This window comes from Thalia democratica, chromosome 2 (assembly GCF_965202585.1).
Source record: "Thalia democratica chromosome 2, ktThaDemo2.hap1.1, whole genome shotgun sequence".
Lineage (NCBI taxonomy): Eukaryota > Metazoa > Chordata > Thaliacea > Salpida > Salpidae > Thalia > Thalia democratica.
The window spans coordinates 49,090,462-49,162,351 of record NC_139166.1 but is presented as its reverse complement, the minus strand read 5'-3'; the positions used below and the strand labels follow the sequence as shown (position 1 = coordinate 49,162,351).

The 71,890-nt window shown below is 25.9% G+C and overlaps 7 protein-coding genes across 9 annotated transcripts in view; 3 read left to right on the top strand and 4 right to left on the bottom strand.

Annotated features, from left to right (window-relative positions):
- LOC145828644 (uncharacterized) overlaps positions 1–3,584 on the top strand; it is a 12,087-nt gene extending 8,503 nt beyond the window's left edge. Inside the window, exons 8-9 of the mRNA XM_082936399.1 lie at positions 1,819–1,893; positions 2,095–3,584. Of these exons, the coding sequence (XP_082792525.1) occupies positions 1,819–1,893; positions 2,095–2,320 (301 nt within the window). The 3' untranslated portion in view covers positions 2,321–3,584. The remainder of the gene's footprint in view (positions 1–1,818; positions 1,894–2,094) is intronic.
- Positions 3,585–20,019: 16,435 nt separating this feature from the next.
- Positions 20,020–20,835, top strand: LOC145829503 (cancer-related nucleoside-triphosphatase homolog). Its single transcript, XM_082937320.1, has one exon. It carries the CDS (start codon positions 20,030–20,032, stop codon positions 20,564–20,566), a length of 537 nt encoding a protein of 178 aa, XP_082793446.1. The 5' UTR covers positions 20,020–20,029; the 3' UTR covers positions 20,567–20,835.
- Positions 20,836–28,831: 7,996 nt separating this feature from the next.
- LOC145829460 (hexokinase-4-like) lies at positions 28,832–37,835 on the top strand. Its single transcript, XM_082937254.1, has 10 exons — positions 28,832–29,133; positions 29,278–29,450; positions 30,376–30,498; positions 32,291–32,392; positions 32,769–32,871; positions 33,798–33,987; positions 34,217–34,372; positions 34,571–34,658; positions 37,208–37,347; positions 37,657–37,835. Exons 1-10 carry the CDS (start codon positions 28,839–28,841, stop codon positions 37,775–37,777), a joined length of 1,491 nt encoding a protein of 496 aa, XP_082793380.1. The 5' UTR covers positions 28,832–28,838; the 3' UTR covers positions 37,778–37,835.
- A 2,231-nt stretch (positions 37,836–40,066) lies between these two features.
- On the bottom strand, positions 40,067–42,392 carry LOC145828643 (uncharacterized). Its single transcript, XM_082936398.1, has 4 exons — positions 42,061–42,392; positions 41,662–41,768; positions 40,815–40,964; positions 40,067–40,434 (listed from the first exon to the last, which is right to left on the bottom strand). Exons 1-4 carry the CDS (start codon positions 42,390–42,392, stop codon positions 40,067–40,069), a joined length of 957 nt encoding a protein of 318 aa, XP_082792524.1.
- A 7,868-nt stretch (positions 42,393–50,260) lies between these two features.
- Positions 50,261–52,575, bottom strand: LOC145829778 (uncharacterized). Its single transcript, XM_082937646.1, has 5 exons — positions 52,479–52,575; positions 52,002–52,229; positions 51,506–51,805; positions 51,160–51,406; positions 50,261–50,825 (listed from the first exon to the last, which is right to left on the bottom strand). The coding sequence occupies exons 1-5, from the start codon at positions 52,543–52,545 to the stop codon at positions 50,663–50,665; spliced, it is 1,005 nt and encodes a 334-aa protein (XP_082793772.1). The 5' UTR covers positions 52,546–52,575; the 3' UTR covers positions 50,261–50,662.
- Positions 52,576–52,977: 402 nt separating this feature from the next.
- On the bottom strand, positions 52,978–56,507 carry LOC145829704 (uncharacterized). 3 transcript variants are annotated; one of them, XM_082937561.1, is made up of 7 exons: positions 56,396–56,507; positions 55,915–56,142; positions 55,423–55,716; positions 54,917–55,213; positions 54,541–54,787; positions 53,911–54,011; positions 52,978–53,527 (listed from the first exon to the last, which is right to left on the bottom strand). In XM_082937561.1, the coding sequence occupies exons 1-6, from the start codon at positions 56,460–56,462 to the stop codon at positions 53,933–53,935; spliced, it is 1,212 nt and encodes a 403-aa protein (XP_082793687.1). In that variant the 5' UTR covers positions 56,463–56,507; the 3' UTR covers positions 52,978–53,527; positions 53,911–53,932. The 3 variants fall into 3 exon arrangements, with proteins under 3 accessions (XP_082793687.1, XP_082793686.1, XP_082793689.1); XM_082937560.1 differs by having other exon boundaries at positions 53,915–54,011; XM_082937563.1 differs by having other exon boundaries at positions 53,915–54,011; positions 55,915–56,122; positions 56,396–56,504.
- Positions 56,508–56,942: 435 nt separating this feature from the next.
- LOC145829747 (uncharacterized) lies at positions 56,943–59,511 on the bottom strand. The gene is made up of 4 exons (XM_082937616.1): positions 59,165–59,511; positions 58,766–58,872; positions 57,920–58,069; positions 56,943–57,740 (listed from the first exon to the last, which is right to left on the bottom strand). The coding sequence occupies exons 1-4, from the start codon at positions 59,494–59,496 to the stop codon at positions 57,373–57,375; spliced, it is 957 nt and encodes a 318-aa protein (XP_082793742.1). The 5' UTR covers positions 59,497–59,511; the 3' UTR covers positions 56,943–57,372.
- Between the last annotated feature and the right edge of the window lie 12,379 nt (positions 59,512–71,890).

Genomic DNA, 71,890 nt, shown 5'->3' with positions numbered 1-71,890 from the left:
ATCTACAAACTAGAACATAAGTATTACAAAATAAATAAATATGAAAAAAATTGCTTAAGATGATGTTTTTTAGATTGTAGTTTGTATTTTAAAATGTTTCATCAAAAAATATGAATTATTGAAAAGTAAATTTTCGAACTTCCTAGTTAAAAATAAAATTTACAAAATTTTAAAGTATTTTTAAAGACGTTCAAAATAAATCAAAAAAAAAAAGTATTCAAAAAAAATGTTTAAAACCTACAAGTAATTAATGTAGAAAGTAGAATAAGCATTCTTAATATAAATAATTTTCATTAACACCCCAATATACTTTCAATGCAAACCAAGCAATAACCACCGAATGATTCAAGAGTCAGCCAAGTCCTTAACAGTTTAATTCCAGCTTATTCGAAAACCCAATTACAGTTAACACTCAGCAACTGCTGCTAATTAAATTATCACCCAGTTCAACTCGGTACGTGTATTGTCATATAACTCATCTTGCGTGGTGAAGCTGAATGTCTAGGTCAAACGAGTTGTTTAACCGATGTGTTGGGCGTTTTTGTTTAGTAAGTTCAGTTGAAACGAGTTTGATTTTTAAGCCAAGACGCGCAATGTAATATTAATGCTCCAATTTTACTCGTGGACGTTAATTTTCACGTGAATTGTATTTAATTGTTTTGAATGACTTATACTTATAAAACCCATCAACTGTTAAAAAATACTATAAAGGTTTTACTCTTAAGTCAAAGTTTCACATTATGTTTTAAAATATCGTCAGTTTTTGCTAGTTTTAATTATTACTTTCTCTAAAACAAAAAAAAAAAACAGCTAAGATAAGAAACTTTGAATTTTTTTTTCACCTTTTAATATTTAATTTACTGGTAAGTTTAATATCTAAAAAAATTTATTTTTTTAAACACAGTCTAACTTTGTACATACAAACTAAAGTTTTAATGGGTTAAATAATTTTTTTTATATAAAACTTTAAATGAAGCCACAGGAAACAAAATAATGCTGTATTTAGGTGTTTCTTTGATTGTAATTTTGGTTTTTAATAAACTTTACATGCGTTTTTGAAACAGTTAAAGTTTTTATTTGTTTAATTAAAATTTATTTTGAAATTGTAGTTTGCTACTTAAAACTAATATTATCAATATACGAAAAGTTTGTATACTCACAAAATGACTAAAAATATTGCTTAACAAGTACTGAATAACTTCTAATAAGTTCTTAAAACAACTCTGAAATTTTTTAATTAAAGTTTTAGTTCAAAATTTTAAAATTTTGTTTATAATAACATAAAAACTTTAATAAGAACAAAATTCATACTCAGTTGAATTTGTTGTATTAAAGTTTTGTTTTATAATTAGGAAGTATTCTTAAGTTTTATAGTTTACGAAAATATCTTCCTTTTCTTTGCCTGAAGTTTTTTAATATCCTAATTTTTAGACCTAATTTGGTTTATACAAACAACAATAACGATAATATTACTAGTAAAACTAGAAAACATTACTAGTAAACTATCAATTTTGGTATTTCTTAGATATTTTAAAGCTGCTTTTCATGTTCCAAAACGATTCAACTTACAAATGAAATTGTCCCGGTAATTTTCAAGTACCTATTACTCACAAATGCCGCACAATCACACATGTTGGACTACTTTTAAAATTTACTTTCTAAGTTAACATCTGAATTATCGAATTGATCATTTACTGAGCAGAATTATTACTATGTACATTTTTGTGTTTTTTATTAAAACATTAGGTTTAGGAATTACCTTTTGGAATACTGTATTATTTACTTTAACAATTTTTTTAGAATTTTTTCCGTTCTAAGGTACTTGAATAAGGAATCAGAAAAACTTTACTATGAGAAAACTCTTGACAATTTCGCTAGCCATCCTAGGAAGCGGTAAGTTATAAGAATAATATTTTATAATCTTGAACGTTTTACAAATGTAATGTTTCTCAAAAGTTTTAGGCACACTTTTTTTGGAATTCAAATTAGTTTTATTATTTTGCATAAAACTGTTTATGACTTAAAGTCTTTATACCAGCACCAAATCAGTTTGTATCAATTTTATTTCAATGAAGTTTCAACTTGTGTTACTAGGTTGAAGCCGGACAAAAGTTTTGTAAAATTGGAATATGTCAAAACGGTGCAGCTTTTGCAAGATTACTATTCTACTCCAAAAAAAGAGACGAATTTAAGTCTTTGTCATTCAGAAACAGGATATACAAGCAGTGTAAAGATCAGTGATAATGCACCAATACTGAAAAATTACTTGCTTATGAGTGATTTTGATTATTGTAAAGATGTACTCAAAGAAAATGTTTAACTTTAGTTTGGTAAGAGTTTTGTATATACGCAAGAATTTAATCTGTCTAAGAATAGTTTAAACTCCAAATGGTTTAATCACTATGCACTTTAGAGAATTTTCAGCATGCTTCTTAAATTAAAATGACACGTCCCTTTTTCTGATATTGATCGTTTAAATATTATACAAAAATCGTTAATGTTAAAAAAAAATTATAATCAGCTTATTTATCAAACAATGAAATGCATTTTAATAGTAAAATTTAAATGTTATAATTTCATTGACGTTTTCTTTACATTTTATTTCCTCATCAATATTTTCAAAATCAATTTACAACTATATATATCATTTTAAACACTCAGCTGTAAATATTTTGTCCATTATTATATTCTTTTTTGTTCTATAAAGATAAATAATTTTAAGCTGATTTTGTATTTTAAATACATGTTTTGTTTGTCTTATATTTAGGGTATTTTTTCAGGATATATTCTAATTGTTTAAACAACCTGTATTAGTTTTTTATCATAGAGTATTTATTTTTTACTTATTAATCTTACATTTCTTGTTTTGATGTGTGTCGATATAACCAATGTTTTTGTGAGTTAAATTACTATAATTTTATAAGGAAGAACAATTTTTTTATCAATAGGTTTAAGATACCATAGTTTTAATGTTATGATTGTTGTCAAAATGCTTGTCTGTCTAATACTGTAATAGTTCTGATCATTTTGAAGTGTCCTCAAAATATTAGTTAGATTTGTGAATCATATGTTTTAGTGTCTGTTGAAGCCTTGCATATTTTTTGTTTTGATTTTTTCTTAGCCAAGCTATTTTGGTTTTCGAATAAGCTACATTGTTTGCACACTGCTAATCAAATTTAAATGAATTTAAACTAGTCTTAAATTATGAAAAAACTTGACTTATTTTTTCAGTTTGTGTTTGCAAACTTAAAAGAATTTCATACATGTTTTTGTATTTATTTAACCTCAAAAAAAATGTACCTAAAAGGTTTTATAAAAAAATGTGTTGTCAGAAAAACTTGTAAAATACTATAGTGCTATTTTTTACGAATTCTTTTTGGACTTTTTTACAAATCTAAGTACTTGTGCTCCTTTCTTTGAAATGTTTATAGTTTAAATGTCATAAAAACGACAATATAACAATAAATTTTTAGTAAAATTAATCTATACAAAAGTTTTTTTACAAGTTTATAAATTTTAATGTGTTTTTGTTATACAAAACTTAGATATTTGAAACTTTGAATACTATATTTAAAAAAAATATGTTAATGGTACATATTGGTTTTTAAATACTTTTTTGTTTTTCAAATTCTTATCAACTTCAATAAAAATTTTGAATACTTGTTTTTTAATGTGTTATATGTTTTGTTACGTTGTAAGAAAAGTGTTGAAACAGTAAGCGTTAAAGGATAGAAATAGTACATACTTATACTTCATTTATTTTGTTATGTATTACATAGTTTTTTTTATAAACGTTACAATAAAAATCGGTTTAAAAATGTTGAAAATTATAAGTCCATACAATTTTATTACTCAGTTTAAACAAAATTAAATAGTTAATTTAATAATTTATTTATATAAAGTAAGTATGAAAAGTTAGATCGTATTTTTAAATATAAAACTTATCAGTTATCAGTTAAAACTTATCAGTTTATCAGTTTTATTGTTATTATAAAACCTTGTTCTTTGAAAAATACAACTTATATTGTAGTCTTCATGTTAAAGCAGTTTCACTTACTTAAAATTTGTTTTTGTTGATTATTGTTGTTAACAATATAACTTAAATTTGTAGAGCTTCTTAAAAGATCGGTTACAGGATATAATTGATCGTAGTTGCAATGTAATAAACCGAGAATATATAATTTTAAAGAATAATAATATCCAAAAAAAATTTATGTAGTGAAGATCTGTGTTTTCAAAGTCGCATAGCGTAATAGTTATTTTCGTTGTATACGAAAATTTTGATGAGTATACAAAAAATAACCAAAAAACAGAAATTTACCCTCTGATAGATATATTTTTTAGTTGTACATTTCAGGATACAATTTAATAAAGTTTATTAATAGTTTGAATGGTAGCATTAGACGACGGATACTTATTTACTTGATAACCTAGTTTGGACAGGATATTTTCTTGTGTGTTCTACTATGCAGAACTTTTGAATATATTAAAAGTCGCGGGTATAGGTAGTAAAAATAAACATAAGTGTTTACAAACTTAATTTAATGAATGCAATAAAGCTCAAATTGTATGCTTAGAAAAATTAAGTAAAAAAATCCTAATTTTTATTTTAACCTTTAAATTTTTATTTTAAAGCAATACTTTAAGATAAAGTTCGTGTAAAGATAATCAAGATGTTAAAATATATTGTTAATACAATTATAAGTAGTTTGGCCTTGAAAGCCTAACATTATTTTAGGTTATTGTTTAGCTGGACCGTCATGCAAAAATTTGATTTTAAAATCAAATTTTATAAAATGAGAACTAACTAACTAAGTCTGTAGCTAAGTGCTTTTAAGATTATCTAGTCCCAATGCTTTTCAAATCTGATATTTTTTTTTAAAGGCTTTATTGTGTTTTAACAAAATTAAAAAGTAATATTTTTTTATTGCAGTATTTTTTTAATAAACCGTTATAATTATATTATATTAAAAATTATGGCTATATGAAAACTTATAAACCATCATGGCAAAATGAATAAGTCAGATTAAAAGAATGTAATTACTAAGATAGTAAATTTAACAAAAAAAAAACAAGCAAATCATAATTACTTGTTAGCTTAAAATTGTGGCAAAGCCTTCGGATAAAAATGGTTTAAAAAAAGAGAAGTTAGTAAATTGGTGGATTTGTATTCCGACTAATCAAATGTGTATAAAGATAAGTCAGTAATTCATAAAACGTTAGTAGTAAAATTTAATAAGGCTAAAAGATATGATAGTAAAAACTTACTAAAAAAATATATAAAACTAAATATTAAAAAAAAAAACCGCTGATTTGATAAGGTTTGCTTTTTTATTCATTGACATAAAGTTATTTGCACAGATATTTCTTTCAAGTTATTTTTAGAACTTTAGCAAAGCTCTTCGTTACGAGCATTTAATCTCGGAATTCTGCTTCCGCATTCTCCGGCGTACAAATAAATCAATCGATTTCTTCCAGCCATGTAGTTGTTTAGTTTTTTTGTGTCACATCTTTTGAGTTTTGAAGTTCTCACAACTTTCCTCTTAGACTCAACGGCTTTTTGCACTTCCTCAACTGCCTGACTGTCAGTTGCAAGATCTGTATTTTTTAGTAGTATAAGAAAACTCTTCATCAGTAATTTACTTATAAAAATCAATCGTTTTAGAATATGTATTTTAAAAGTTACATGAAACAAATTAGGTATGAACTGTTATAAGTATGATATTAACAAAGCTACCGTTTGCACCAGATGAGTTTATTACGACTGCAGAATTCTGTGCTATATTTGGTTCTAAATTAGCATTTCTGCTTTGCTGAAAAATGTTTATACATTAATTAACTGTTCAAAAATATAAATTTAAGCGTTTAACAAAGATCCGAGCGAAACAAGTTCACTGGAATATATAATAATAATCACAAATTAAACAGTATTCTTTAGTAGTGTAATAAAGAAAGAATACTGTTTAATTTGCTATTATTATATACTACTTACAAAGACTTATTAAGTTCTTTCTGTACTTTTATATAAGCAACCGGTATAATGAACTATTAAACGCACTCAAAAACATTTATTATAATAACTTAGACAACAGTTTTACCGATTGAAGTATAAAAATATACATTACCTCTTTCGCTTTAAAAACTTTTCTAAACATGGATGAGAGAGGAGCAAGAATAAATTTAGAAAAAATGTTTACAACAAGTCTATACAATGACTTAGTTCCAGCTTTTGTAATTTTTATCATCGTGGCTGTTGCTTTTCCCAAAATAAAACATACCAGCGCTTGAACCCTAAATGATTGCAAAAAATTGTTGAACTCCTCAAAAACTGCATGTTGTAATGTAAGAAAATTTTAGTTTTAAGTATCTCAAATCTTCCCTTGGTTGTGTGTTCTTCTTCGTGATTTTTTTGTCTTTATCAAAATCGTTTTAAATAAAAAAAAATTTTTACTTAAAACCATGTTGTAATGTGAAAGCATATTTTATTAAAACATTTATAAATTTCTGCATTGGTTTAAATATATGTTTTAGTATTATATTTTTTTGTAATGTCTATTAAAAACTTTATGAATGTATTATTTTAAGTTTAAAAGGATATTAATTAGATTTTGCTGTACAAAACATAAAAAAAATCATTAAAAAAGTTTTTAAATTATTACCTTGAAACGACCATAATGAATAGAAAGAATCTCAAGTATTCTTTTACATCTTCTGAGTCCTCTTGTCCGCTTAAATATTTAGCCCCTGCGTTGACACATCTCTGCAATTTATGATTTAAGACTCTTTTCAGCAAAACCAAATCCGAAAATCTTTCTTCGCTTTTACCTTGCGGGTGCAGAAATTCAACAATGTTTTTAAAAGAGTACCCAGCAAAACTCTTTTTTGCAGCTTTTTCTTTTTCTAGCTGCTCTTCTAGAAAATCCCTAAACGATTCTTTCAAGGCTGAAATTGCAACGAAACCTCTTAGTAAGTATCTACCGTTGTCTGTTTGCGAAACAAACTCAGTTTTATACTGCTCGTCTGAAATGGTAATAAAACCAGGCGTTGTAGTGGTAACTTCTGTTACATTCGTCGCTGCAAATGGTACACTTTGATACTCATTATCACTTTTGTACCAGTAAGTACTAATGCTAGTAAAAATAGCAAGAGCTATTAGCAATCTCCCATTCATCACTGCTGTGTAAATGGAAATAAAGTAGTAAAAAAAAATGGTTTAATTAAATGTTAAACAGCGAAATACGTCATAGACTTTATTTCAATCGTGAAAAAATTGTAGAATTTAGTGTCATTAGATTAAATAAATTTAAAGAAATATTTAAATTGCATTAATTTAAGAAAGTTTTTGTAATTTTTACGGTCGTAACAAAACTGCATGATTGATACATATTATTATGAATTATAGCACCTTCAGGCTAGATCCGTTTTTTTTTTCAAATTAAGATCAAGTCGAAACAGGATCAGGATTGTATAAAGATTTCAAATATTTTAATTTTTAATAAAAATTTGAATATACTTTCTATTTGTTTACTTTCTACAACTATATTTTACCTACTATTTAAATGAAATTATGTTTTAAAATGCTATATTTATTTTCAACACAATCTATTTTGTTATGTATTAGGGGTGGACAATATATTGCCTACGGATAGCATCCGGCATACGACTGTTTCTAATTATTTTTTGATTGGAAATAATGTTGAAATAAAAGTTTTCAACTCTAATATAAAGTAAGTTCTTAGTAAGCTGTGGTGCTTATTTATTGATAAAGTTATTATAATTAGGTGTTTAAACAAACTTAAAACTATGTTCATACAAAATTTTACTAAAGTAGAGCGGTATGAAAAAATGTATTTCTAATAAATTCGGCCCTTTATGTATAAAAGGCTTCCACATCTGGCTTACTTACTAGATAAGTTACCCAATTCTATTATAGAACATTGAAGTATATAAAGGTTAATTTTAAAGGCATAAAAACAAGTTTTAAAAATAAAAGAAGAAAAAAGTAAATGTTTGTGAGGTATGAATAGGAGCAAACTAAAATCAAACAGTAAATTTGTTTTTTTGACTGATTGTGGAAAACGTTTGCTAACAAAAGTTGAAAAGAGTTTTTAATTAAATTTTTTGTAATCTTTTCACCACGAGAAAAATCATATAAATGTTTTAAACTTTTACAATATATATATATATATATATATTTCACCTTGTAAAAGTCTCTTTTGATTTGATAGACTTAATCTACAGTTTCAAACACATTTTATTAATAAACCAAAACAAAAAAAGCGAACATTTTTAATGAAATTAAGATTTTTATCATTGGACAGTATTAAACTAATGTTTCTATGAATCATGCATATTTAGAGCTAGAGTCAACTATATAACAAATAAAATACTCTTTTAAATTTATAACTTCAAGCAGAACAATTTTTATTAAATTGATAAAGTTCTACGTCTTTACTAGATAGTTTCAAAATCTTTCAGCTCTTTATAATTAACTAATAACTTTGATCAAATGTTTTTCAAATAAGTTTTGTTTTTTTTTAACAATTTTACAGTTTCTCTCACTTGTTTTATATCAGTTTTATTAAGTTTACTCATTTGTAAAAACAGAGATACGTATGATTCGTAGCTTATGTGAAGGTACAATTTTTTTCTGATATGTTACTTTTAACATTATTTAAAGCTTATAAATAAAAGTAAAAGTTCTAAAAATACACTTGCTCACCATTTTTTGATATTTAATAAAAAAAGTAAAGTTTCTTATGATAATTTATAAAAAGTAATTTACTAGTTTTACAATATTTTATTTGTTTTAATAATAAACTTTTTAAGTTATTTAAATATACTCTTTCTTATAACAAACTATTTCGTATTTTCAATTAAATACACTTCTACAAAAAAAAAACGTTGTCCAAAAGTATTATCAAGAAAAAGTAAAACCATGAAGAAAAAACAACAAAACCATGCAGAAAAAAAAGGGCCAAGTTAAAATATCTAGAATTTAGATATTAAAATGTAAATAAACACTTATAGATTAAAAAAGACTTATTAGTATAATTAAAGTTGAAAATGAAGGGCGCGGCGGAGGTTTATTGGTAATTCAACTAAAAATTATGCGTACTTACTTAGTTTTTTAATTTTTTATCAAATTTCACTTAAAAGTTTACAACGAAAATTTTATTAAAAAACATATATGTTAGGTTTTTTTTCTTGAAGTTAATAGTTTATAAAAAAACAAAAAAAAGCGCTCGAAAAATAATTTTGTCGAAGGACCTAGCATAATGTACGAAAAAACATTTAGGTAATCGAGTCGTACACTACTTGAATACAGTTTAACGTTTTGTCCAGGACTTAAAAAAATAATTTCACAGCAAAACTAGTTAATGTACTTAGTAAAGTTAAAATCTAAAAAATACTTTGTTTTGCATTAAATAGATGGGAAACTGGTATAAATTTTTATAAAAATACTGCTATTAAAGAATGTTTTAAAGTTAGACTAACTTAAAAATGTGATTTTTAATACTCATTCAACAAATGAGACTGTAAGTCTTTTTTATAATATTTATAAAACTTAAGCTTTTTTTTAATTAACAAAAACATTCTGCCTATTTAAGCAACCGCTTGATATCTTATTGTTTTTTTTTTTGTTATTTATTTTTATTGTTTTTCAATGGCATAGTCATTACAATAAAAAAAAATTACAAAATAAGAATTAAGAAACAGACAATTGTAATAAAACACCAGAAAATAACATGCATTGACTAGTCACAAAATTTGAAACCCAAGCACATTAACAACAGACAGGCCAAAAAAAAAGTTATCAAACACATTGAAAAAGGACTCATTATCATAGATTGCAGTGCTAACAAAATAAATCTAACTATAGATTAAATCAAGTTCTACAAATTTAATAGATTGTAGGTATAGTAGTTACAAAAATAAATACTTATAAATTTTACTGATAAATTTTTTATTTAAACTTTTTTTTTTAAATTTTAATCGAGCTTTTCAAAATTTTTGCAAAAAAAATACTTTTTAGAAGTTTGTTTGACATTTCAACTGGGCGATAAAAAAGAATTATGCTCATCATCATTATTGAAAAGATGTCTGCATGTGTTGTTTTTATTATCTCTCAGTTAATAATTATTTTCATAAAGTTTAGAAATTATTTGTAAATTAATAATGGTTTCACCGTTAACTAATTAAAAAAAAAAGTCTTTAGGCCAAATTCAAGTCTTCTGTATTCTAAAAATCTAGTATTAAGTTTAGTTAATCTGTCAAAGAAAGACGTATAAGAAATATTGCAGCTGTTAAAGACTACTCAGGTATATTTTATTACAAATTCTAGATGGTTAATATATTTTATTGAGATATCAATAAAGAGACCGGATTTGTGTGTTGTATTCCAACTTGGGACAAATGTAGTATACAAGATACAAATTTTTTAGAATATTAGTATCTGTAAATTTAAAATTATCTTTAAAACTTTAAAGTTGAATAGGATATAGTTGATGCAATTTAGTAAACGTGAATAATATGGTAGTTCCAATTTAAATTCCCATCAGTAAAAATCCAACGATCTTTAAAAAATTTAAGTGAAGATAACTTTTTGTTGTTTATTCAAAAGAAGAGACAGACAAACCATTTTTGATCATTTAGAACAGGGTTTCCCAAAGTGGGCGATATCGCCCCCCTGGGGGCGATTTTAGTAATTTGGGGGGCGATAATTAGTAAGGGGGCGAAAGGGTGGGCGATAACTAGTAAGGGGGCGAAAAGGGGGCGATTTTAGAATTTTTGGCTGTCATAGATTTTTACTTTTTTTCTTGCTATTTTACTAATTTTAGCTTGCTCTAAATTGTATGACCCAGAGGTAAAACTTAAACAAAAATGTTTATTTTATTAATGTAAAAAGTAGAAAAAAATCAAGTGTTTATGACTCCTACTTTCAAGTAAATACTATAATTTCATTCATATATTTTCTTGTTTAACAATTACATATATCATAGATGATTGAAATCCCTCTAACTATTTTATAACCTGAGATATATGTTATTTGGGATCATAAATGGTTTGTAAAAATCTATGTTATCTTTTATTAATTATCACCTCATGATATTTCCAGTTGTTTTTTGAAAAGTCACTAAGTTAGACTAAGAAATAAAACTATACAGGGTTGCCAGTTTACCTAGAAGCCTTGAAAAACCTGGAACTTGACAAGTTCGGCAAAAAAAAAAAACCTGGAAAAAATCTGGAATTTTTAACGATTTTAATATATTAAGTAGTAAATTTAGATCTGACACAAAAAAGCTATCATATAGATAAAAATATGGATCCCTTCGAGGCAGATACTTTTGAAATAAACGACATACAGGAAACCTTCTCAGACTTACAAACTAACCTTAAACTTAAAGTAAATTCTTCCAAACATCGATATGAAAGCTTTTGGACTCAACAAAAACTAAGGCAAAAGTATCCAATCATTTAAAAGGAATTTAGATTGTTGTTTATAGCTTTTCCTTCTAGCTATGTTGTTGAGAAAGCTTTCAGTTCAGTTATCAACATCTTGAGCAAAAGATCTAATCTAGATATTTATAAAGGAGGTGACTTAAGGCTCTATTTTACTGACTAAGAATCAGATTAGAAAAACTTGCAAGCAGTCATGAACCTCATCCTTCACATTATATTAGACTTCAGTAGCAGACATTATTTTATGAAAGTTTTTTAATTTGATTTGATCTTTTGAAAACTCCTTATTTAACCTGGTTTGTATTGTATTTAAGTAGTTTTTTATATTAAAAACTTTATTAAGCTATTTATTCTACAACAGGTTTGCATAATGCCTAATAAATGTTAATTACGGTGGACTTCCTCTTGAGTTCGCACTTTTTACCCAAATAAAAAAAGCAAATTTGTATTTTATTATATATAACTAAAGTAAAGTCTAGTACTAACCAAATATTAACAAAACAAAATATATATAGTATTTGCTAGCTTATATAGATCTGTTTTATTTTAATGGAAGTTTGTTTTATGTTTTAGTGGATTTCATGTTTATTCATAACATTATTGCATATAACATATTGAAATTTGTCATTTTGTAAAAAAAAATATGGTAATAATTCTTTTAGTTTGCACTTTTTAGTTATTTTCAAAGTGCGAACTTAAGCGGAAGTCTACTATGTTTATTAAATGGTTTATGCTTTAAAGTTGTTAACAGTTTTATTTTGACCTGGTTAATTTTGTATTTTATATTCGTCGTTTTACATTACATTCTAAAAGTTTTTATAGCATAGTGATAAAATTAAAATATTTGTTTGAAAGACTTTTATTTGACAGGTTTTTGTTATTACTTGTTTAATCTGTATATAACTTATATAACTATATACCTATTATCTGATTGTAAAATTTTGATAACTATTAAAGTTTTAAATTCTAATATGATTTTTTTGGTTTTAAAAGAGTATAAATTTGAGGTCTCTATTTTAAATGACTTCTACTCTTTCATTTAAAAGTTTCTTAAACTCAATTTTATTTTCTAACTTGATTTATAATTGTTAAAAAATTATTATTATATAAGGAGTTTTACACTACTAATACAACTGTTCTTGGTTTTTTCTTAATTCAATAATATTAGCAATTAGAATATACTTAGTTTATTTTAATAATTCAGCACTAGCTTTTAGTTTTTCACTATTTTCCTCTGTTCAATTATTATGGGCTTATAGCTAGAAAAAAAAATTTTAAACAGAATTAAATAAGCCATCAAAAAGACTGCTACAATTACAAAACAAAATTTTATCCTAGTTAAAAGTTTTTTTTAATTGATTACTTTCTGTTCACAGAATTAAGTGCAAAACATTGGATTTTTTTTGAATTTAAATAAAGAAAAAAAATTGTTAGAATTAAGGTTTAGTTCCCTAATGATTATTCCAAGTCAAGTACTATTTCATGGTATTCTACTACGAAACAAATAGTTTAAAAAGTTTAAAATTAGATTTTTAATTTTTACAACTAACTTGCTTACAATATATCTTAGTATTGAAATTAATAAATTTACTGCATTATCTGAAGCTGTTGATGAAACCACTTTTCATGTGAAAAAATCAAGCAGTCGGTCAAACTTCCTCAAACTAGATCAGAAATTAACTTTTTTTTTTTTTATTATGTGTATAATAAACTGTTCATTTTTTTAGTTTTTTTAATCTCTGGTAAAGTTATTTTAGAATATGCCTATTTATAGAATAATTTAAGTATTTTGTGCGGCTTAAATAAGTTACTTAGTATTAACTTCTAAATGTCCGAAATTTGTTATATGAGATATTATTATAATTTGAGGTTTCAGTTAAGATTTCAGATAGGTAAAGTAAGGCTCAGATCTAGTCGCAGATCCAGTCGAATTTCGACCCGCTAAGTAAATTGAAAACTACTTGTGCATAATAAATAAAATTTAGTTTTTTGATACTTAATATTTTGAAATACGCTTTCATTTCATTTTCAGTTCACAATAATATTTCCTAGATCACAATAATAGTACATGAGTTTATTACAATTTTTCTCGAGTTTTTTAATTTTCTTATTTATTATTTTTTTAAAATCATGCAGCCCGCAATTACATTTTTTTTTAACGAGTTGAAACTAGAAAAGATTTTTTAGTAAATATGAATAGCTGACTACAAAAATTGTCCACCACTGACCTAAAAGTTTCATTAGTTTCAAAACAGTTCATATTTAAACAGGATTGATTACAGATAACACAAGGCTTTTTAATAATTAAGTATTTTAAATCACTTTACTGGGCTTCTAAGAAAATAACTGTAAAATATTTTCTCAAGCCCTGTAAACTACTTCGAACACAAAAGTGCGTGCATAAGAAGTACCAGACTAAATTACATTTCGAACACAACTTTTTTAGCTCAAAAGTTTGTACTCAAAAGAAAAACTACTTTGTGAAATCAGGAGGGGGGCGATTTTTTTTCAAATTACTGAAAAGGGGGCGATTTAGTAAATGAGTTTGGGAAACCCTGATTTAGAACCTAACATTAACTAGGATTAAATTAAATTTTCTTTTAGCCAATAATAAATTTTATTAATCTATTTTTGTAAAGTTGTGTTACAATGACTAAATATTTTATTTAGTTTGCGAAGAAATTAATGCTGCAGCTACCATCAATTTCTGAGTTTATATCATCAACATAAATTATAAATAAAAGTGGGCCAACAACCCCTCCTTGAGGCACTTCACTAAAAATAGGTAAAGAGTTTAAATATAGGTTACCAATTACTACTTTTTTGGTTCTATCATGAAGAAACTCTTTGAACTATCTAACAAGACTGTTATGAAGTTATTATTAGGAAAATGTTTAATTATTATGAAATTAGAGAAAGATTCGAAATGTTTTTGGATATTTTTATAAAAAACATAAGTAATTAAAGTATAAAAAAAGACACCAATCATAAGTTCTAGCAATCCAATAATTGAAAACAGGATAATCGTACAAGAAGAAAATTAAATTAATTAGACGAAATTAGATTATTCAAAAAAAGATGACCAAAAGTATTTTTAAAGAAATTATAAGTTAAAATATTCTGCAAAAACTACTTGTTATGGAAATTGGCTATAATTTGAAAAGTTTTATTTACTAAAATTTGTGTGCTGGTATGGTAAAACATATGTGATTTTTTATTAGTTTGATATAACAAATATAGCTAGAGAACAATCAAAAATTAATAAAATCGGAAAATAAAGAACACCAGTACATTTTATATAACATAAAGGTGTATTTTTTGTGAAAGGGTCTAAATTGCAAGAAGACAAAATTGCACGAGGTAACTAAATTGCACGAGTGCACAAAATTGCACGAAGCCAAAATTGCACAAAGTCAAGATTGCACAAGGGCACAAAATTGCACGAGGGAACAAAATTGCACGAAGACGATTTTGCACTAAGGGTCAATTTTGCATGAGTTACATTTTTGCACGAGAGCAAAAAAATACAGAATAAAACCAAAAAACAGAAACAAAAACTAAACAAAAATTTATTAAAAAAAAAAAAAGTTACTGACCGAGAGTAAGGTTAAGGTCAACAGTGATAGTAAAAATAAATAATAAAAAAACAACTAAAAAAAATATTATTAAAAAAAAAATAAAATAAAAAATAATAAAAATAAATAATAACTTACCGACCGAGGGTAAGGGTTAGAGGTAACAATGATAGTAAAAAAAAATAACCCGTGCAAAAATTTCTCCGTGCAAAAGTATCTTCGTGCAATTTTGTCCCCTCGTGCAATTTTGTACGCTCGTGCAAATTAGACAGCTACCCGTATTTTTTCGTGTTTTAATAATCTTATCTTTTAAATGATTAACATAGTTTATTGAATGACAAAAATAAAGTGCTCAAAAAGTTTGGTCTTAAGACCTGGTGAATGAAGAACTCTCGCTCGGTAATCGAGAAGTTGCTTACCACGTTACATTTTAGCGTCTTTTCTAGGACAGACTTAATTATTTCATCATCGTTTAAAAAGATTAATTTGCATTTATAGACATTTTTTATGAACAAGTTTATAACTTTTGTCCATATAATTTGCTAATAAAAGATTTCAAAGTTTAAGAAAAATTCTCGGTTTGTTTCTAAACTATTTTTTAATTGCTTTGGTATGGTGGTATGGTGTATGAGAGTTGATAGTAATTATTAAAAAAAAAAATGTTTATACATTTTATATCAAAATTTTTATACCTAATCTCTAAACTTTTTACATCTAATTTTTTTTTGCAAAGTATTTAAACAATTCAATACAATTAGTTCCAAAAAAACATAAAGTATTAAAAAAAAAAAGAGGTTGATTTTTTGAAATAAAAATATCGGGAACGGGTCAAAGTTGCACGAAGACAAAATTGCACGAGCGGACTAAATTGCACGAAGGGTCAATTTTGCACCAAGATACTTTTGCACGAAGATACTTTTGCACGAAGACAAAATTGCACAAAGACCATTTTACACGAATAACAATTTTGCACAAGACTAAAAAAAAAACAGAAAACAAATGTGTAAAAAGAAAACATTTAAAAAAACTAAAATATAAATTAATATAAAAACTAAAAAAAAAATACTGACCAAGGGTAAAGGTTAGGGTAACAGTGATAGTAAAAATAAAAAAAAATAATTAATAATATTTTTTATAAAAGAATATAAAATAAAAATCAATAAATAAAAATAAATTAATTAAAAAGAAAAGAAAGCTACCGACCGAGGGTAAGGGTTAGGGATAACAGTAAAAGTAAAAAAAAATCAACCCGAGCAAAAAAATCTCCATGCAAATTTTCTGCTCGTTCAAAAGTGACCCTTCGTGCGAAAGTGTCTTAATGCAATTTTGTCTTTGTACAATTTAGTCCCCTCGTGCAAATTTGACACCTACCCAAAAGCACTATGCCCTGGAAAGAAAACATTGCATTTTAGGGGATTTTTTAAATTAATAATTCAAACTAGCTCATTGAAGTGAATGTATGCAATTATTTATATATTTATTGTGTATCTGTCACTACTTGGTTACAATTTTTTAAGATGAAATTGAGTTTTCAAAGCGATCAAATCACTATACTAAATAAGTTTTAAACTTGACATATTTTTTTAAACTATTAGTTTTTCTTTTTGTTAAGTGAATAAAAAATGATTTACTTCAGAAGTTAGCTAGTGACTTTGAAACCTCTTGGTTTATATATTATGGTAAAAAAAAACAGCAGTCTCAACTCTACCCCTTGCAACGATAAACGTTTACTGATTAAATTATGATCGTGTTAAAAAATGATGATATAAGCTCAACACTAAACAATTCATCAAGATTGCTTTACTATAATGGTATCTTTTTGCAATATTTTAATTTTAACTACAACCTAATGTTGGCTTCTGTTTATAGATATTCAAAAACTACCATATATATATCTTTATAAATTTTAAAAATAAAAAAATCATTAATTTTTAGTCATAGTGAAAGATTTAAAGAAAATCTGAAATAAAACTATTATAAATTTTTAAATTCTAACTCTGTATATTTAAATATTAAATATCATTAGTTTGTATTTTTTATGACAATTTTTTATTTAGTTTGAAATGACACTATAGTAATGTTGGGTTTTCTACAAAATAATGGACGCACATTATTAAACAATATTTACAGGAACTTTAAGTCAATTTCACATTGATATTCTACTGATATTTACTACCATGTCCAAATTTCAAGAAGTTACTATTTAAAAAGTCAAGACATCAATAAGGTAGCTTATAAGAAGTACGCAACCCCGTAAAGTACGCTCTAAATTTTTATTTACTACCAGAAGCAAAACACCCAACTTATCTATAATAACTAATGTGTTTTTAAAAACTTTTATGAATACTTATAACTATAAATATTTACAGATCACGGAAAGAAATCAAAGTTTTCAAAGCAACACAAAATGTTGTAATTTCTGGTGACATTCCAACTTCGATTGACATTTCAAAAATTTATTGTGACATAAATAAAAATAATATGATCATTGGTATTTATTTTAAACTGAACTTTAGATATGGAAAATTATTAATTTTGATAACTTAAAATATTATTAACAATAACTACTTATTTTATATAAATTTCACTAAAAAATAAAAAAAATCAAGCTTTGTTAAAAAATAGTCTGTTTTCCTTTTCAAATTTCAATCTAGTAGTTTTTATGTCTAAAAGTAGATGCAAGCACAGTACTTTGGCTTAATAAAACCAAGAAAAATATGATTAAGTTGTTTTGTAATTTCTACAAACACACAGGCAAAACACACAGTATTTATGTATGTCAATGTGTTAGTAGCAATAAAAATACAATTTAATCTTAGTTTTACTGTTTTATAAGGCATAAACATTGTGCGTCAGTGAGTTTGTAGAATAAAAAACAACTTAATCATAGTTTTACCCTTTTATAAGGCATAAATACTGTGCGTCAGTGTGTTTGTAGAAATAACAAAACAACTTAAATAAAATTTTACTGTTTTATAAGGCATAAATACTGTGCGTCAGTGAGTTTGTAGAATGAAAAACAACTTAATCATAGTTTTACCCTTTTATAAGGCATAAATACTATGCATCAATGTACTTGTAGAAATAGCAAAACAACTTAAATAAAGTTTTACTGTTTTATAAGGCATAAATACTGTGCGTCAGTGTGTTTGTAGAAATAACAAAACAACTTAATCATATTTCTGTTGGTTTTATTAAGCCCAAGTACTGTGCTTGCATCTACATTTAGACATAAAAACTGCTAGATTGAAATTTGAAAAGGAAAACAGACTATTTTTTAACAAAGCTTGATTTTTTTTAATTTTTTAGTGAAATTTATATAAAATAAGTAGTTATTGTTAATAATATTTTAAGTTATCAAAATTAATAATTTTCTATATCTAAAGTTTAGTTTAAAATAAATACCAATGATCATATTATTTTTATTTATGTCACAATAAATTTTTGAAATGTCAATTGAAGTTGGAATCTCACCAGAAATTACAACATTTTGTGTTGCTTTGAAAACTTTGATTTCTTTCCGTGATCTGTAAATATTTATAGTTGTAAGTATTCATAAAAGTTTTTAAAAACACATTAGTTATTATAGATAAGTTGGGTGTTTTGCTTCTGGTAGTAAATAAAAATTTAGAGCGTACTTTACTGGGTTGCGTACTTCTTATTAGCGTACCTTATCGATGTCTTGACTTTTTAAAGAGTATCTTGTTGAAATTTGGACATGGTAGTAAATTTTAGTAGAATATCAATGTGAAATTTACTAAAAGTTCCTGTAAATATAGTTGAATAATGTGCATCCATTATTTTGTAGAAAACCTAATGTTGTAGTAGTGGAAAAAATTTCAACAGTTGAAAGCTGAAAAAATCAGTTTATAATTAACTTATAAGAATAAGAACTTGAACCTATTAATGACATAGAAAAAATATAGATCATAATAAAGCTGTAGAACTTGAAACGTGTAGGAAACTGCTCTAATACTACCAATGTTTGTATGTTAAATACTTTGAAATAATAACAAATGCAGCTTCTGAGTACCTTCAACGTTGGACAATGGACCTGTTTGGAGAAAACCTTTTGACCATTAAAGTACACACCCTCCTTTTTCAACTGCTTTGAGCTTGGTAAATAAAAAAAAATTTAACAAAAATATTGATTAAATATGGAAAATCAAAAAATTATAATACTTAAAAATAATAATCACTTTTTTCAAATCAATAGCTACAAATATTGCTCATAAAAACCTTGAACTTTGATAGGTACAAACCCATTTTTTCCTTCAATTTTTAGCTTTAGGATTAATTACACTTTGTTGCCCTTTCTAAAAGAGTAATTGTAAAGTTTAAAGTCAATAATAGCTTAGCAAGAAAAAAATATTTGTATATAAGTTAGACTACATGAATTTATGCATTAATTCTTATTATAAATTCTTATAAAGTAAACAAAACTTAAAATCATTTGCTTTCAGCAGGGTTACCTTTAAAAATAATTTATTAAGATAATTGCAATTAAAGAAAAATTCACTGACTAAAATTTAAAAAGTTAATAAAAACACTGGATTCTACTTTTTTTTGAAAATTTAAATTATATCTATAATTGTTTATCATAAAATTATTTTATTGGTTTTGAAAGCTCTATACTATAAAAAGTTAAATAGTATAATTTACAACATTTTTTTCTTTGAGTTTAATGTATTTAGCTTCAGCATTAATGCTCATCAGTTTCAATAGTTGATGTTTTAATAAAATTTGAAATTCTAAACATGAACAAATATAAGCAACCTTAAAAGCTCTAATGTTCTTTCTTTAGCCGAAAATCCAGTCTAAATTGTAGTTTCTCAAATTAGTGTTTGCTTCAAATAGTTATTAACTTCATAAGCTCTCTTAGTTTTTTATTTATTTATTAATGTTTAAAATAAAATAAGTTTTTGTTTAGTTAAACTAAATTTTGAAAAAGTATTTTAACTCAAAACTTTTAGAGATAATATAATAAAACAATGAAGCATCTTCTGCTGACAGGCAAACCAGGAATTGGAAAAACAACTTTAATAAAACAAATAATCAGCCATCTGGACAGCAAAAAACTTCAAGGCTTCTACACCCAGGAAGTAAGAAATTCAGGAATCCGTGTTGGGTTTGACATAATGTTCTTAGATGGAACACCTCCCTGTAAGCTTGCCAGGATTGAAAACGGCCCAAGTTCAACAAGGACAGCCAGAGTTGGCAGGTACAACGTCTATGTTGATCAGTTTGAACTTCATGCTTTGCCAAAGCTAAGTAAAAGCAGTTGCGGTTGCTACATCATTGTTGATGAAATTGGTAAAATGGAAATCCTGTCTTCAAAGTTCAAAAGAACAGTGAACAAGTTGTTATGCTGTGATGATGTTACAGTAGTGGGGACAATACCTATTGGTGAAAATGTTCCAAATTTTGTCAAGGATGTCAGGAATATGCAGAATGTAGAAATTGTTGAAGTTACTCATGGCAACAGAGATAATATTTTCGAAAAGTTAAAAAATGTTTTACAATTATGAAAAAATATGATAATATACATTATGAGCTGTATGGAAAAACATAAATTTCAAAACTTGTAAATTTTATTATGTATTTTATATATTATTAAAAATTCTGTTAGATTTTATGTTTCTAAAACTGTGGTTTTGTAATATCCAAAAAGATAATAATAATAATCATGCATATCATTTGACTTTTTATTTAAATTTTGTTTAAATTTGACTAAACATTTTAATTATTAGAATTATTATACAAAACCTTTAACTATCATTTTTACTAAAACTAAATTATTTTGTAGTGCTTAATTTTACTATTTCTAATAGTTCAGTATTAGTATACCATTTTCCAAACATTTATTTATAGATTAGTTGTAGAAATATTTGTTACTTAAAAAAAATTGGTATTATGTTTACATAACATTTTGAAATTCTTAAATTGTTTTAAATCGTTTTGGCCTGACAAGCATGATATACTATCAAAATTGTTTGGTATAAGAATTAAAGTAAGAAAGTTTGAAGCTATTTATAAGTTATCTTGAACTGGTGGTAAAAACAAGAATACCAGATTCTTTTTTATGTGATACTTTGTTACACAACCTATTCACATAAGTTTTTTCACTTTTAAATATTGAATATTAAAAAATGTATTTATTTGAACACTTGTATAGGTTTTTTAGAAGGTGCATAAATGGTCTATTTTTGTGTAATTTATTACTATCTTAATGCATGTATTTGAACTACATATTAGACATTTTTAGAATTTTTTTTAGTTAGTTTTACTACTAATATTTTTATGTTCTTTTGATTTGTTTTCTAAAAGTAACAAAAATTAAAGCGATAATTTATTTTTTTAAATGAAGTAGCAACCACATTGAAAGCTTTAATCAATTTTATCAAACACTTTTATTTTTTTACGGTTGTTGAAGTATTTAAATTTTACCTAAAATTATATAAAATTAACTAATTGTAACTAGGTAGTAACCTTATAATTAGTTTTTGTATGTATATGATTTCAAATTGTGTACTCGCGTTTGATAAAATATTACATTTCTTACAAAATAAAAATGTTAACATTTTCTTTAAATTTTTCTTAGTTTATTGGTGTTAGGAAAATATTAAATTGGGAAGGTGTAATGTTTAATTTGTAACATTTTGTTTAAAACTGTTTTTCTTTACTACACATTAATTTTTTTTTAATTTAATATAAGATTTAATTACTTTTAATTTATTGTTTAGGGTTGCTACAAAACCTGGAATCCTCGGAAAACCTGGAATTTGAGAAATTTTGAGAGAAAAAACGTTGAATTTTGAACATAAATCACTAAAAAACCTGAAAAAAATTGATTTTTAAACAACTTTTACATACAATGAAATTTCGATTTAACACAAAAAGTCTATCCTATAGATAAAAAAAATTGTCATCATCAAAATTTTTTTAATTAAAGATACATTTACAATAGCTTTACAGTATCTTTTTAATGTTGTTATACTATTTAACACAGTTTTTTTTTACCTTAAACTTATTTTTAGCTAAAAATAGACCCAAAAGAGTGTACTTTCAAAAACCTGGAAGAAATTTTGAAAAGCTTGAGAAAATTTGCTAAAAACCAGTGGCAACCATGAATATTTAAATGCTCATATTTACTTTCTTTTAGTAGTTGTAAGAAATTTAATAGCATTTTTTTAATAAAATTTTATAATAATATGTTCGTTGATTTTCGATTTGTAACATCAGTCAGAGCAACATAAAAAGAAAAAAAAAAGTTAAATTAAATTAATAGCTGTTTTTTGTTCTTTACAAACGTGAAATACAAAAAACGATTGCTTCAGTTTTTTTGTTTAGTTTTAGTTTCGAACACAAAATCTACGTTTTTAAATGATTATATAAATATTAAAGAATTTACTATAAAAAATTGTTTCAAACTTGAAATTTTCAAAGATCAAAGCCTTTTTTTTCTTAATGTTTATTTAATTTTATAAAAATTGTTAATATTTTAACAAACTTTAAGAAATAAACATTTTTAAATAAAATACGCATATAATAGTTTTTCAGGTGACAATAATATTGTAACGAGCATTTTAATAAAAACCATTCCATTAAATAAATGATTTACCTTTTTTTAATCATGGTCTTGTCGGATCCGGATAACTTGAACTTTTCAAAATACTTATGCCAACGTAAACATCAAATACAATTTTGTAAAACCTGTTATAGGAATAATATCAAACAAGTTTTTATAAAAATTTGTCTTTTATACAATTTCGATTTAACGAGTTTAAATAGAACAATGTTCGGAAAACTAAGGTCAGCCAAGCAGAAATTTATGGATGAGAATAACAGGGTTGCCAAATAAACTGAGTTTTGATAATTTAGGCAAAATAACCGGGAACTTAAGAAATTTAGAACAATTTTTAATTGTGAAATTTAGATTAGATACAAACATCTATCTACAAAATACAAAAAAAGGTTTCAGAATTTTTTTGTAAAATTAAAAAACTCATTTAAAGTAAGTAGTATTACAGTATATTTTCAACATTTTTTTACCTTAAATTTAGTTTTACACTAAAAATGGACTAACAAACATGTATTTTAAAAAGTTTTGAAGAAATTCAGAAATCATAGAAAAACTTTTCAAAAATCTTCAGCAACCTTGGAATATACAAAATACTGCTTTTCCATAACAAAAGTTTACAATTGTAATATTAATTTTCGTAATGTTTATCAAATTTTCATTTTGCCTTTGTAGGTTTTAGTTTAATTTACGAATCTGTTGTTAAAATCGAAAACTGATTTTAAATTTTAAGAACAACAAAACACTATGTAGATATTTAAATCTAGTATATGTTTTTGGACATTTTTATTGTGTGTATTCACATATATATGCTTCAAGAAACAATTTATTTGTTTAAAAAAAGTTTTTCGACGGGCTTTACTTGAGTTTAAATAGCACGTAGTAGAAGAAAAAAGGTCTCTAACTTCAGTATAATTTCGAACATCTCATTAACTTCGTCCTCTTTTTAATTTTTTCAATTTCCTTTTTTTTTTTATAGCTTTCTAATTATATACAAATATGTAGAACAGTTTAGTTTAAGTGTAAATTTAGCTAAACTGCTGAAAAACTTCTCAAACTTAACTCTTATGTCATATACCGTGACAGAGGAGTAGCTGTCAAAATTAAAGCCTCTAAATTCCAATAAGAATGAACATAAAAAAAAGTCAAGAAATTATTTTGCAGCCACGAGTTCAAAACACCCATCTAAAACTGCATGTTCAAAACTGATTTCCTTGAAACTTCCATATGTTTTAAAGAATGTACATACTAGCCTCACAAATAACCCAATATTAAAATCCTATACAACCACAACCAATTCAATTCTATAAGTAAAGCAATCAGACAATGATACACAGCCGCTTTTGCAAAATATCTGTTAAAAACATAACTTCAGCGCCCTAATCTAAACAACCTTACAATGACGCCCTAACCAAAAGCGGATTCCAACCACTTGATAAAATCAAATGTATCCACAACCCATAGTCAAAACCAAAGTTGGAAAGCATTTACTCCAGCTTGTAAAAAAACATATTTCTAAAGGCTCCAATCTACATAAAACATTTTTTAAAACACCATCAAGACTACCTATAGCTGCTCTTCTAACTTGAAAACAACTATCCAAGAGCACAATTAAAAAGTACTAAGCAAACTTAACTGTCAAACTTTGCAACTGCATAAACGATATCTACCGTCCGTTTAGTGGACAATGCCTGCTAAAGGAATATGCAAAGCTACATTATCTCATCAAAACACAACTAAAGAGTACATGGGCTCCAAAGGCATATCTTTCAAAACAAGGTACAACTTGCACAACTGTAGCTTAAAGTCTAACAAAGCCACCCAAACAACCTTGTCAGCATACAAAACGAAAACAGATCTTGATTATATTAGTATCTCATATTGTTCTGTTTTAAAACTTATTATATTGTGATGTTTTTTTGTTAGTTTTTGATTTCTAACTAAATTTTTATTTTATTTTTTTGTAAACGCTTAACTAAATTTAACCTAATTTGTCCTAATATTGTATAATTTTATTGCTGTATTTAAAAGTTTGCTTTACATTGAACAAAATACTTAGCTGACGACGCGTATTGAACGCAGAAACAGCTGTCCCAAGGAAAAGTTTATTTTGTTTATTCTAACTTTATATATAAAAATATACATATTTTTTTAGCTCATTGTTTATTTGTTTGTACCTGAAGATCTGCTTAGAATTGGAACTTAGTCGTACTGAATAAACTTTACGAAACACAATTTTTTTTTGTAAAGATGAAATACAAGACATGCTTAGTGTAAGAAAGCATATCAATTACAACCACTATTTAATAAACTTTAATTATACAAGTTGTGGCAAACCTGGCTACAACAATATATTAGTAATAATACATTCTTAACATTATCACAGCTTATACCAAGTGTTACATATGTCATTTTATGAACTAGTTTATTCATATATTGAACCAAAATAAGTTTTTCAGTAGTTAGTCGCAACTAAGTTTTTTTTCTATTTGAAAACGGGTCAACAGTAATAGAAAAAAGTTTTTTTTTTATTCAAGGTTTAACTTTAAGTTTTAGTTTATAACGTAATGTAGTATACTGTTTATTAGATTTTTCAAAATATGTACGTAGTTAATTTAGTTATAATTGTTTTGTTGTTATTAATTTTAGTGAGTATACACAGCATAACACAGACTAAGTAAAAACTTATGTCCAGTATTAAGTACTTTAGCAAAAATTTTAAATAATAATAAATGTTTAAATTTTTATGTTAATTTGATATTTTGATTGAATAAAACTTAGTTTTACTTGTTTTTTTATTGCATTTTTAATTTTTTTATTCGAGACTGATTAAAAAGTTTTAAACAAGTATTATTTTAAATAATAAAACTTAAAATATTGGTGCAATGTGGAAACATTTGAACGGTCTATCTAAAAACATTTTTTTTTTTAGTTTTCAGTTCACATTATTTTATGACTCATAGATGCCTGAAGCGTTCAATCAGTCGATTTTATTCTCACGAATCTGTTAATTAAGATAGATAAATTATAAACACGACCGATAACTGTAAAGTCCTAACCAGCCAAATAATTTACTCTTAAATTGCTTGCATAGTTAATGATAACTTAAAAACAAATATATTTGTTAACTTCAAAACAAAAATAACTAACTTCATAAACATTAAATGTAAAATTTTGAACCTCTTTTAAATTTATCACTAAGTGATTATTACGATGATTATTAAAATGTTTTATTTAGAGTTCGCTGGTTTTTAACTTTAATCAAAATATGTTTACAAATTATAAACGTGAGTTTGTATAAATACTGGCTTATAGTGTGCTTAAATCAGTTTTTGAGTCATAGTCATAATTTCTTTCTACAAATAAACTAATAAAAAACTACAAACTCGTACCATACAATTTATTTATGAACTATTTTATCGTTAGATTATTAAGAAATTAATTGTATTTAAAGGCTTTTTTTTGTATATTAATACTTCGGAATATACTAATGCTTGTCTAAAACATAAAAATTACACAAGTTAGAAATGTTAAACTTTTCATAAACTATAAAAAACAGACTAGTATACAAGTATATAAAAAGCTTTATAGATAATTGTTTTAAACTCTAGTAAAGTAGTTCAGAAATTAAAAACAAAACTAAATGTGTTAAAAAATGCTCATTTTAATCTTTGTAAGATAATTTGTCAGTAAAATTAAAATGTCCAACTTAATTTTTGAAAAAAAATTACTAACTTTACTTGATAGCAAATATATTTCTCAGCAAATTATTAGGTGTAATTAGATTGTTTTTTATCAATGTTAGTTACGCTTCTACAAAAACTTGATTGATAAAACAATTAGCCAAAGACAGTTTACTCAATACTTCTTCAGTTTTATTGTGTTCAGTATATAAATGCGCGATTTGTAAGTATTTTAAAAACTTAACGCTTAATATTTATGGTCGAAATCAAAAACTTATTTAATTTGAATTGAAAATCAAAAACCTGAGTTTTAATTTCAGACTTGTTTTTCTAAAACTATTATAAAAATGATTTTAGTCAAAAATTGATTACTTTATATATATTATTTGTTTTAAGGCTTTACAGTCTTTTTTAACATAAAAATCAAAATTACACATAGTAACTAGCTTTGAAAACTTTGGTTTTTCTGATAATTAGTAACTTTATTAAAGTTTATTATATAAGTTTTTATGTAACTTTATTAAACTAAATTATGTTTGGAGTTAAGCTATTTTGTTTATCTTTAAAATATAATTTACACATAATTTCAGTTTTTATAAGCTAAAAATCTTTGACTTTTGTGCTAAGTATTATGTCTTTAAACAACTAGCAAAGTTCGTGTTATGAATTTTTTTAAGTTTATCTTGGCTAAGAAAGTATATAACACTAAACTGTTTTTTTATCAATAGAGAGTTGTCTATCTTTATTCAAAAAGTCACGTAAATATTTTTAGAAATATTCACGTAAATATCTTAACTGAAACAAATACTGATAAATAACAATATCAGTCGGGTTAAAATAGTTACGTAAATTTGAAAATCAAAAGTATAGAGAAAAAAGTTCAAGAGTATTGCTGCACAAAAAAAACTGTGTTTAATGAAGTGTCTAAATTTGCTAGCAATTCGTAAAGCTAATTCCATTGCATTCAAGTTCATTTTAGTAATGGCAAAGGCTGCTTTGTTAGGAAATGAGTTAAGAAAAATTATATATATTTTGTGCCCTAAACATTTAATTAGCAACACTTCTAGATGTTTTCAGCTTATAACAGTATTGAACATATTAAAACTTAGCTTTCTTAAAGTATTAAAGTTAAGATAATTTTGTAGAGTGTTAAATTTTTTTTTTTTCGTTGAAAAATAAAAAAGTATGTTTTTTTACTATTTGAGCAAATTTGTGTTGATAACTTTTTATTTTTAGTTCGTACTTAATTTTTTAACAGCTTTTTTTAAACAATTAATATTTTCTAAATATATAATTCTTAAAATTTCGTTTTATTTAACTATAAGTTTATTTTTCATATAAAGTGCTGTATTTTATTTACTTTATATTATTTCTTTTTTAATATTATTAACTGTTATTTACGTAGATAAATATGATAATTTTTTACAATATAAACTATTTCAAGTTCATTTTAGTTTATGATTTAATGAAATAGAGTTTGCTAGATCATTTTAAAAGCTTTTGTTAATACAATGCATTAAACATTCAAAGTATTTACAACTTGGTAAATTCAACAACAGAGTTTGAACAGTAATTTAGAACAAACTTTTTCGAAAAATGTTTAAATATTAATCTAAAAATTTGATATTTAGCCTTTTTTTAAACGTAAAGTTTGAAAAAAAAAACTATTTAAGAATTAAACTCTAATTAGCATTTTTATTTAAACAAGTTTTAAAATAAGTTCAAAAAAAGTCAAGAAAGTCTCATACAAAATTTTTGAAGTAGTTTAAATAGTCTTAAACTTGTTTCTTTCTATCTTTTTTTTACGTTGATATACATTAATAAAAACTAAAAGATGTATAACTAAACATTAAAAAGTAAGCTTTTTTCTTTCTTACTTATTTTAAACAATAGTTTAGTTCCTGTAGCAAAACCTTATATATTTATAAGCCTTATTCGTTTCCTTTAACAAGCTTATTTTTATAACTTAAAAAGTTATTATTTTTGATTATATAAAGCCTGGTTTGAAAATGTTTATAATCATCCTTCTAAGTTATAATTAGGTAAAATATAATATTGATGCTAAAATATAATAACAACTTGATTTTAATTAAACAGTTTAATAAACTGTGTTTTTTACTAAAACAAGTACTAATGATATTTGATAGACTTAATGTAACATTCATCTAAATTTAGTTATTGTTTTGTTCTTAGCTTAACTATTATAAATTAAGTAAGTTATACTTACAAATGTTATGCAAAAAGGATTTTGTTTTATTTGATCTAGTTTTCATTTGTTTTGTTTTTTTTTTATCTTTTTTTTTTTTTGTTTTCAGTTAACTGTTTCAATAACAATATTTATTTTCTAGAACTCTTTCTTAATTAGTATTTATAAAAATCTATTTACAAAAAGAGTCTTATGTACGAATATCGTAGTCACAAACTTTTAAAACGATCATTAACATAACTTAAAGAATAAACAAATTTATCGTAATCAAGTTTAAAAGTATTTAATTTTTCCTGAACTCTAATTTTTTGTAAACTTCAGAAAATTTAAAAATGATAGTAACAACGTTTGAGGTTTGGTGCTATATCAATAGTTTTTTAAATAAATACAAATTTGATGATGAAGATAATGCAATCGAAACTTCTAAAGAAGAGTTTCTTTTAGACAAAAAAGAGTTCAACCCAGATGATTTTCTTAAACAGTTTGATGTGAGCAAATCCTTAATGGAAGATTTCTTGCAAATTTTAAAAATTTCATTAGAAAATATATTTCAAAAGTCAATAAGAAAATATTCTTTGTTAAAAGTTTTAGAAAAAACTTATGTCACAGCTACTCCAAATGGAAAAGGTAATTGTTTAATCTTAAGTAGCTTTTTTATAAACAAAAAAAGATTGCTTTGAAGAGCAAACAAGTTTAGTTAGATTTTTTTCCCCAAAAAACTATTATCTAGTACAATTTTAAACTCAATTAAAAACGTAACACATATCAAAGAATCTGGATCATATATTGCGCTTGATCTCGGAGGCACTAATTTTAGGATTATGCTGGTTGATATAACTGCGGTACCTGAAAAAAAGTCTAATTTTGACAGAAGACATTCTATATCCATGGACAGTCAGGAATATTTTGTTCCTCAATCAATAATGACGGGAAGCGGAACTCAGGTTTAATTATATAAATAACTTAATAGAATTATAAAACTTACAACTTTTTGTAATTTAAAAGAAAAAACAACATATACTAATTTTATTTAGTTTTTAGTAAACTTTAAACTTAAAAAAACAACTTTATATAGAACTCAAACAGACAAATTTGAAATTTGTTCAGTAATTATTTTATTTTTCCTGTTACTTAAGATACGTATAAACAAGTCAGTGGTTTAAGATTTTAGACGTTCATAATTTAACTTCTAAACCTACATAATTTGGTTATAAAAAGCTCCTTTACTTGTAAAGTGATTTTTATACTAAAACTACTTTTTAAACTGTGTTTCATAGACAAGCTAAGTTTGTTACCTAAACCAAAATTTGTATTGTAAATATTTTAAGAATTTACTGAATATATCATATATAAGTGTTTCAACTTATAAATTAAGATTATGAAAATTTTCGTCACTAAACTTTTAAGAAGCTATATTTATTCAAAAATCATAATTATAATTTAAAAGGTTACAACTAAGTTTACTTTAATATTTTCCTATAAAGTAAATATCTTCTGAAAAATACAGTAAAATATTACTTCTTATCATTAACGTTGTAAAGTTTTTTATTTTTTGTTAATAACTAATTTAAATGAAATAAAGTATTCACAACTTATAGATGTTTCTAAATGACTAATTTTCGCCTATTAATAAAAATGTTACTTTTTTATTTTATAAAAAAAATTGTTGGCTAGTATAGCTAAAATATAAATAACAAACGACTGATCTTAAGAACATTATATTTTTACTTTCTGAAAATTGTAGTAGTTCAGAGATTTTTATAACTTTGCAAGTTTAAAAATTGCTTTTAACTGTTTACTACAACTTATTTTTCATCAAGAATGAACTCCTTATTTCAAATTAAAAAAAACAGATGTTTATATTTACAGTTATTCGACTTTATTGTCAATAATCTTTATGAGTTTCTGGACACAAGAAAAATGACTGAAATGATATTAAAGTTGAAAATAGGTTTTACGTTTTCATTTCCTACTAAAGTGGATAAAGGAAAAGTAAGTTATGTCTTTTTATAAAAATAAACATCACTTTTAGCAGAAAAAATCCATCTTAAAGTCCACATTTTGATCATTTTAAAAATTATGTTGGTAAAGCATACCTAGGTGTAGATTTTATAAAAGTTAAAGCATTTTACGAATAAAACTTAATTTTGAGCTTGACAAGTAATTATTACATAAATAGCAAATTTTCATAGTTTGCATTTAAAACTTTGAATTTTTTGAAGTTATAATATAGTTTCTAGAATATTAGTTTTTAAAAACTAAAAAAACTTTACTTTTTACATTTTTTGTGTGTTAAAAAATTTACTAATTAACTGACCTTTGACAGCACATTTCGCATTTTTAACACAAGGTGGTTATGTGCCTAAGGCGTACAAATATGACTTTATTAATCTTTATTGATTGCTTTAAAAATTTAAAAATGATTGTATTTAATTTATATATCAATCTTATGTTAGTACAATTTTTGCACTGTCCTTAGTGTTATTAACAACATATTAGTGGAACATATAAAACAAAAATTATTATTAAAAAAATTGATTTTTAGAAACATTTAAGTCTTTTTGACTTTTTAGAATTCTTTAAAGAAAGTAAAAACTTGTAAGTTTTTGAAAATTTTTCTTAGTTGTAACAGAAGATTAAAAATATTTATTAGAAGGAACTTTCAGTACAGTTTTTAAATTTTCAATACAAATTTGTTTGATAAAACGATTTAAAATATTAATACTTTTTTTTTAATTGTATACATCGATGTGTGTGCGTGTTATTACTGAAAAAACTATAAAAAGTTGCATATAAAAAAGACAAACGATGTAGAATATTTTAGTAACTTGCGCTGTTTTTGAACTAGAAAATATACGTTTTCAATCAAATTTCGTTTAAAGTTATGCAACTATATTTAAAAATATTTTACAAACAAATTAAACTGCATACAAAATATATTTAATTATAGTGAAAGTTTGCTGTAGACTTTAAACTTAAAAAAATAAACTAAATTAGTTAAAATAGCTGTAAACTATTTTACCGACTTTCTATCAAGCTGATAAAATATATGTATATTACATACACAATAACAACTTTTTTGAAAAACTATATTGACATTTTTATATATTCTTACTTAAGAATATTATTTAAAGAGCTCAGTTCTACGAAATAATTAAAACTGTATATACTAACAACTTTTAAAATTACAACAAAAATAAAGCTTTTGAGTTTGGTTTACAATAATTGTCGTTGAAGCTTAAACGGCTGTAAAGCTAACTTAACATATGTTTGTATACTATTTAGTTAAGAATTCTGTTTAAATTTTTTGTATGACCTTGTAAAACTCTATTAAAATATTGTAAGTTTAAACGTAAATTGATTTTTAAACATTTTAGATACGCGTATGAATAATTAATTTAATTGTTTTTAATAAAGTGTTTTAGATAATACGTATATCTATAAATGATATGTTCTTTTAATTTGTTTGCAAAACTATAACAGCTAACTAAACTTACTTTTATATTGTTTAAAATTATAATTGTAAGTTATATTCTATCAAGAAAGTATTCAGTTTTTATACTAACAAACTATTTAAAAACGGTGAACTTTTAAGTTTCCTACGTTTAAAAATCTTTAGTTTTTTATTGCTGATTATTTTTCGTCTGTAGCAAGTTTATTGAACAAAACGAAAAACGAAGATGCTCAAAAATTACCTTTTCTAAGGACCTAGATGTGCGAAATTTTATTATAAATGTTATGATGGTGTACTGCACTTGTTAAATTTAACTAATAAATAAACCAGACAACACTTACAAAATGGTCCAAAGGATACCAGTGCTCCGGAGTTGAAGGAAACGATATCGCTCTTATGCTTCATGAAGCCATCGTTAGAAAATTTGGAGAAGTATGTTTGGATTTATTATTACAAAGAAATAAGCATACATCTTTATTATATAGTTGTATCTAAGTTGTTTTATTTCAATGCATACAGTATAAAACAATTTTTAGTTCGCAATTTCAAATTTAAAATCAGTGAAAACTTACTTTTTAGGTTGTTTGAGGGCGTTGGATTTTTTTGTTAGAATAAAATATATGATTTTTAAAACAGCACCAAGTAAATAACAAACAACTAAACAAGTTATTGTTCAAAATTAGATTCTTTAAACTTTGCTAATTATGAACTTTTGCAAGAAGATTATTAGGTAATTGGGTTTTTTTTAAATGTAAACAATTATAAAACGTGTTAAGTTTAGCACAAATGACGATTAATTTTTTTGAAGACCTGCAATGATATGCCTAAAGCCGTAATAGTGAATGACACCGTTGGTACAATGATTGCGGCTGGTCACCTTGACAACAATGTATCTATTGGCCTTATAGTAGGCAAGTAGTTTAGTTTTTGTATTTATTTAGAATTTAAATAATTCTAGTCAGCAACAACAAAAAAAGTATTGTTATTTTAAAATATTAATTTCAGTTTTATGTATGTACCAAATTATTTTAACTTGTTTTTACTGAAAAAAAAAAAGTTAGTTTGTAATTCCAATTCAGCTTAAATGTTTAGGTTACAACTCAATATTTACAAAGTATTTTTAAAACCTATTTAAATTCTAAACTTCATGCTGTGAGCAGTATTGCTTAAAAGGACCTTGTAAATTATTTTCAATGTGGTTACACAAACAAGATAAACTTTTTGCAATATACATTTGACATTTTTACAACTTGTAACATCATATGTTGCTTAAACTATATATTAGCTTTTTGCTACGGAAAATAAACTCTACTTCAAATCTATAAGTTTTTAAACCTTAAGTGTTGTTAATCATGTAGAAGCAGGTACTTACGATCGTGTTATTGTCTTATTATAAAATTTTTAGTTTAATCAAAATCATTTACTAATAAACAGTTTAAAACTTAAAAAAAAACTTTCAATATATTAATGACTCAGTTTCAATATAAAATTGTTCACTGTGAAAAATTTTTCAAATGTCAATTTACGTAAGTAATAACACGTATATTTTTAAATTATTTAGCCACTTATGTTTTAAAAGTTTTAACATTTTTTTAAATTAAGTTACTTGCTTGAAGTGTTTTCATCATGTTAAAGTTTTACATTTTTTAAATACTCAAAATCATGCAAAGTAGATTTTAGTAAGCCACTTTATTGTAAAGCAAAAAATCAAAAACTTAAACGTTTATATAACTTTTTGTTTTGAACTGCAGTATAAAATTATAAAACTTTTGTTTTAAGAGATGTATAAATATTTTAAATTAAAGAGGAAGTAAGTTAGAATTTAGTAAAAAAATAGGCACTGGGTTGAATATTTGCTACATGGAAAGTCAAGACAAAGTCGATAAAAACAGTAAAAAAGGTAATAGCGAACACTGTATAAACACTGAAATAGGACAATTTGGTGATGGTAGTGATATTTGGGAAAAAATTGAAACAGTCTACGATAAGCAACTTAATAATAATTCAAAAAATGTTGGTACTGGAATGTAAGTATTATCAATACTTTTAGAATAAGTAAAACAGAAAAAAAAAAGCAATACTTACTTACAAACCCACAAAATTATTATAGTTGGTTTTTAAATATTCTAAACTAAAAATCAAAAGTTGTATAAAAAACGATCAACGAAAAAAGTGTGTTTAAATGCAATGAAAAAACTTAAAAGAAAATACTTTTAAGTCTTTAATTTTTTTTTCTATATAAACTATAAATTACAGGCTAGAAAAGAAAATTGGTGGAATGTGGTTAGGAGAGTTAGCAAGATTAATCATACTAGACCTTCATAAACGAGAAATCATGTTTGAAAACATTGAAACGGATAGTATGCTTCATAAAGAGGGGCTTTCAACCGCTTTTATTTCGCAGCTAACAAAGTAAGTAATCAAAAAATCTCTAACTGTTAAGTTTTTTTTTTCAAAAATTTATAGAACTAACAAATAAAAAATACTCTGGTGAGTTAGTTCAATAAGTGTAGAGTTCTACAAAACAAGTATTTAATATTTTGATGGTTAAAGTCACCTATTGTTTTCTAAGTTTTGTTCAAAAGTTTTACAGTACGCTTTAAACTTTAGAGTAGAAATGAAAGTTGAAGATGTAAGAGGTTACTTGATGGGTTTCGGATTGAATGCAAGTGAACTTGAATGCAAGTTTATTGTTGATGTAAGTTTAAAAGCTTTCTTCATTAGTTTAAACTAGTTTTCAGAATACTTTTAAGTCACAAGTTTTATAAAAACTATTGATTCTTGTTGAAGTTATAATTTTTTTGAATACGAAATTTAAAATTAATCATAAAATGGGAACGTACTTTTAAAAGACTTTTGTTATTAAAAAATAACTAAACGAAACTAAGCAGTAAGTTTATAAAACATACACTTAAAAAATTTAATATAAAAACTTTTAAACGCTTAAAGTACTTCATTAAAACAAGACGACAAATAATATAAACCTATTTAGTACATTATATTTATTGTTTTTTTATCAGAAAATCTTCGAAGTACAATCATTTCAGTTTAAATGTTTAATTTTTTTTGTGTCTTTTTTTTAAATTTCAATGTATATTAATATGTGGATAAAAACTTAAGTCTTATTAAATTTCTCACGTATCAAGTTTTAATGTTTAGATTATAGTTATATTTAAAATATTTTTTTTTTTACATTAACTCTAAACTTTAATTTTTTAGGATATTTTAAATAGTATTAATTACCTTTGACATATTTATTTAAAAAAAAAAATACTTCAACTCTTAATTTGTTTTTTACAAAACTAATAAAACAACTTAATTATTTACTAAAGGTAAATAAAAACAAGCTGTTATATTTGAAGTACTTGTATAGTTCCAATTTTGTATTGTTATATTTCTTCTGCTATCTTTAAAGTAAAAAGTACACTATTTCTTCTGCTAAATAACTTAAAAAAAATAATGGAAACAATCAATTAATCAGTTTAACAATCAATCGATAGTTTGTTTTAAACTACAGTAAACATACCTCACTTAGAGAAAAATATTTACGAAGTTAATTGATAGAATTTGGAATTAATGCAAATGAACATGAATAAAAATTTCTTATTTTAGAAGGTTTCAAATGCTCAAACACATGATATTCTCATAGTATAAGTTGTCTTATTTATAACATTGATTAAAGTAGGTAGTAAAAGTTATAATTTTTTAGAAGTATCAAGTTTAAATACATAAAGTACAAAATAATCATAATTTTTAGTATTCAACGTTTACCAAATATTCGTCAAATCAATCTGATATTTTTAAGAAAAGTAAAAGTTTAGTTCATAAGTTTAAAGAGATAGTGTTTAAAATGTTAACAACAAATGATTAGAACGGTGGTTATTTAAAAAAAAATAACAAAACTGTACATAAAAACTTAATTTTTATTTACGGTTTACTACGATACAATAAACTTTTGCTTTTTAGCTATACTTAAAGTAATTTTAAAATAAAAACCAGTGTTATATTTTTTTGTCAAATTTCTTTTATACTAACTGCAAAACAAGTTATTAAATTTTATAAAACATTCTTCAACAAAACATATAAAAATATTTAAATCCATTGTTTAAATAACCTACAGCTATTACTAATATTTATCAACGTTTTTTGTTTTTTGGGTTTTTTAAATATCAACATGTTTTAAACTATTTAAAAGTATGGTTATAGTGCGTAGTTATTTTAAATCTGATTTTTTAATGCTTCACATATATTTGATTCATATGAGGAAAAAAATATTTAACTTAAACACTATTTGTAAAATAAATAAGGTTGTGCTTAACTTTCAGTGTTGTAACAGCATGCGCTGTTCTTTCTACCTTTTCTCTCAAAAAATGCTCCATCCAATACTACTCATTTGACTTTCCATAAAAAAAAATTTAAATATCAATCAAGTATATTCCATCAAGTAGTTTTGTATGGTACCTGCGGTTAAGATAAAAATACACAGTTGATTTAATCTCTGTTTTCTTTTATGTTCAGGTTTTTAGAATAAAAAAAAGTTTATTCGCTTAAAATACAACTTATTTTTTAACTTATTGTTTCTTTTCGTCACCATAAATTGTAGAAAATAAGTTTCAATTTAAAAATTAAAACGAAAAATTCGTACGTTAAAGTATTGATTTTGTTATTTCAATAACTTTGTCCCAACCAAAGTTTTTATTGTGTAAAATTAGTACCACTAAAAAATATCATTCTATTTACTCTCAAGTTCAACGGTTTTTGTAAATTCAGAATATGTTTAAATAAATAAAAATTGGTTTAATAAAAACTTTTGTAATAAAATGATACTTTTCAGTTGTTTTATTTTTTTTTTAGACTTAAATTTTTGTTTATTTTAAAAATTCTTTTAAGTAAAATGTAGATTTTAATTTTAATTAATTTAATACTATTCGTAAAGTTTTAAATAGTTTAATTTTTCGAAGCTCACCATATTCTTTGAATGTTTGTATTAATTATATTGTGTTACAAGCTGTATACTGTTTTAATTTGAATATTTTAGTTTACAATAACTCTTTTTTAGTCTCAACAACGAACTTTAAAAAAAACTTAGTTGCTTTGAGATTGTCTACTTTTTGTCTTTTTTTACTTTTTTTCAAAGTTTTTGTAACCATAAAATTTTTTTTAACTTCTTTCACCTTGAAATACTTTAACAAAAACTTAGCATTTTGTTGTGTAAATTATCGAAATCATTTCTATAAAATATTTTAGCTGTGCCATTCCCTGTCCGATAGAGCTGCTCGATTGTGCGCAGTTGGTTTGGCAGGAACAAGCAGAAGGGTAGCGAGCAGTCGAAGTTGCAAATTGATTTCCATCGGTGTTGACGGCAGTGTCTACAAAAAGCACCCAACGTCAGTACTTAATTTGATAAGACTATACTGTTTATAACTTAGCTATCATCATTAGTGATTATAATACTAGTTTATTTCAATTAGCTTTAAAAAATGTTTGTTAGCTATTAAAAAGCATTTTAAAAACCGTCTGCGTTTATTTTTATCTTTCATAACAATAGTCAGTACTGAAATTTATTTTAAGTTTAAGCATAAATAATTTTCAAAGTTATTTGTTTACCTTCAAGTTTAAAAACTGTTTATTAGGTAACCAAAACTTTTTTTTAACTACCATTAATTTTTTAAATCTTTTTATACTTTTTTATCTAGATTTAGCAAGCTACTTGGTACGTATTTAAAAGAGCTGACACCTGAACTGGACTACGAGTTTGTCATTTCTGCTGATGGTAGCGGAAAAGGAGCCGCATTAGTGGCTGCTCTGAAGCGCTAAAAGCTGACAAACTTTGTTATTCTGTTATATTTTAAATTCTGTATAAAAGTTATCCTAACATTTTTAAATTAACTCTAGACTCAGACTACAGCAATTAAACAATTATGTAATAAGCGAAATTATTATTATAGTTTATTGAACGACAAAAAAAAAGCGCTCAAAATATTTGATCCTAGGACTTGGTGCACAAAGAACCTTTCAGTTATCGAGTCGCACACCACGGATACCTTTTAACGTCTTTTACAGGACATTGACAACACTGTTTAAAGATATATATATTCTGAAAATTTACATTTACTGTAAGACTTTTTAGTCGTTCAAATTTTTATTAAGATACTGTTTTGGAAAAAAAAAATATTTAGGACATAAAGATGTTTGAGGTCTATTATAATTTATCGACTTAAAAAGTAAAGCTTAGATAAAAATCGAGTTTTAATACAGAAGCTATTTGGTTTATTACAAGCATATTTTTTATTCGATATAAAACATTCGTGCAATCTAAAAGTACTTTTTAATCAATTTTAAGTCAAGTACATGAAACGAACAAATTAAAAGTTAGTGATGTTAGATTAGTTAAATCTTAAAAACGCTTTTATTTATTCTTGTTTTATTCTATTTAAGTAATTGCAGAAGAGCTTTAAAGGGATTGCCTATATTAGCTTATTTTCCTATTTACAATATTAACGAAACTATCACATAACTAATAAAAAAATGATCTAAAAAGTTAACTTAGCACTAAGAATTTTAAGAATTTTAAACGGTATGATCTCGATTATAAAAAAGGTATGGATCTTGGATTTTTAAAAAAGGACACTTATTTAGTAAATCAGGGGTCGGCAGGCTTTGATAAGTAGCGGGCTAATTTTTCTAGAATTTTGTAAAAAATTCTTCTGCGGGCCGCAGTTATTTCAAAAAACTTGCATTAAACAGCATAAAACAATATTTTAAACCTAAAATGTGATAAAATAAGCATTAGTAATTATCAAATTTAGAGCCTAATTGTTAGCTTTTACCAAAAGAAAACTGTTATCATAAAAGGGTATGTTTTGAGCTGAAAAGTACCTCACAGACCGCAGATTTTAGCTTTAAAGGCCGCAGTTTGCCGACCCCCGCAGAAGCTCATTAATTACAAGTTATTTAGATTAAAGATTATGAATGCTTGTGAACTGATTTAATACTAATGTCGACATATTATATCTTTTTTAACAAAAATATCTATGCTTTAAAAATTAACTTGCTTTTTATTAAATATCTTGAAGACTGTTTCAGTTAAAATTGTAGTATTGTTAATCATTAAGATATTAAAGTAATATTATAACTTTTTATAAGAATTTAATCGACTTTGTTTTTCAAAACAAAATTGAAACAGACAAAGTTACACAACTTTAATTCTATTTTGTTTTAAAAGGTATTAGTTGTTTATACACATAACACCAGTTAGGACCTTTTAAATTTACATTTGAATTAAATTTATATAAGGTTCACAATGTTTTATTGTTGTCTTAATATGTACAAGTTATGTTTTTCAATTTTTATACTAAAACAATATAAAGTTTTACAGTTCTATAGATCGCTTTTATGATAAATAGCTTAAGAAATTCTTTTTTTTATTGTGCCAATAAATATTTATAAAACTAAAACTTATGTGTAAAAAAAAATTGAACTATATACTATTTTATACTAGTCTTCTATAAAAAATACCTAAAATGTTTAGCTAACAACATTTTTCTTAATATTAAAAAAACATTATAGACCTGTACAAAACTTTTCATCCAACTTTTAATAGTTTTTTAAATGTTGGTATTGATATTTATTTTAAGTGTACTTTACAGTTTTTAAATTTAAAGAAAGTTTTTTTATTTTACTAGCTTTTTAAGTTTTAGTATTTTAATTTTTTACTTATCTATTCTTATCTTTTAAGAATAACAGACAAAATAACTGTTTGTGATTGACTATCTTGTATGAAGCTTTAAATTATTTAGACCAAGTCACACAATAAAAGGAGCTTCATTGCAAAAACTAATTTAAAAGTTTTTAGAAACATGTATTTTGAACATTTATTTTTTCAATTTCTAAAATGAAAATAAAACTTGAAATCTGAATGCCCTAAAATCATACTTCTAATAAAATAAAGTTAAAAAATGAGTTTTTTAAAGTATTTTTTCAAATAGTGTTTCAATAAACGAATACCAATTAACTGCAATTGTACTAGACAGCCGAAACAACTTTTTTCAGGAACCAACGTCAACTAAGCGTTCCACCGATAACCGACCAGTGTGGCGTCACAGTCTACGTCAAAATTCCTTCCTTCATCCTGCAAATCTGCTCGTGATTCCTCATGCTAGCCTTCCTGCTGAAGTTCTTGAGACAGTGGCGGCACTGGTGCGGCTTCACTCCTATGTGGATCTCATTTATGTGCCGCTTGAAGGCGCACTTGCTACCGAACGTCTTGCCGCACATGTCGCAGAAGCTGTCACTCGGCGCAGCTGATTTCCACTTTTTTTTCTGCGCCGGGTTGTCGCGCAAATTTACTACGTTGGGTGGAACAGCGAGCGCGTTGTTATTGTCTGATTGGTGGAAGTACTGGTGGCTGTACAGCTTCTGGCGGTCTTTCTTCAGCTCTTGCAGGATGTATTTGCTGCTGACCATGGAGAAGTCTGTTGGTGTGATGAAAAGTTCCATAATTAAGTAATTTAAACCTAGACTTTTGTATAAAGAAAAATAAGATGATAAATTAGTTTAGTAAAGCTTCCCAAAAAAGAACAAATTTTAAAATAAAAACAAATTATACAGTAATCTTCCTTTATTCTACCAACATATGTTTCTGTGTGTCAACGAATCAACACACTTCAACTGGGTTGTTAATAGGAAAGATAACTAAACTAATTTGTTTTTATTTATATTCCAGTGAAGTTACTTTACTAGGATCTTTTATTAGCAAACAATTAAAACTATATTTTGAACAAATTTTAAAATATAAATACTATATGTGTAAGCTAATTTTTTGCACTATGTAACTCAAATATAAACAATTTACCATCTAAGCCGTTTGGAATGGTAAGATCGAGATTGTAATCTAAAGTGGGCAAAGAAGAAATTAATTCGTTATCAATAGTAGCAGGCAATACTTCGTTACCACTTCCTAATAATCCACAGCTTGCCTCATTAGTTACTCCTAAACTGTTGTCTGAAAAAAATTTTCAATCTAAATAAAAATTTGAAGAACTACTGATCTACTTTATGATTTACCTACTAAAATTTTTAACTAAAAATTATATGGTTTAAAAATGAATAGGTCTTTCAGTTTTAAACAATAAAAGTTAGAACTCTAAATAAAATTGCGTGCAAATGATTGTTAAGTAATAATAAAGTGCGAATTATGCAACGTTAATAAGCATGTTTTAGAACCTAAGAATTATAAGAGATTGATATAGAATATTAGGTTTAAATTTGGTTTGAAAAATAGTAAGAACTATGCCTCTGGCTATTTGCAGGTTAAAACTTTACTGTTTTGGTAGAAAATTTGTATAAAAGATTTATACAACCATCTGAGGCTTTGTTACAATTGTTTCTATGTTAAAAAAATAAAACTTACAAAAATCATTCAATTATAATTGATACAAAATTTAAGCAATTTTTTTTAGTAGCTAAAACAAAATATGAATAAACAGAACAACAGTAGAGAAGTTTGAAATCAAAGTGTATTCTTATTTCCTCAATTTAACTTATTTTTATACCATTAGAAATATTCTCTATCTGTACAGCTTTAATCATCACATAAAATAGTAACTTAATTGCTGTTGTACAATAAAATGTGAATTTTTTCAATAGTTTTCATTTTTAGAAAATACTACACTACTCATATTATAATAACATTTAAATACCTTGATAAAACCCTGTCTCGTCTGGTTCATTTGCTCCGTGACTAAACTGAAGATCAGAGGAAACAAAATTTGTGTCCAAACTGTTTGACTGTTTTCTCTCAGTGTTTCTGTTTTCAAAGAATAATAAAACTTATTTCTCTAAACATGAAGCTTTATTAATGTATAAAAACATAAAACTTATTTTTTGTATTTCCATATAATATATCATAAATGTGGATATTTTGACATATACTGTATAATATTATATTAACCATTATAGAATAGAATTTTAAGCACTAGTGTTGGAACACAATTAGGTAATACAAGTAAAAATAATAAAAATAGAGTTGTAGGTAATTTATATGTACTTCTATGACATTAGACAACTATACAAATTCTATTTTTCTTACTAAATCTTACCCATTTATCGCTGCATCAAACGCGTCTTTTGAAAACTTCTTGCTGTTGTCCGAATGCTTTCTCTTTCCAACGATTATCGGGCTGTCCCTGGAAGACGTCAAGCTCTGGTTGCTGAAAGGAGCCTTTTCCGCTTTCAAGCCGGCGCCTTCCGATTCCTTGCTGGTCAGCCTGTGGTTCTCGCGCATCAGCAGCAGGTTCTTCGCTTCCAAGTACTTGATCCTCTCGTGCTGCTTGTCAGTTATCTTCTTCACGTTCAGCAGGAACAAGCTGGCATCGGTTTGTAAATTTTCCCAAATGTTCAGATCAGCCTTGTTGTTATCAACGTCAGCCATGCTTTTTAATTATACTTAAGTACTGTAATTTGTGTGACGATTAGTAGGTTGAAATATTTATTTAAAGCAGTTTTATTAATGCATGAGAATTAAAAAGTGATATATTGTCCCTATTTATATAATATTTCGTCGTTGACCTATGAAGTCTCTGCAAAGTTGTTACTCATTCATACCAAGATGAGTATAAAAGTTAATGTTTTTTGTGTTTAAAGAAAAATTGGCTGTAGCATAATTTGCTTCTTCCATTTGTAGTTATGACATGATATCTAATTAGCTTAAGTACAAAAAAAATATATTAAAACAAATATAATTTGTTCTTTATGAAACAGTTTAACTGATAACAACAATTTCGGATTATATCGTACAAAAAGTTTTGAAGTTTTAGTTTTATCACAAAAATTTATGCTTATAAATAAAAATAACCAAGCATTTTTTCTTAAAACTTGTGAAAAACTTAATAATTAAAATGCTGGAGATATGACTCAATCGAAATTTTCTCAAAAATTAAAATTTATATTCAAAATAACTTGAAACATTAAAAATTTTACAATATCAAAAAATAACAGGAAAGTATATTTGATACATACAAATTTATCAAACTTAGAGCCTAATTGTTAGGTTTTACCAAAAAAAACCTGTTATCATAAAAGGGTATGTTTTGAGCTGAAAAGTACCTCACAGACCGCAGATTTTAGCTTTAAAGGCCACAGTTTGCCGACCTCCGCAGAAGCTCATTAATTACAAGTTATTTAGATTAAAGATTATGAATGCTTGTGAACTGATTTAATACTAATGACGACATATTATATCTTTTTTAACAAATATATACATGCTTTAAAAATTAACTTGCTTTTTATTAAATATCTTGAAGACTGTTTCAGTTAAATCTGTAGTATTGTTAATCATTAAGATATAAAAATTAAATAATATTTTTTTATAAGAGTTTAATCAACTTTGTTTTTCAAAACAAAATTGAAACAGACAAAGTTACACAACTTTAATTCTATTTTGTTTTAAAAGGTATTGGTTGTTCATACACATAACACCAGTTAAGACCTTTTAAATTTACATTTGAATTAAATTTATATAAGGTTCACAATGTTTTATTGTTGTCTTAATATGTACAAGTTATGTTTTTCAATTTTTATACTGAAACAATATAAAGTTTTACCGTTCTATAGATCGCTTTTATGATAAATAGCTTAAATTTTTTTTTTTTTTTTTTGTGCCAATAAATATTTATAAAACTGAAACTTATGTGTAAAAACAATTGAACTAAATTACTATTTTATACTAAGTCTTCTATAAAAAAAATATCTAAAATGTTTAGCTAACAACATGTTTCTTAATATTAAAAAACACTATAGACCTGTACAAAACTTTTTATCCAACTTATTAAAATTTTTTAAATGTTATTATTGATATTGATTTAAAGTATACTTTTCATTTTTTAAATTTAAAGAAAGTTTTTTTATTTTATTAGCTTTTTAAGTTTTAGTATTTTATTTTTTTACTATTCTATTCTTATCTTTTTAAAATAACAGACAAAATAACTGTTTGTGATTGACAATCTTGTAAGAAGCTTTAAACTTTTTAGACCAAGTCACACAATAAAAGGAGCTTCATTGCAAATACTAATTTAAAATCTTTAGAAACATGTATTTTGAAATTTTTTTTTTTCAATTTTTCATGATAATATTCATGTAAATGTTTAGATTAGACGTCTACTAAAATTTAAAACTATGCAGGAATAAATAAGTCTAAATCTAAACGATTGTTATCAACAGTTTTTTGATTCATTTTATTAAAAGAAATAAGTATATTTGTAAATATTAGTACATAACTTTAGCAAAACTTTAATACTACTGCTAACAAAACATTATAGTTAAGTGTTGGTAACAAGTTTTTCCATAATTAATTGAGAGTTATTCAAAATTAATGATTAAGGTAATTTAAAAAATAAGAGTGTGTTAAATTATTCGTTTTGAGCTTTTTCTTTAGTGGATTCTTTTGAGGGTTGCAATGAATATGTTTATAAATAAGTGTTATAAAAGTTATTTTTGTTTCTACAATTTTTAAATTATAAAAAAGTGATACTATACCAAACTCTTTAATTTTTAATTACTATAATAACTAGCATAAGAATTTTAAATTTTTTTTGAACAAAATATCAAGTACCTTTGGTACGTTAGAATTAAAAGGAAATTAAAACTAGATTTGAATTTTATAAGTTGTCATATTTTGAAAAAAATTAAATGATCATAATAAGTTTTTTTCTCAATTTTTTCTTCTATTTTTTTATTTATTAACAAACAAGTAATACTAGAACAAATGTTTTGATACTAAACAAATAATAAAAAATGTTTAAACACTTTCTTAAATTTTTTAAGCACTTTTTTTTTTAAGTGTTCTTTCTTATAGTTTTATACTAAAAAAATAAGCTTTATTTTTCGAAAATAACAAATTATTAGATAACCTTTCAGTTTAAAGATATTTGCACGACTATAGAAATAATGTTTAGTTTTTTCTATTATTCTTATTGTTGTTGTTTAAAAAGTAAACTTAATATGTGGTTTGAATCTTTTTTTGTACTCAGGCTGATATGAAAATTATTTTGCCTGATGGCATAAAGGTCCTAATGATAGTTTTTAAAATTTTCTGAGTTAAACGTTGCAAGGTCGAACTCTAGTAGTCTAATCATGTAAAAAAATAGGTAGATATTTTAAAAAAGGTTCGTTATATTCTTTTAAATATAATAAAAGTAAAAAACTGCTGATAAAACGTCATACCAAAATTTTTTTCGTGTATCAAATTGAACAAAATAGTACAACCAATAAGTACATTGTACAACGAAGAGATGAAAGATTTGAAGAATACACAAAAATAAAAGTGTAACATTTTCCTAAGTATCATGACAAACTAAAAACAGCGTTGCCAAAAAATTATCAAGGTTTTTAGAATTTCTTTCAGATTTTTTAAACAACAAGTTTGTTTATCAATTTTTAGTATAAAGTTATTTTCAAGGTCGATAAATGTCTTAAATAGTATAACAACATTAATATGATATAGTAAAGCTACTTTGAATACATTGTTTTCAGTTTTTTCATTGATTTTTATTCAAAAAATCAGGTTTTTGAAGTTTTTTTTTAACTTCTCAAATTCCAGTTTTTTTTTTTGCCTTTACTGTCAAACTCCAGGTTTTTCAAGCATTCCAAACTTTTGGCAACCCTGTAAAAAACCATTTAAAATAAAATCAAAACGATTAAAGTAAGTTTATGAAGGTAAAAGAATAAGTGCTTAAATGTTTTGGTCCAAGGAACTGGTGTACAAAAAACCTTTCAGTTATCGAGTTATACACCAGGAAAAGTTTAAAGTATAAGTATAACTTTTCAAAATATAGGTTTAATCGTTTGCTAATAAAAGATCCTAGTGAAATTAACACACAGAAACATATGTTGGTACAATAAAGGAAGATTACTGTACAATTTGTTTTTATTAAAGTATAAGTATAAATCAAAAGTTTAAAACAATCAGATGATAAAAAATAAGATGATAGCAACAAATATCTGGAAATAGGTTTATAAACTAGTTAGACTATAAAAAGTAATCTCTTAAAAAGTTTACATTTTAATCCCATCAAAATAACTTTAAACTGACTTTTTCCATCCGAATTATTTCTACCTTAATCAATTATTATCCAATTTATCATTTATAATTCAGTTTCCACTAAAATATGCAAGCTTAGAAGATTTTTTAAGATGTTTTTTTTAGCAGCAGGTTTTACTTATTTTATAACAAATTATCAAGTCGTAACATAAAGTAATTTTTTGACCAAGTGCAGTTTGGTGAAAATGTAAGCTTACTTTAAACTAAGCAAAAACTTTTGATCATATCACTTCATCACACCACAGCTTTTATCGGTAGACTAAAACCCAGGTTTTGTTTTTATTAAAACTTGTCAGTAAGTTGTACCCGAACAAAGCAATAGTCTTAAATCTACAAAGTGTTTGAAATAACATGGTCAAAACTTTTTGTTAACAATTTTTTAGTTTGTCTCAAACACGTTTAAGTCCAGACTTTGGCTCTAATGATTTTTGCCGATGTTTTTTTTTTATCTTACTTTAATTTATGTAAACTTTGATTTTTGAAATTGTTTTTTTACACAGACAAAAATAATGTTCTTTAAATTTATTTAAGTTCTTACCCAGTATTAGTTTTCAAGCAAATAACAACAATATTCGTTCAAATTCTATGAAAAACAAAGTTGAAAATAAGAAGTACAAAAGTTATATTTTATGTTAGGTAAATTATATTTATTGTGTTAGAAGTTTAATTACAAATATAAAAGTTTTGGTGGTTTATTAAGTATTGAAATACAGTTCTAACGATGACTAGAACAAAATAGATCTTTTCTTTACATATTAGTCTTGTTGATTAAGTATGACCATTTTAAGAACAACTTTTTTGAAACAGTAGTTATAAGATTCAACTAATTTTTGACTTTAGTTTTTTTAGCTTTTACAAAGCTCTACTAAGAAGGATAAAGTACGATTTTTCATCATTAATATTAGCATCCAGTCTGCAAAAAGATCACTTATTTTAATATATTAACTGAACAGCACTACGTATTTTTTAGTTTATAAACATTTAAGACAATAATGGCTACCTAAAACTTTTAAAGTAATATTTTTCTTACCCTTTGTTTTAAAGTAAAGTTTTTCGGTTAAAAGTATTTTAAACAATGTTAAATTTTCATGTGGAAGTATTGGTTTTTTACAGAAATATTCCGCCTAAACGCATCCCTAAAATGGGTACTCAACTGGAAGTGATTAAACAAAAAGTTCTGGCTTTTAATTAGTGATGTACCGGACTCACTATCCGGGTCCGGGTCCGGGTCCGGCCGGATATTGCCATTTTTGTCTGATATCCGGATCCGGCCGGACTCTAATTTGAAAAAAAAGTCAGGATCCGGTTCCGGCCGGATTCTAATTTGAAAAAAAAGTCCGGATCCGGTTCCGGCCGGATTCTAATTTGAAAAAAAAGTCCGGATCCGGTTCCGGCCGGATTCTAATTTGAAAAAAAAGTCCGGATCCGGTTCCGGCCGGATTCTAATTTGAAAAAAAAGTCCGGATCCGGTTCCGGACGGATCTTTATTTGAAAAAAAAGTCCGGATCCGGGTCCGGCCGGACCCGGATCTAGTTAGTAAATAAGAGCATACTGAAAAGCATTTTTTTCAAAAACAAACCCTGTGTAAATTAATAAGAGTCATTTTCGTCAGTTAAAATTAAACATCTACCGTGATTGGCTCATTTTGTACACGTGACTAATTTACATTTGTTCAAATTTAAACTATAAAATAAACATTTTAGAAATGCAACTCTTTACATATGTTGTAAAATTGAAAACTTTGGAATGAATACTTGCATTATTTATTGTTTAAAGTTGAGCTCAGAGAATATTTAGAGTTAATATGGTTGAATGTACGAGTAAATGAGAATCATATGACGAAATGTTTAAAACTAAATACTGATGCAACAAAACATCAGAACATGACAGGCAGTTAATATGTAAGCAGTTAGTTAGTTTGGTGGGCAGCTTGAAGCAACAAAATATCTTGAACTTTTTTGTAAATGCTTATTGTAAGTAGTGTTTTGTTTTAAAAGTGAATATTTCAACTAGTGTCTAATTGTATAAATATTTAAGCGAGGTTTATAGTTTAATAGTTTATTAAAAATTTTACAGTTCTTTACTAAAAGTTTTATTTAATTTTTAGTTTATTGTTTTAAGTCATTTGATATAGATTTAAATAGCTTCGAGTTTTTAAAGTGTTACCAAAGTAATTAATAATTTTGTATATGCTAGTATTTCTTGTTGTGTTTTATATATAAGATTCATTACTCAAAACTGTCGTGTCTGATTATAGAAAGTAGTTTCAGTTAGGATTTAGTATTTCTTAGATATTTATTAAATAAGGTAGCATTTAATTATGATGGGTAGTACTAATAAGTTAAGTGTACCACAATCAGTCCACAACTTTACTACCAAATTGTCAACCTTTGCTAGCTGTTCTACTGATTATTAGATTAAAGTAATTTTTTTCAGTTTTTAAAAATCTCATTCTGACTCAGGCTTTTTTATACTCACTCTTGCTAGTTTTATTGACTTAAACGGTGGCAACCCTGCTAGTTTGAAAATTTTTGGGAATTTTAGAAAATCTTGGACTGCCTCAGGCTAGTTTAGTTTTTTACAAAAACTCAGGCTAGTTTTCTTTTAAATTTTAAATGAGTTTGAGCTGATCCAGTTTTCAATATTTGGTAATTTTCTAGTGTATTTTGTTCAAGAACTTAATTTCATATTTTTAAGTGTAAATAACACCTAAATTTGTAAACCTTGTGGCTAGCTGTTCTACTTATTATTAGATTAAAGTTCTTTTTTTTTTCTTTTTATAAAAACCTCATTCTGACTCAGGCTAGTTTATACTAATGATGTAACGGACTCACTATCCGGGTCCGGCCGGACATTGCCATTTTTGTCTGATATCCGGATCCGGCCGGATTCTAGTTTGAAAAAAAGTCCGGATCCGGCCGGATTCTAATTTGAAAAAAAAGTCCGGATCCGGTTCCGGCCGGATTCTAATTTGAAAAAAAAGTCCGGGTCCGGTTCCGGCCGGATTCTAACTTGAAAAAAAAGTCCGGATCCGGGTCCGGCCGGACCCAAAATTGTGGGTCCGGTACATCACTACTTTTAATACACATACTTAAACATCATCAAAATTTGTTGAAAGCCAACAAATTTTACATAAAATCATTAACTGAAATAAAATCGTTACTTCTATAGAAGTTAATGCAATATTTAATTGATTAATCAAATGTTCAAACTACATCTTAACCTTACTTTTATTGCCTATATAAATCTAAGCTTTAGATATAATCAGATGAATTCATTAGATGTAAATACTACTAGTAATTGATAACAAGCTAACAAGGGTTTTGATAATGTTTATGCAACTTCTGAAATATTGAAAAAGTGGTTGTCTTAATCAGAAATGTTAGTAATAATTAATAAATATAGAAAGCTTTAGTTCGCTTTTAAATACTTTTTAACTTATTTTGAAAAAAAAAATTGTCTACAGTAAAATATTTCATTTAAAACCAAAAAAATTTTCCAACAGACAAAATTTCAAAAGCATCTATTTCTGGGAAAATGTAAATTATACTATTCATTTACTAAGTAGGTATAATATGGGTTGTTTCTACATTTTTTGTCATTATCTTCTAAACATAAAGTAATTAAATATTTAAGAAGATACACTGATTGTTATTAATTTTAAGATAAAAATCTAAACTATGGCTGTTATATATTTATGTTGCAATCATAGTTTTTTTAATGATATACTTGCACGATATTTATGTTTGTGTTAACTCTTTTCATAACTGGTTATCAACATTTAAATGAAAACTTTTGTTTAAAAAAAAAGGTAAAATTTTAATACTATTTTAAGGATTTTTTTTAACTAATAACAAAGTTAAAAAATAACTGCATTTTGAACGCATATTTTTTGGCTAAAAAGTGCTAACTAACCGGCAGATTACTTTATTTTGGTTTGAAAATATATTGTTCACATCAAAAAGTACCTTCTTGTTTACAAAAACTTAATAAACTTACTTGCAATTTTGACAATTCTTTAACTTTTTGTTATCTTTTTTTTTCTAAACTTGATTGATATTTTAATAGTTTTATTTTTTGCAAAATCGACAAACAGTCAAGAAAGTACATACAACTCTACAATAAACGAAGCTAGTTATTTTATAAACAGTTTAGATTTTTTTAAATGATAATAAATAAATAAAAAATCATTATTAGTGGCGAACTAAAAAATATCACATAATTCAAAAATTTACCATAATTCAGAAAAAGTCGATATAGATCAAAAAATCTGATGTAGTTAGCTTAAAGTAAGGACATAATTGAAGAAAAAGGTAAATGACATGATGTTAAGTTAAAAAGTTATTAATTTCTTAAACTTTATCAATTTTATACTAATTCGAAATAGCTGTTTTTTTTAATATATGTAACAATGACAAAAAAATTTTTACCTAGTTTAAGTTAAAGAAAAAAACTCTTAGTTTTTAAATACTGGCGTATTTTGAGTTTAAATGGCTATTGCGATTCTTTGAAAAGTTTACAAAAAACCACCGCATTTTCAAAACTCAAAACTTGAGAGAGCGCTGGCCAGCCAATGAGAAGTGAGTAAAAAACAAACTGGCCAATCAGGACGGCGTCTTGTGGCAGTTCGGGTTGGCGGGGCACTTGTACTGGTGCCTCCGCATGTCGTCCTTCCGTGTGAACACTTTCCCGCACGCGTTGCACGTGCACACGTTCTCACCAGTGTGCAGCTTCTCGTGCCTCCTCAGATTGTCCGATCTTGTAAACCTGTTCATAATCAGTATTTATTATCATTTTTCAACCTGTATGTTGGCATGTTTAATTGTTAAAAAGGTTAATATAATTGTGGTAACTTATTTTTTAGGTATTAGGATCAAATGCTGAGTTCAACAGGTTTCATATGGAATGCTGATTATAATAAAAACAAAAAAACAAATATATCCTTACAAATTTTAAAACTTTAAAGCAATATTTTCAGTTTTTTAATTCATTATAAATTATATTATTTTTGTAATGAGTCACTTTTTTTTTAATGATAAAGCTTTTTATTTTATTATTTTTAATTCAAGTTTTTAAACTGTCCAAAGAGTTCGCTTACAACCTGCTGTGACAGTACTGGCATTCGTACGGCTTGCTGCTGGGAGATATCCTTCGTCCGTTCTTGACTTTCGTCTCTGATTTTGGAGTTTTCAGTTCGAACCTTCGTGCTGGTTTCTGCTTCATTGCAGCAAGCATGGGATTGAACTGGAACCTCCTTTCTTGCTGCATCTTTTCGAGGAAACTCGTTGTTTCGCTTGAGCCGGGCAATCCTCTACCATTGGAAGAATCTTCCGTTGTATCTGGTCCAACTTTAAATTTAAGAAAATAAGTTGCTTTGTTTTGTTAAAATGACAATAGGGTAAAATGATTGAAGTTTTCAGTATAAGTTTGTATAAGTTTTAACTAACAGTTTTGAAGACCACCGTGTAGGATCAAATCACTGCTGAGCACATTCGGTGGTAGGCTTGATTTTAAATTTAAACTGCTGGATTTTGTGTTTTCATCTGACTTATTTACAACATCTTCTTCTTCTTTTGGGTTCAAGTTTAAAGAAATGTCGCATTTGGAGCTAGCACCAACCTCTTTATCATCGAGTAAAAAATCGGAATCGATTTTTACTTTGTCGTCTAAACTGAAGTTTTTGCTAAGATCAAATGAAAAATCATTTAGACTGGAAGGTGCTTCAAGGGAAGATAGTACGGCTGTATCTAAATATTAAAAAGTAATATTAAACTTCACTATAAAACAATAAATTTTAGTTTTAAAAATTAAGCATACAGGTCCTCATATTTTGATACATTGAAACATTAAATACAATTATTATAACTTCACTTGTTATAAACGTTACTTTTATAACTATTTTGTGAAAAAAATTAGTTACAGCAATAAATACTTAAAACAAACCAGTATAGAACCCGCTGTCGAGTGCCTTGGTAGCTTCATTGTAAACCTGTTGGTGGTTCAACTTTGCACCTTGCTGCTTCAATCGGATGTTCTCTTCGACCAACTCCGAATTTCTCGCTTCCAAATACTCAATGCGAGCTCTCTGTTCTTCCATAATGTCCTGAACACGTCCCAAACATATATCAGCATCGCGTTGCATTTTCGACCACTTTTCATTTGAAACTTTATCTGTTAAAATCATGTTGAATTTGTATTTCAAAATATGTGGACATCAATTTTATTTGGTATCATTACTTATTTTTGATTTTAACCGTAATAACAACTCTATAAATATCTAAGACTTATATATCTTAGTTAAAACTACAATTAAGATTAAGATTGAGTTTAAGTTAAATTGATTCGTTTAAAATTGGAAACTATAGTAGAACTAGCAAACAAAATAAACGTTGCTAATTAATTTAAGTAAACTCAACTTACTTTTTCTGCTTTTTTTCACAGGCTCTGCTGGTCTAAAGATGGGACAAGGTCGCTTAGTTGAAGACATATTTTGTTTGTTTGAAGTTATGCAAATTAAATAAATACACCTTTAGAAAGTTAAAGTTAGACTACTATTTGAATAAAACTTTAAATATTATCAAAACAACTTTATCTTTCAATACTAAAAACTTGTATATAAACGAAATAAACTTTAAAGAAAAATAAACTTGGACACAATCAAATTAAATTGATGTTCCTTTTAATGAATATGAAAACAAAGTACGTAATACAATTTAATATTCTGTACTTTTAATATTAATACAATAATTGAAAAACAATAGTACATTATTGTAAACGATAAATTCAATATATCAGTTATTTAACTAAAGTTATTTTGTTTTAGAAATTAAAATTTTGTTAGGCAAAAAAATCTCAAACAGCGGCTTTTTGTAGTTTTATGATAGAAGAAATAATAATAATAGAATTAATGAAAAATTAACATATAAAGGGTGATTTTTTCAACTCACGATTTTTACAAATAAAAAAATAACCCATTATAAATTAGGCATATTTTTATAATAAAAACTTTTCAATTACTTATAATTTATGTCTTTAGTGTTCATTATCGTTAAAAAACTTAAACTGTACAAACATTTGTAAAAAATAATTCAGTTATCTCAGAATTACTCCGAATAATTGTTTTCTGAAGAAATATTTCCAAGAAGTGTACAAAATAAAAACACCAAATACCAAACTTAAAGAAACTTAGAATATTTTATTTTTTTTATTGAATAACATATATTATTGAAAAGAATGTTGAAATCTAAATGCCTCAGATTAATGTTTTTAACAAATAATAGTAAAGAAATGTGTTCTTTCAAAGTTTTTTTTAAACTGTAATTTACGAAACTGATACCAATAAACTGCTTCAACATTGTAATAAATACAGTTAAAACAACTGTTTTTCAGAAACCAGTGTACAATTCACTAAATTTTTTACCAGCACCCGACTAGTGTGAGCCAAAATATACTTATTACCTCCATTCATCCTGCAAATTTGCTCATGCTTATAATGATATTATGATTTAGTATATTATCACTTAATTTGTTATAAAGTATTTATACATTTTACAAGTACTTACCATAAAGTAAGTCTAAAAAAAGTTACAAACAAAAATTTTATAAACTTGCTGATAAAGTATATACTTTTATTGAATAAAATATTAACTTACTTCAAATAAAATATTGACCATGTTTTAAATAACTTTGTTTTTACAAAATACTACACTACTCAAATCATAATAATATTTATATGCCTTGAAAAAAGATATACCTTCGTAATTAAATTAAAGATCAAAGAAAAGAATCTTTGTCTTTAAACAATGAGATTTTTATCTAACAAAGTTTCTTTTTTTCGATAATAAAGTTAAACCTACAAAGGATTAGCGGTTCTATCACGATTTTTTTATTTTATTTGGGTTGGCGGGACACCGACTCCTCTCATGTCTCCTCAAATTGTTCGATCTTGTAAACCTGTTCATAGTCAGTATCTTTTAGTTATCACTGATTTCTGCAATTGATTTTTGTTTTACTTAGCTTGTCTCTATATGTAAGTTAAAGTCGTTTTAGTAATCTACCTTATTTTCATACAAATTATTTTTTCTTTAATTCGATCTTAGTTACTAGATACTTTCTAAGTAAGTGTAGAACTCAAATTAGGTATTTGATAGCAGATAGTGTGAGTTCAATATTATATATATATATATTATTTTATATTATTTATATTATATATAAAAAAAAAGCACAATTAAACAAAAAATAATTTTCTTACAAACATAAATTAGTCTAAAACTTTGAAGAAATATACTTTAAGCTTAAAAAAAAAGTTTTAAGTCATGTTTTAGTCTAAAAAGGTTTTTTAGCTGTTTAGACACAAGATGTTTAATTTTTTTCATTAATATTAAAATTAAAACTTTTGGATTTCTGTTGATCTTTAATTTAAAACAATTGAAAAATAGTTTTAACACGTTTCTATCTTGTATAAGTTCTGTTCAAATTCAACCTGCTGTGACAGTACTGGCATTCGTACGGCTTGCTGCTGGGAGATATTTTTCCGTTTTTGACTTTAGCCTCTGATTTTGGAGTTTTCAGCTCTAAACTGCTCCCGACCGGTTTCTGTTTTGTTGCAGCAAGCATTGGATTGAACTGGAACCTTCTTTCTTGCTGCATTTTTTCAAGAAAACTCGTAGTTTTGCTTGAGCCTGGCAATCCTCCACCATTCGAAGAACCATCCGTTGTGTCCGGTCCAACTTGAAATTGTATAATAAACTGTTTATCATCTACTTAGGATAACTAAAATTAATTTATTTAAGTAATAATGACAATACGATAAAAAGATTAAAATATACAGACTAAAGATTTATAAAATATAAACTAACAGTTTTGAAGACTGTCGTGAAGAATTGAACAACTGCTGAGCACATTCGTAGGAAGGCTAGAATTTACAACTGAAATTCTAGATTTTTCACTTTCTTCTGACTTATTTACAACGACTTCTTCTTTTTGGTTCACATTCAATGAAGTATCGCCTTTTGTTGAAACACCAACATCTTGATCATTTAGTAAAATATCGGAATTGATTTTTACTTTGTCTGCTAAACTGTTGTTTTTGTTTATTTTTTTTGGAAAGTAATTTAGACTGGACAGAGTTTCAAAAAGAGATAGTCTTGCCGTATCTAAAAATGGGTATGTTATATTGATTTTTATTCCAAGAAAGTCTAAAAAAGTTAAAAATATGAATTATAGAGGTTTTAACATTTTGATAAATGATAAAGTTAACAACAAACAAAGAAAACTCACTACAAAAACAGTTTTTATAATTTTAATTGTTATAAACGTTATTGTTAAAACTCTTTTGTAAAAAAATATCTACAGCAAAACAAACCAGTATAAAACCCGCTGTCGAGTGCCTTCGTAGCTTCATTCGGTGGTAGGCTTGATTTTAAATTTAAACTGCTGAATTTTGTGTTTTCATCTGACTTATTTACAACATCTTCTTCTTCTTTTGGGTTCAAGTTTAAAGAAATGTCGCATTTGGAGCTAGCACCAACATCTTTATCATCGAGTAAAAAATCGGAATCGATTTTTACTTTGTCGTCTAAACTGAAGTTTTTGCTAAGATCAAATGAAAAATCATTTAGACTGGAAGGTGCTTCAAGGGAAGATAGTACGGCTGTATCTAAATATTAAAAAGTAATATTAAACTTCATTATTAAACAAAAGAATAGTTTTAAAAATTAAGTATACAGGTCCTCATATTTTGATAAATTAAAACATTAATTTCACTTGTTACACTATTAATAACTTGTTATAAACGTTACTTTTATAACTATTTTGTGAAAAAAATTAGTTACAGCAACAAATACTTAAAACAAACCAGTATAGAACCCGCTGTCGAGTGCCTTGGTAGCTTCATTGTAAACCTGTTGGTGGTTCAACTTTGCACCTTGCTGCTTCAATCGGATGTTCTCTTCGACCAACTCCGAATTTCTCGCTTCCAAATACTCAATGCGAGCTCTCTGTTCTTCAATAATGTCCTGAACACGTCCCAAACATATATCAGCATCGCGTTGCATTTTCGACCACTTTTCATTTAAAATTTTGTCTGTTTAATTTTATTCACTACATGTTTCACATTATTGCTGACATTGCCTTGACTTCAATCAGTATTTATTTATTTTAAACTGTCAAAACAACTCTAAAAGTTTCTAAGATTTCAATCTTAAGATTTTTATACCTTGTTTAAAATCTTAAAATATTAATTTAAGTTTATTTGATTCGGTTTAGAATTTTAAAATTATAGTACAACTAACTAACGAAATAAACACTAATATTTTTACAACATAAACTCAACTTACTTTTTCTGCTTTTCTTCACAGGCTCTGCTTGTCTAAAGATGGGACAAGGTCGCTTAGTTGAAGACATACTTTACTTTGTATTAAGTTGAGCAAGTTAAGTAAAAAAAACCTTTAAAAAGTTAAAATGAAAAAATCATTTAAGTGTTACTTATATATAAAAATATATGTGTATATAAAAGACACAAACTTTTAAAAAAAATCAATCACAAATAACCAAACCTAATTCAATATTTAATAACGAGTTCAATATTTATGGTCAATATTTTTATTTCTTATGAAAATAAAACACTTGTAGTAGCACAATTTAATACTCTATAATTGAAATATTATAACTACTGTAAACCAATAGCACATCATTACTAAAGACAAGTTCATAGCCATTATATAAATTTATTTTGTTTCAAGATTTAAAACTAAAATAGCAGCTATTTAGAACTCAAAAAAAGAAGAAAATTATAAAAAAAGTTTATGAACTAAACATTTACATAATTTCTAATTTCATTTGAATGCATATCTTTTTTAAATGAAAAAACTAAAAGCCTTTTTAACTTGTTGTCTTAAAATTTTTTTTAAATACATATGAAATTCATTGTCTTAAAAAAATAAAATTGTAGAAATTCAAAAGACAAATTAATATAGTTATCTCAAAAATAGTCCAATACTGTTTTCTAAAAAAAAATATTTCGAAGAAGTGTACACAACGTAAACATAAAACTTATTCAAAACATTTTTAATTTTTGTTTGTCACCAGAAAAACACAATTTTTTGTAAATAAAACTTGAAATCTGAATGCCCTAAAATCATACTTCTAATAAAATAAAGTTTAAAAAATGAGTTTTTTAAAGTGTTTTTTCAAACTGTGTTTCAAGAAACCAATACTAATTAACTGCAATTGTACTAGACAGCCGAAACAACTTTTTCAGGAACCAACGTCAACTAAGCGTTCCACCGATAACCGACCAGTGTGGCGTCACAGTCTACGTCAAAATTCCTTCCTTCATCCTGCAAATCTGCTCGTGCTTCCTCATGTTGTCCTTCCTGCTGAAGTTCTTGAGACAGTGGCGGCACTGGTGCGGCTTCACTCCCATGTGGATCTCGTTCATGTGCCGCTTGAAGGCGCACTTGCTGCCGAACGTCTTGCCGCACATGTCGCAGAAGCTGTCACTCGGCGCAGCTGATTTCCGCTTTTTTTTCTGCGCCGGGTTGTCGCGCGAATTTCCTCCGTTGGGTGGAACAGCGAGCGCGTTGTTATTGTCTGATTGGTGGAAGTACTGGTGGCTGTACTGCTGCTGGCGGTCTTTCTGCAGCTCTTGCAGCATGTTGCTGCTGCTGACCATGGAGAAGTCTGTTGGTGTGATGAATAATTCTATAATTAGTAATTTAAACCTAGACTTTTGTATAAATGAAAATAAAATGATAAATTAGTTTAGTAAAGCTTCCCAAAAAAAAACAAATTTTAAAATATAAATACTATATGTGTAAGCTAATTTTTTGCACTATGTAACTCGAATATAAACAATTTACCATCTAAGCCGTTTGGAATAGTAAGATCGAGATTGTAATCTAAAGTGGGCAAAGGAGAAACTAATTCATTATCAATAGTAGCAGGCAATACTTCGTTACCACTTCCTAACAATCCACAGCTTGCCTCATTAGTTACTCCTAAACTGTTGTCTAAAAAAAATTTTCAATCTAAATAAAAATTTGAAGAACTACTGATCTATTTTATGATTTACCTACTAAAATTTTTAACTAAAAACTATATGGTTTAAAAATGAATAGGTCTTTCAGTTTTAAACAATAAAAGTTAGAACTCTAAATAAAATTGTGTGCAAATAATTGTTAAGTAATAATAAAGTGCGAATTATGCAACGTTAATAAGCATGTTTTAGAACCTAAGAAATATAAGAGATTGATATAGAATATTAGGTTTAAATTTGGTTTGAAAAATAGTAAGAACTATGCCTCTGGCTATTTGCAGGTTAAAACTTTACTGCTTTGGTAGAAAATTTGTATAAAAGATTTATACAACCACCTGAGGCTTTGTTACAATTGTTTCTATGTTAAAAAATAAAACTTACGAAAATCATTTAACTATAATTGATACAAAATTTAAGCAATTTTTTTTAGTAGCTAAAACAAAATATGAATAAATAGAACAACAGCAGAGAAGTTTGAAATCAAAGTATATTCTTATTTCCTCAATTTAAGTTACTATTATACCATTAGAAATATTCTCTATCTGTACAGCTTTAATCATCACATAAAATAGTAACTTAATTGCTGTTGTACAATAAAATGTGAATTTTTTCAATAGTTTTCATTTTTAGAAAATACTACACTACTCATATTATAATAACATTTAAATACCTTGATAAAACCCTGTCTCGTCTGGTTCATTTGCTCCGTGACTAAACTGAAGATCAGAGGAAACAAAATTTGTGTCCAAACTGTTTGACTGTTTTCTCTCAGTGTTTCTGTTTTCAAAGAATAATAAAACTTATTTCTCTAAACATGAAGCTTTATTAATGTATAAAAACATAAAACTTATTTTTTGTATTTCCATGTAATATATCATAAATGTGGATATTTTGACATATACTGTATAATATTATATTAATCATTATAGAATAGAATGTTAAGCACTAGTGTTGGAACACAATTAGGTAATACAAGTAAAAATAATAAAAATATAGTTGTAGGTAATTTATATGTACTTCTATGACATTAGACAACTATACAAGTTCTATTTTTCTTACTAAATCTTACCCATTTATCGCTGCATCAAACGCGTCTTTTGAAAACTTCTTGCTGTTGTCCGAATGCTTTCTCTTTCCAACGATTATCGGGCTGTCCCTGGAAGACGCCAAGCTCTGGTTGCAGAAGGGAGCCTTTTCCGCTTTCAAGCCGGCGCCTTCCGATTCCTTGCTGGTCAGCCTGTGGTTCTCGCGCATCAGCAGCAGGTTCTTCGCTTCCAAGTACTTGATCCTCTCGTGCTGCTTGTCAATTATCTTCTTCACGTTCAGCAGGAACAAGCTGGCATCGGTTTGCAAGTTTTCCCAAATGTTCAGATCAGCCTTGTTGTTATCAACGTCAGCCATGCTTTTTAATTATACTAAAATACTGTAATTTGTGTGACGATTAGTAGGTTGAAATATTTATTTAAAGCAGTTTTATTAATGCATGAGAATTAAAAAGTGATATATTGTCCCTATATATATATATATTATTTTTTCGTTGACCTATATAGCAGTGCTTCTGAACCTTTTTCTAGTGGCGGAACCCTTTTCCAAAGTTCAACTTTTCCGCGGAACCCCTAATTTTAATTTTACATAAAATGTTTAATTAAATAAATATTCTTTTTTAAATTTCGAAAGGCTTCGCGGAACCCTAGGGTTCCGCGGAAGCCCATTTCAGAAGCACTGCTATATAGTTTCTGCAAAGTTGTTACTCGTTCATACCAAGATGAGTATAAAAGTTAATGTCTTTTGTGTTTAAAGATAAATTGGCTGTAGCATAATTTGCTTCTTCCATTTGTAGTTATGACATGATATCTAATTAGCTTAACTACAAAAAAAATATATTAAAACAAATATAATTTGTTCTTCATGAAACAGTTTAACTGATAACAACAATTTCGGATTATATCGTACAAAAAGTTTTGAAGTTTTAGTTATATAACAAAAATTTATGCTTATAAATAAAAACAAGCATTTTTTCTTAAAACTTGTGAAAAACTTAATAATTAAAATGCTGGAGATATGACTCAATCGAAATTTTCTAAAAATTCAAATTTATATTTAAAATAACTTGAAACATTAAAAATTTTACAATATCAAAAAATAACAGAAAAGTATATTTAATACATACAAGTTAAATACTTATTATAACTTACTTTAATAAATTAGAAGCACTAAATTGGAATGCTATATAACTATTAAATAAAACAAAAAATGTAACTATAACAATTTATAGATACCAAACACAAAACAAGTTTAACGACTTTAGAAACCATTTAACTTAACTAATGATTAACAAAATATTTAACGTTTTATTTTATATTAATGAAAGTTTTTTTAAAATGACTAGTAGTATTAAAAACTTAATACTTGATAAACTAAATAGTTAATAAAATTGAACATTTTTAAGGTACTTATTAATCTAAGTAAATAGTTTTAACTTAAAGCAACAAAGCTAAACTTTTAGTATCATCGTATTTTAATTTTATGCTATCGTAACTATAACTTGAAATTTATGTTTTACAAAATAGATTAATAACGCATTTCATTATTCAACCCAAAAATCTAAAAAAACATTTAAACTAAGTTGTATTCTAATTTTCAACAAACTCTAATAATACTTTCAATTTTTAAATTCTAAATTTGTTTTCGAACAAAATAAAACTGATAAATCAAGTAAAACTTGAAGTATTAATAAAAATTGAAGTAAAAAAATAATTTATAATATTGCATAGTTTTAAACAATATAAAAAATTTATTTCCTTAATGTTCAATATACAGTTATAACAATCAAACTTTAGAACTTACTGGGCGTAACAAAATTAACAAGCATAAACAAAAATATTTTGTTAAACTCAAATTATAATTAGATCAGGCGTTTCAAAAAAAAATTTTTAGGTTTTAAACTATTAAACATTACAACAAAAAAACATGTAAAAAATATTCATAGAAAAAGTATTTCAACAAACTGCATTAAAAACTAGCAACGAATCTAAAAAGCAAGCGCTCAAAAAGCAATAAAGCCAGGAGTGCAACTTCAACAGCGCTGCCAAGCATAAGGGAAATAGAAATACAAGAAGGCAGGCTGGCTGGCTAGCGAACGCAAAAAAAAAGAAGAGAAAAGGCGAAGGTTGCTCATGAATGAGGAGGAGTTTTGAGTGAGAATGAGAAGTGAGGATGCAAGTGCTGCTTTCCAACTGCCGCGGAGGTTTTTGCTGGTGGGATTTTTATATACGCGATGCTTAGAACGAAGCTGAATAACAATTCAGAGAAAACACGAATATGAATAAAGAGTTATAGTAAATATTTTAAATTTAGCATTTGTTTGTTTTTTGGTATTTTTATCATAAAGTATTTTGTATTTAAACAGTTATTATCAGCACCTTTCGATTATTTTCAAAACTTGTTGAATAAAACTTTAGGATAGTTTTTGTTTTTTATTTAATCTATTATAATTGTTTTATACCAAGTAAGCTATTTTAGCGTTTTCATATTTAAACAAAAACTGCTCGGACAAAATAAAATACTAAAAACCATTTTAAATGGAATGTACAATATTTACTATTGGTTAATTTTAAAAACATGTTTAAGCGTTTAGTATCAAAATACTTAGTTGTGATCAAACTGTAAAGCAAAACAAAAAATATAACTTTTCTCACAATAAGTTAGACAAGCTTAAATTTTTTTTTTGATTTGTTTTATCAGTACAAGTAAATAAGCATTAAAACTTTTCATAACAGAAAATGTTACTTTAGAAAAACCACAAATGAAGCAAAAAAATTTTTATTTGTACGGCTCAAAAGCAAAAACTTAATTCCGCGTTCAATTCGAGTAGGCGATCACGTATTTGCCTGTGCGATGGTTAGGGTGAAGGAATGAGGTGCTTGTTGAGAGGAGCGAAGAGAGTGAAAAGAAAGTTTAAAAAGAGCAGGAAGAATAGCGCAGGGCGAATGTGAGGTTTTCGTGATTAGGTCATATTTCGAGCCTGTTCTCAGTTGCACAGACTGTTACTTTTTATAGCGGAGTTTTGCCTGGTTCTAACACAAACTCGTTTGAGTATATGCGCACAATTATCTTAAACTGTTTATTGTTATAAGAAACTGATTTCTTTTTATTAATGTATATTTTAACAGTATAAAGTTCGAATAAAGTATTAGTAACAAAATAGCATGAAATACATTGAGTAAACTGAATTTAATATTTCGATTAATATTATTTGTATTTATAACCTTATGTTATTTTTATAATTTAATCTAAAACTACTTTAGTTATTACTGTAATAATTTTAAAGGTTTAGAAGTTCCTAGTAAGTAAGTTTAACAAAACTTGTTTTATAAAACCTGTTAAGCAATAACTACAACTTAATAAACATTTATTTAAGAACTACAGCAAAAGCTTTATAAAAGAAAAACAAGCTTAAGTAACTATTATACCATTCTAAACTGTAAAAAATACACTTCAAGTGATAATTTTTAAGGGTTAAACTAGTCTTCAGGAATCAATTTTTTTTGAAATATATCAAAAGTTTTAAAAACTGTAGCTACTCAGGATATAAAGTTTTGAAAACTACGTTATTTTGTATTAGATAGTGTAGGTGTCTATCAGTTTTGAGATAAAGTATAAAAAATTGCAGTTTTTTAAGAAATATTAAAAATATAATCAAGTAAAAAGTAATTATATATAATAAAATTTACTTGTTTTATTTAAAATTAATAATTTATTAAATAAAGCTACCATTGTCATACTATAACTATATTTGATTGTCAAAATCGAACTACATAACAATAGCTTAAGAGTTTTATAAGGTAAAAAAATGACTACTATATTTAGATAAACTATGATAGTTAAATTTATAACTTATAAGGACACGCAACTAAATTTAAATATCATTCAAACTATTTAAACAAACTTTTCATCTACAATAACGGAATTTTAGGATACATTTAGGTTCATCTTACTAACTGTAGATAACTTTGTCTATAATGAGTTTTTTTTTTCTAAATTAGGAAAAAATTGGCTTTTAATATCAAACAAAATTCCATTTCAAAAATGTTGTCAGCTAAAATTTTATAATTTTATATATTATATACTTATACTAATCAAAAAAAATTACAGTAAAAAAAATATTACATTTACTTACAAAAAATTACAATCATACTTAAAATCTAACTTAAACATCTTTGAATGTGATGAAACTTTTTTAAATTCTTACTTTTTTGAAAAGAAAACGTGTCTGAGTAATAAACTCTTGGAAGAAGTTACAGTTACATGACTTTTTGATTGTATTCATTATATTTATAAATTTAAAAATTCAGCTCAAAGCTTCTTATTTGTAGCATACTTTCAAAATTTAAATTATCAAAGCTTATAAAAATTAAGATGCAAGTATTTATATGTAATAAAATTATTCAAATATCATTTATCAATTGAACATGCAATAATACTTAAAACTACCTTATGATTTAAAGCTTTTAAGCGTTTTATATGTTCATTAATAAGTTTTAAGATATAATTCTGATTTTGTCTTTCAGTATTTTGTAACCAAAAGTACAACCTAAATATTATGAAATATTTACTATAATTAATTGTACTTCATCTCTTACAACCTATGCAGCATGGTATTATCTTCAATACACTTATGTTTTGTATCATTTTACCAAGTTTTTATTAGTAAAGATTTAACTGTTTATTTTAAAGTTAGCTTAAAGTTTTTTTTTTGACAAATAATAGTAAAACATCTTGGCTTTTATGGATAACTACTAGTTTTTTAGTAACTCTGTTTATATATTTTTTGAAACATTTTTTTTAAGTTTTACTAATTGTAATCAATAAACTTGAAAATAAAAGCAAAAATTAAAAACATTTTAGCATAAAACAAAATTTCGAATATAACAAAAAACTTGTTATAACCAAAATATTTCCTTTAAAGTTACTGACATCATGTAAAAATTATATAGATATTTGAAATATACAACAAAACATGTTTCATGTGCATCAATTCACTATATTATAAATTTTAAAGATAGTTTTATAAGATTGGACTTTATTGGACCATTGATGTTTGTTCTATTTTCCACAAGAGTTTAATTAGCATTTTATTGAAAACTTTTAAACTATAAGTTACTACTTATAGAATTTTACATTTATCTTTTAAGATAAATAACTTAAAAACTAAATTAGTTTTATAGGTTTATAAGTAATAAACAAAGTCTGTATAAAAAAATCAGTCAATTTTCTAATGAAATTATAGGTTTACTAGAACTCTACCTTCACTAGATTTTTTAATCTAAAGACTTTAAACTTTCAGAAAATTCACTTTATTTGGTTAAATTTGTTATGAAGATACCTAAATAAAACTAATAGGGTTGCAACTCTATATTTCTATATAACTCAACAAAATAATTAAACTGACTAGTGTCAATTGTTTTTTAAATTTAACTAACAACTCAGCACAGTAAAAGTATTTGTCTTTCATATAAGAGTTGTTTAGTAAACTTGTGGTATATTATTAATTTTATTCAATCTATTATAACAGCTTAAAAAACTTAAGTTCTGATGGCTACAAAATTTGACCCAAGAAACTATGCAACCAATTACTAAGTAGTCCCTAAGTATCATAAAATTAATAAACTAATGTAGTAGTAAGTTTTTACAGAGTTTTGAATTGTTAAAACAGAAAATCAAAGATGTTTAACTAATTTTTACTGAAGTAAGTATATAGAAATGTTTAACTTCTAAATATAAAAACTAAAAATGAATAGATAAAGCATCAATTATTTGTATTGACACTCTTTGGGCAAAAAAAAAGCCAGTCTGTGCGATTAATAGCTATACATCTTGCAATTGAATATGACTGTAGATTTATTTACATAAATAGAATAATTTTAAGATAATTCAAATAATTTCTTTCTCTAATTCAAAACAAAACAAAAAAAGGCTATGCTTTACACTAGGGGTCTTTAATAAATGTAATTCGTGCGACAAGTGTTTGAATGCTAGTAAACAATATAAATAAATGTTATGAAGTCAGTTGTAAACCCAGTCAAGAAAAAGTTTATCTTAAATGTAGCTATGTTTTAGATATTTAAAAAGATATAAAATTGTGCAAACTATTTGTGGGTGATCTAACAAATAATACCGGTGACTTGAGTTTTCCAATTGCTTCCATAATCTATTTTTGCCAGCATTATCATGTTTGAAAACAACTTTTACTGCTAAAAAAGTTTGGTTTTGTGGTATATGCTGCTGTGAGCTCCATAGAAAAGTGTCTTTCAGCTTGCCCTCATGTTCTTATGGAGCTGAAATCAAATTATAAGTTTGAGAACCTAATGTAAACTCAATGCAAAGGAAAGAAAGAGGAGCAAAAGTTTATGAAAATGGTAAATATCTAAGAAAAATCTGAAGTTCAGAAGGTATACCTTGTCAGTTTAAGTATATTCTTGTAAGGAAGCTGCCAGAACAACCAATGTCAGAATGGATGTCTAAACAAGAGAATCTTAAATGAAAAGAAGTAGTGAGTTGAATGGTTATATAAGTAAAACTTCCCAAATTAGTAGAGGGATGCAAATGAAATATAAAAAAGGTCTGAGAGACTGCTCCAACTCAATGGACAGATCTAAGTAGAAGCAAAGTAGAAATTTAGGTTTTACTATTAAAAATTAAGATACTGCAGGATAACTATAATTTTATTAGTTAATTGCATTCACACTGGTCATAATTATGATGAGATGGTTTGTTTGGTTTTGTCACTTAAGATATTTTTTTTTGTTTTAGAGAAAACTTTACCATCAACAAGCTGGGATTTCTTGCCTAGAATAGAAGAATAGAATGTCTTTTATCAGAAGGTCTGCGGTGCCACAAGCATTACTTGTAAACTTGCTCAAACTGTAGTTCACTACGTTTTTTTCACTAAGTGGACTGAGTTTTGGGCAGCTTTTAATTTTTCTAAACTACTTGTTAGCATTATTAATAAATTTAATGTGCATTGACTTAAACTTTTTTTTAAAGCTGCAAAGACAGTTTATGGATCAGTCTGAATCTTAACATAATTCATGATGAAATCCACCAATAATTAATATAAGAAGTAATTCTCTTGTATAGAACAAAAATAAGTGGAAAAAAGCTACTAAAAATATACTGACAAAATAACATAATTGTAAACAAGAGTTTTAATACTTGAACGACTCTTAGAAAACTTGAAAAATTATTTGAATGTATAACTTGTTTTTGAAATAAGCTATTTTCATTGTAAGTTTAAATGAATTAGCTTTTTAGCTTTGTAGACCGTTTTATCTGCATTGTATCAGAGATAAGGGAGATGCATAAGTATTAGACTATTTATGTATTGTTGTATTAATCATTGTTGTAATATTTTATCAAATTCTTATTATAAAAAATATTTTTAGTATAAACGTTTTTATGCACTTTATTTTTTTAAGACTTCGTAATAAGTATTAATTTTTTGCTTGTTCAGCAACACTGTTATAATTAATTATAATTTTAAATAACTAATAGCTTTAGTCAGCCAGAGTTTAAATTTGAGACTATCAGTATCTTGAGTTGTCCTGAGTATTCTGGGTGTATATAAACCTGTATACTACTTATTATTATTATTATTATTATTGACAGATTTATATATTTAACTTAATTTTTGTTTTGCTTATAACAAAACAAAAACAGTGTATAAGCTCAGCTTAGCTTTTTTTTAATTACTATCATTTTAAAACTGTCAGTTCAGATTTACATTATTTATCCTGGTTCTTAATCAAAGCATGGTTGATACTATTTGAAACAAATAGGCGGAATTCATAAAACGCAGCCTGAGTTTACAGATAAAAGTGAAAAAATACTAAAAACTTTATAGTATTAGTAGCTATAAGGTGGAAAATTTAGTTGATTATTAAGCTTAAATAAAATAAAATGAAAAAACTATACTTGATTAATTATTCATTAATTAAGTAAAATTTAAAAGATCTTTCGAAAGTTGTCAGTTTTAAACATCAAAAAAAAATTATTAATACTATAAAATCAAAAGAGTGTTTACAAAGTTAATGATGTGTAGCTAAAAACTGTAAAAAGTTAAACAAGTTGCTGATAGCCAAGTTTGAATGCATAAGAAATTCATAATAATGTTGAAAGGAATAATAAACATTTACAAGTATGGATACAGTATATCTTTGGTTATTGTTGTCAAATTTATTAAAAAACCAGATGTGTTTTGTTAACAGGGTGGCTGCTATTTTTTTAAAAACTTCTTCCAGGTTTTTCATTTTTTCCAGATTTTTCCACTTTAAGTTTTCTTGCTAATTTTTAGTATAAAATTAAATTCATGGTAAAAAAAATGCTTATTAATAATAAAATTATACTCTTATATACTGTAATCCTACATTTAATCTAATTTATAGTGAAATAAACTTTAAAACATTTAGTATTTTGTTATAAATAGTATATATTTCTTAACAAAATTTATTATTTAACATACAAAAACTGTTCAAGTAGAAGGTTTTTCCTGTTTTTTTCAAGTTTTAAATTGTAGAATTTTATTTTGCATTAACTTTTTTATTTCAAGTTTTTCAGTTTCGGGTAAGTAACCAATGTTTATTAAGAATATTTTTTTAATATATTTAATTTATCCTAACTTGTACATCAACAAACTGATTTGATCACCAAAAATCTCATATTTTCTATTTTAAACTGAAATAGAAATAAAGTGTCCTAGACTAAAAATTTTTATCTCAAATAAAAGCTTGTAATACAAGAAATGCTTGTAATGTTCATGAAAAAACAGAACTTTCAATAGAAAAAATCAAAGAAAATATCTAAGTTAGGTAATTTTTGTAAAAATAAAATTGAAGTCAAAATGATTGTTCTTAAATTTCAAACTAACCTGAATGTCTTTAGTAGCCTGAGCTTGTAGCAATCATGATTTCGTATTCTTATTTAAGTGTTTCTAATTACTTCTTACAGCAATACAGGGCTGCCTACAGTTTTCTGTTTTTTTTTCAAAGTGTGTGAATATCTTCCAAGTTTTTGAAATACAAGATTGCAATTACATTTTTGGTATAATATTAAATTTAAGGTAAAAAACTGTCCTAAATGTTATAAACATCTTGAAAAGATACTGTAAAGCTACTTTAAATGACTTAGTAAATAGAAAAATCATTACAAAAAATATTTTAATTTTGTATATGATAGAATTTTCATATTTAATCTAAATTATACAGTTTTACTTGTAAAAGTTGTTTAAAATTTCGGATTTTTTAGAAATTTTTGTTCAAAATTGAAGGTTTTTTTAGACTTTTCAAAATATTTAATTATCAGGTTTTTTTGCCTAAACCATCAAATTCAAGGTTATAAGATTTTTTGGTAGCCCTGCAATACCAATATGTTCTAAAAACAAACTGCTCAGTTGATAGTTTAAATTTCTGAGAGATCTGCTAAAAATCTGCAACTAAGTTAAAATTTGGTTTTAATTTTAATTTAACAGTAATAAACATGTATAAGTTTGTGTTTATTTAAATTTTTTTCACAAATACCTTACTTAACTTACTACAATAAGAATGATTTTCTGAGTTTAATTTTTTTTTAAAGCTAATTAAAGTAGCTTTTATAATAAGTTATAAAAAAGCTATATTTTTTAATCATTCAATATGTATTAATATTCAATCTAATTTTGGTTAATTGTACGCTGATAAATTAAATCTTACCAGATTCATTGAACATAAGTGTGACTTGTGAGTGACGCATAAGCACTAGACCAGGGTTTCTTAAACTTTTTATCTAACGCCTCTTTTAAAGAAATTGAAATAGCAATCCCCTGGAATAACATTTTGCAAAAAACCTACTGTATGCACTCTTTTATGCATTTAAATTAGTAATCTACTGGATCCATAAAACTATAATTCAGCAAGATCCAGATCTGAATCTTTTTTAAATTAGATGTTACTGAAAAAGAGGATTTATATCTTATTATTAGAATGCATGATTCTGTGGAATTTTAAAAATTCTTCTGTAATATCTAGTTTAAGTTATGAAACTACCCTCAAATACGCCTAAAACTTTTTTTTGTTCTTAGTTCAATAGTTAACTTCAGAAAATTCTTGTTTAAGTTTCAAACTATGGCTTTATGGCTCCTTACTAGTTACAGCAGCCCCTTTGTCCCTTTGCAGCTTATGGCCCTCTAACTTTCTAAAATTGCCCCCATAGGTGCTTTATGACCAACTTTGAGAAACCTTGCACAAGACATAAACTCTTATTTAAAACAAACATAAGATAAAGATTAAGATCAACTAAAATAAACACAACTTATTCACAAACCTGATTTGTCCTTAACTAAATATGATTAAAGTTTAGAAAAAAATCAGCTTAAGGTTTTCTTAAATTATTTAAACTATCTTTAAATTTTTTTAAAAACAACTGAACTGGTCTGAGTCATCTGAGTTTATTATAATTTCAAACTAGCCTGGTTTATCCTGATTGTGTGGCACCCCTGGGATTTATCTCTTTTTTATGGTATAAAAACATCAATCTTACTCTTCCCTCTATATCATAAATTTTAATAAGGCGAAAATAATCACAACTATTCTTAATTAAGACAAAATTAGGTTGAAAAAAGTTTATTGGATTGTTGGTTGTGCAGTCTAGGGCTCATTATATGTATAATGACTAAATTATCATCGCTTTACTGCAATTTCAACTTTTGACTAGTTTTTTAAGCTATTTCATTAATAAATTACTATGTATTCGAAACTAAAAAGATAAAAATTCCCAGCTCTGAAACTGCTTAAGAAGCTATCAAATTCAGTTGCTTTTCTTACTTACACATTGCTGTCCTAACATGCAACATTTAGCATAACTTTCACGATGTCAGTTTCACTCCATATTCGGGTAGTATTGCATTGAACATTTTTGCTAAACAGTTTTAACTAAAACAATTTTATTACATTAGTTTATTGAACGGACAAAAGCTCTAAAGATATTTGGCAAGATATTTGGCTGTAGGACATGGTGTACGAAGAACTGTTCGGTTATTGAGTTGCACAACACGGATATCTTTTAACGTCTTGTCCAGGACAATTAGAAAACTCTTAACTCTAATACAGGAGCCACACTTGATCAGACAAAATTATATGAGCACTGTATTCTTAAGCTCTGTATCATTTTTTTGCAAATTTGTCCTAAGCTTTTTGATTTTAGTTTAGTTTTTTAAGAAATATATGTCGAGTATAGAAATAGGCTATCTTTTGTTTGCGTAGTTTTTAAGATACTTCTAGTGATCTACGGGATCCAAGTATTAGGATCCGGATACGGCCGGATCTTAATTTGAAAATATTCGGATCTGGCGGAATATTAGTTTTTTTTAAATTTGGATCCAGATCCGATGTTATTGGATACGGTAGATCACTAGATAGAGTTTTAGATTAAATCAACTAATTTTAATAACTAATGAACAAAGTTTTAGTGTTATGTTCGACAACAATTTATCGTATACCATTTAAAGTGATAATATTTTTTTTTTTATTGTTAAAGCCAAAATTAAAATATGAAAATAAACAAAAAAGTTTAAAGCTTTACAGAAAACTTTAAAGACGTAAAAATAATGTATAAAATGACTTAATGTTTATAATGAAATTTCGATACATAACAACAATTAATTTTGATAAGTTTTTGTAAGCTTTTTTTTTTATATTTACGTCTAAAGAGCAACAAAAAAAAAGGTTCTAATTTTTTTAGTTTTCAAACAACTTTCTCATTTACATATTATTAGAACAAAAGCTCTTTTTAGACCCCTACCTACAAGCTGGTTACATGACTATTCAAGTTCTGACAATTCAAATTCCGACAATTCAAATTCCGACAATTCAAATTAGGACAATTCAAATACGACAACTCAAATTCCGACAACTCAAATTCGACAACTCAAATTCCGACAACTCAAATTCCGACAATTCAAATTCCGACAACTCAAATTCCGACAACTCAAATTCCGACAACTCAAATTCGGATAATTCAAATTCCGACAACTCAAATTCGGACAATTCAAATTCCGACTACTCAAATTCGGACAATGCAAATTCCGACAACTCAAATTTGGACAATTCAAATTCCGACAACTTAAACTTAGACAGTTCAAACTTCGACAACTCAAACTTTGACAATTCAAATTCGGACAACTTAAATTCCGACAGTTTGAACTCTTACCATCAAAACTTTAACATTTCAAAATTTGAAACAAAAATTGTGGCAATTTATATTTCGATAATTCAAATTCGGACAATTGAAATTCGAACAACTTAAATTCCAGCAATTTAAACTCCGACATTTCAAACCCGACAATTTTAATTTTGACAATTCAAATGCCGACAACTAAAACTCCGATAAATAAAACCAACAACATAAAATAAAGTTTCAAGAATTATTTATTTTTGTAGCAAGTAACCTCTTTTTATTTTAACTTAACTTTTTATTTTGAAGTCTGTAAGATGTTGTGTTGGCTTTTAATTTCCTATTCTTATAGAGTAGGGTTTGGCAGCATACGACCTGCGGGCCTGATCCGGCCCTCAGGTGAAAATGATCGGCTCGCTAAGGTCAATATTACAAAATTTTTAATAAATTTTGTATCATTATTTGACAATAAAAAAAAACTGTAAGAATTTGACTTTGAAAAACTTAATTTAGAAATTAAATTTTTACTTATGTATAGTGATAAAAACACCATTTTTCGTCGTAACATATTGTTTAGTTCAAGATCAGAGGT

Bases quoted from the DNA above. Each gene is read 5' to 3' on its own strand.
- LOC145829503 (XM_082937320.1), top strand. From the start codon at position 20,030: ATGAAGCATCTTCTGCTGACAGGCAAACCAGGAATTGGAAAAACAACT.
- LOC145829460 (XM_082937254.1), top strand. From the start codon at position 28,839: ATGATAGTAACAACGTTTGAGGTTTGGTGCTATATCAATAGTTTTTTA. The intron at 32,872-33,797 runs GCAAGTAGTTTA...GTAAAAAAATAG, and splicing joins ATCTATTGGCCTTATAGTAG to GCACTGGGTTGAATATTTGC. The intron at 34,373-34,570 runs GTAAGTAATCAA...TTTAAACTTTAG, and splicing joins TTTATTTCGCAGCTAACAAA to AGTAGAAATGAAAGTTGAAG.
- LOC145828643 (XM_082936398.1), bottom strand. From the start codon at position 42,392: ATGGCTGACGTTGATAACAACAAGGCTGATCTGAACATTTGGGAAAAT. The intron at 41,769-42,060 runs GTAAGATTTAGT...CTTTGAAAACAG, and splicing joins TTTGATGCAGCGATAAATGG to AAACACTGAGAGAAAACAGT. The intron at 40,965-41,661 runs GTATTTAAATGT...AATTTTTTTCAG, and splicing joins CGAGACAGGGTTTTATCAAG to ACAACAGTTTAGGAGTAACT.
- LOC145829778 (XM_082937646.1), bottom strand. From the start codon at position 52,545: ATGTCTTCAACTAAGCGACCTTGTCCCATCTTTAGACCAGCAGAGCCT. The intron at 51,407-51,505 runs GTTAGTTAAAAC...TTAAATTTAAAG, and splicing joins ACACGGTGGTCTTCAAAACT to TTGGACCAGATACAACGGAA. The intron at 50,826-51,159 runs GTTGTAAGCGAA...GATTATGAACAG, and splicing joins TGCCAGTACTGTCACAGCAG to GTTTACAAGATCGGACAATC.
- LOC145829704 (XM_082937561.1), bottom strand. From the start codon at position 56,462: ATGTCTTCAACTAAGCGACCTTGTCCCATCTTTAGACAAGCAGAGCCT. The intron at 55,717-55,914 runs GTTTGTTTTAAG...TTTAATATTTAG, and splicing joins CGACAGCGGGTTCTATACTG to ATACAGCCGTACTATCTTCC. The intron at 55,214-55,422 runs GTTTGTTTTGCT...ACCCATTTTTAG, and splicing joins CGACAGCGGGTTTTATACTG to ATACGGCAAGACTATCTCTT.
- LOC145829747 (XM_082937616.1), bottom strand. From the start codon at position 59,496: ATGGCTGACGTTGATAACAACAAGGCTGATCTGAACATTTGGGAAAAC. The intron at 58,873-59,164 runs GTAAGATTTAGT...CTTTGAAAACAG, and splicing joins TTTGATGCAGCGATAAATGG to AAACACTGAGAGAAAACAGT. The intron at 57,741-57,919 runs GTAAATTGTTTA...TCACACCAACAG, and splicing joins TATTCCAAACGGCTTAGATG to ACTTCTCCATGGTCAGCAGC.